The following is a 71,386-nucleotide window of genomic DNA, read 5'->3' on the forward strand; positions in this document are numbered from 1 at the left end:
CACCCCGACACCCCCAGAGCCCCCCTCCTTCCCTGGCACATTCACCTGCTGGCTAGTCACTCACGCCCACCCCCCCACCCTTCACCCTCGGAGACACAGCAAGACAGGCAAGGGTGGCCGCGGACCCTGCCTCTGTCACCCTCGTTAGCGCGCAGCCCAGCCACCTTGCCTCCGCCGACCCTCTGCCCCACACCCCACTGGCAAATCCAGAGCTCCCCTCGCCCAACACACACACACTCCCCCTCCCCTGCGTGCCCCCTACCCACCGCCCATCCTCCCTGGCAGCAAACTCACCGCTCAGCTCGCCGCCTGCCTCCTCTCGGAGCCGAATGAGGGTGGGCGGAATTCAAACCTGGACCAAAGTGTGCCAAGCACCGCCCACCGAACTACCACTCCCAGAAGGCACCGCGCCTCGCCGTGCCGGCCTCTCGGTGTCTGCTAAGGAGCCGGAGCCCGGGTGGAGCGCGAGGACCGCTGGGAAATGTAGTCTCGAGACCGAAGGGGGCGGTTCCAGGGACCCTAGAGCGGTGGAGGTGGGTGGACCAGGTGGCATGCCCCACTCCTTTCACCCCAGCATTGGGTTCCTGCAGACTGGCAAGGGGCAGACTTCACGCTCCGCACCTCAGCCCCTTACAAGGGAGCAAAGCAGCATAGGTCCCCAGGGACCCCGCCCCCCAAATTCCAGCACCCCTCGGCAGGTTTTGCAGCCAACAGAAAGGTACCACAAATGAGAAGCATTCGACATGATCGCAAATTCATGCTGCTTATAGATGAGAGTAATTTTCAAATACATTTAAAACAGTACTTTTAAAAAATCATCATTTCTGAACGTTGGCTATTTGGTGATATTAAGAAATTATTTTAAGCATAATACTGGCATTAGGAAGAGTTTATTTTTAAGAGTCGTTATCTTTGGCAGATATATACTGGGATTCAAGGATGGTTTAACATATGCAAATCAATAAATGTGATACACCACATTAACAAACTGAAAGATAAAAATCACACTTTCCTCTCAAAAGATGCATAAAAAACATTGGACAAATTTCAACATCCTTTCATTGATTAAAAAACTCTCAATGAATTGGCTATAAGAGAAATGTACCTCAACTTAATAAAGACCATACATGACAAGCCCACAGCTAATACTATATCAATGTTGAAAGTTTGAAAGCTTTTCTTCTAAGATCAGGAACAAGATGTGGACGCTCACTCTCGCCAGTTCTATCCTACATAGTACTAAAAGCACTAGCAAGAGCAATTAGGCAAGAAAAAGAAATAAAAGGCATTCAAATCAGAAAGGAAGAAGTAAAATTGTCTCTGATGATATTCAAACAAAAATCCTAAAGACTACACACACACACACAAAAAAAACCTTGTTGAAACTAATACACAAGTTCAATAAAGTTTCAGGATGCAAAGTCAACACTCAAAAAGCATAGCATTTCCATACACTGAAAACAAACTATCTGGAAAAGAAACTAAAAAAAAAAATCTTTGTATAATACCATCAAAAATAATAAAATTCTTAGGAGTAAATTTAACCAAAGGGGTGAAAGAACTGTATACTGAAAAATATAAAACATCGATGAAAGGAATCAAAGGCACAAATAAATGAGAAGATATACCATGTTCATGGATTGGAAAAATTAATATTGTTTAAATGTCTGTTCTACACAAAGCGATCTTCAGATTCAATGCAATACCTATGAAAATTCTATGACATTTTAACAGAAACAGAAAAACAATCCTAAAATTCAGCTGGAACTGCAAAAGATTTTACTAGCACATACAATCTTGAGCAAGAGAAGCAATGCTGAAAGCATCACATTTCCTGATTTAAAAAATACATTACAAATCTACAGCAATAAAACCAGTACAGTGCAGGCATAAAAACAGACATAGAGCAACAGAACAGGATAGAGAGCCAGAAATAAACGCATACATCCTTGGTCAAGTGATCTTCAACTAAGGTGCCAAGGACACACAATGGGGCATAGATATACTCTTCAATAAATGGAGCTGGAATATACAGTTTTGGATATAACTGAATATCCAAATACAAAAGACTGAAATTGGATCTTTATCTCATACCATATTAAAAAAAATAAAAATGGATTAAACACTTAGTGGTAAGACCTGAAACCATAAAATTATTTGAATAAAACACATCAAGAAAGCTGCTTGACATTAGTTTTGTCAGTGGTTTTATTGGATATGACACCAAAAGCATAGGCAACAGAAACAAAAGTAGACAAGTGGGACTGTATCCAACTAAAACAAAACAGCAAAGGAAACAATGAGGAAACGTAAAAGAACCTGTGAAATGGGAGAAAATATTTGCATATTTGCATTATCACCTAATAAGGGGTTAATAGCCAAAATATATAAGGAACTCATACAACTTCGTAGTCAAAAAAAAAAAAAATCCAGTTCTAAAATGAGCAGAGGATCTGAATGCACATTCCCCAAAGAAGACATACAAAGAGCCAATAGGTATATAAAATGATGCTCAACTCATTAAACATCAGGGAAAGGCAAATCAAAACAATGAGATAGCACTTCATGCCTGTTAGGATGGTTGCTATTTAAAAAGACAAAAGAGGAGTTCCCATCGTGGCTCAGTGGTTAACGAATCCGACTAGGAACCATGAGGTTGCGGGTTTGATCCCTGGCCTTGCTCAGTGGGTTATAGATCTGGCGTTGCTGTGAGCTGTGGTGTAGGTCGCAGATTCGGCTTGGATCTGTTGCTGTGGCTCTGGCGTAGGCCGTTGGCTACAGCTCTGATTCGATCCCTAGCCTGGGAACCTCCATATGCTGCGGGAGCAGCCCAAGAAATGGCAAAAAGACAAATAAATAAATAATTAAATAAATAATAAATAAAAAGACAAAAGCTAACTAGTGTCGGTGAGGATGTGGAGAAAAGGGAACTCATACTCTTGGTGGGAATGTAACCTGATACAGCTACTAAAGAAAGCAATATAAGGATAAATACTGCATGATCTCAATTATATGCAGAATCCAAGAATGTCAAACTCTTAGAAACAGAGTGTAGAATGGTGGTGGCCAGTGTCTGTGAGGTGTGGAAAATGAAGGGATGGTATCCAAAGGATACAAAGTTTAAGTTATGCAGGATGAATAAGTTCTAGTGTACAGCTTGGTAACTTTAAGTTAATAATACTGTATTATAGACTTTAAATGTGCTAAGAGAGTAGATGTCTTACAGAAAAGAATGTAACCATGTGAGGTGATGAATATGAAATTTATCTTGATTGTGATAATCAATTTCGAAATGTTTATGGATGTAAAAATATCACGTTACACCTTAAACATACACAACTTTTATTTGTCAATTATTTATTAAGGTGGAAAGATGACAAACAAAAAGAAACTAACACATTAGGTGCTTGGGAGGGTAGCTGTGGTAATAATAGCAAAAACAACTGCTGTTTATGGAAGAGTAGCCGGGGCAATGAATTTTTTTTTTTTTTTTTTTTTTTTTTTTTGCCTTTTAGAGCCACACCTGTGGCAGATGGAGGTTCCCAGGCTAGGGGGTCTAAGCAGAGCTATAGCTGCTGGCCTACACCACAGCCACAGCCACACCAGATCTGAGCCTTGTCTGAGACCTACACCACAGCTCACAGCAACGCTGCATCCTTAACCCACTGAGCGAGGCCAGGGATCAAACCTGCAACCTCATGGTTCTTAGTCAGATTTGTTTCCCCTGCACAAGGATGGGAACTCCAATTCTTAATAACTTCTGAACACAGGATTCCATGTTTTAATTTTGTAGTGAACTCCCCCAAATTAGGCAGTTAGTCCTGAATAGGTAGGATTTTCTCCCTGTTTGGAAGGAAATGAAAGCACAGAGCTGGAAAGGAGAAGCTAGAAAACAGGAAGCTGAGATATGAACCCAGATTGGCTCAAGGGTGGGCGCTCTCAACCACTGTGATGTGTTTGAAGAATAGCAAGGACGGTGGCTGGAACCCAGGGCAGAAAACAAATGACCTGAGAAAACCTTTGGAGTTTCAGTCTGGGAGGGCTTCTCCACCCCTCCCCCAGATCTAGGGGGGCTTGATGGAAGGGGGCATCCCTTCCGAGTCCAGGACTGCATCACTGCTTGGAGAGGCCCATGCCTCTCACCCAAGAGGACTCTGCCCACCATGTATTTGGATCATGTTTTGTTTTGCTGTTTCTACCATTCAGCCACTCCATGGCTTTTGAGTGAGGAATTTAAGCCATTTACATTTAAAGTAATTATTGATATATTAAGACATAGCATTGCCATTCTATTATGTTTTTTGAACATGAAGTAATTACTGTTGTATTAAGACACAGTGTTGCCATTCTACTAAATTTTTTGACTTTTTCAGTAGTCCTTTTGTTCCTTTCCTGGCCTCTTGCTGTCTTCTTTTGTGATCTAATGATATTATGGAGTGATCAACTTTGATTTCTGTTTTCTTTATATCTTCTTATCTGCTACAAGTTTTTAAATTTGTGTTCACTAGAAGGCTTACCTAAAACATCTTACAGCTTTTAAACTAATGTCAATGGCATTTGTACTTCCTCTACTACCCCACACACTTTGTTGTTGATATCACAATTCACGTATTTTTATATTGTGCATACACTCTTAGGTACTTACAGTTATTTTTAGTGCTTTTGTCTTTAAACTTTTATATAAGAATTGAAAGTGATTTGCACGCCCTGAGAGCATTCGAGTATTCTGTGTTTAACTATGCACATACCTTTACCAGTGAGTTTTAAATTCATATGCTTTCATGCTGCCAACTTTCGGAATTGTGACACGACAAGAAGCGACGACAAACTAAGCAGGGGCCAACCTCAGTTATCATCATAATCTTCTTTTTGCCTCTTTATCTAGTGGTGGGAAGAGCCCCAGAAGGCTGCAGCACAGTCTCAGCCTCTAGTTGTATGGAACTAGTCTATCTCCTGCTGCAAATTTTCCCTTGGGTGGTAAAACTCCTAAATTAATAGACTCCCTGGTGGCAGGAACAGAAAAGAAGAATTTCCAGAATGGGTTACTTAGATTTAATGGCAAGAAGTACAGCTGTTTCAAGTCTTTGTTCCTGGACTTCAGTGTTCCAGCTAGGCAGGTTTGGGGCATGAGTCACATTTGACAAACAGCTTAGTGTCAGATGGTGGTATTTCTCATTGGAGATCATGACTTAGTTTTCCTTAGGATATGCCACTGTTTTTTAGGAATCATACAGGTACGTGGGGGTATACATCAGTGAGAAGAGAAGTCCTTGGTTACCAGCAACGTATTGCGGTGCAGTCCAGTGATTCAGGAACACCCCCAATCTTCACTGCTCCCTGCATCTACACCTTCCGTCCTGTGGCTTTAGAATTCCTCTCCTAAAGACGGAGAGCATTCCCCACCCAACACGCCTTGCGTTGGCAGCACTGACTGTGTATACAAGCTCTGAGTCTAGGCTCCTATATGCCTTGGTGTTTTCACTTGTTCTCTTGCACTCTGCCACCACCAGAAGGAGGTGGTCCACTGGTCTCAGAAGGATGGGAGATGCGAAGATAGGACCTCCCCTGCCCCCCCCCCCCACTATAACTAGCTGATAGTCACCCCCACCCCACCCCACCCCAGCCCCGCCGCCCAGGCATAGGAACAAGCCCAGCCAAAGCAAGCAGAGCCACCTTGACAGTCCTGAGCGGATCCCAGACGTGTGAGAAGCAAACACATACGGTGTGTCATCAAGGTTTTGTGGTTGCTGGTGCCATAGCATCATTGTGTTGCATGGCTGCTACGTGTGGTCCCCAAGTCATGTGTGAAGCCCACAGTCAGCCCACAGATGTTGAGAAGAGGCCTGTGGGGAGGGAAATCCAGAGCACATCACTGTTCCATAAAATACTGCCCCCTTTAGGATGAGAGGGGCTTGGCGTGATCAACTGCGGCCCCACATGTCTGGCTGTGGGAGGGTGGATAGAGCACAAGTCCTGGCTTCATTGTCACACATGCCTCCCCAGGGGAGGCGTGGCTTAAGCCAAGTGAAGAATTTGGAAGGTGTAACTAGGCGATGTGGAGCCCAGTTCTCAGGAGCTGGCTTGCCTGCAGACAGCATGTTCCTAGTGCTTCAACTTGCAAGGTTCCCATCCCCAAGAATTAGTGATTGTTTAGCTGCACCATCCACAGGTCCTTGGAAGGTTTCTTTATCAGCAATGGTTTATCAGTGTAAGGTGGAAGCGTCATGTCTAACAGAGCCCTTCCTCAAGGGCCCCTGGACTCCAGTGACATTCTCTGTCTGTAACCGGGACTCAAGCAGGTTGTAACTTCGGCATTGTGCCCTAGACTCTGTCTCTCAGACCTAGACTTTGGCTTGTTATACAAATCATGGGGTGGGGGGAGCATCACACCCATGAATCTGTCAGACCCCCCTTTTCCTGCAACCCCAGGATCTGATTACACCAGCCAGGCTTCCTATGAGAGGGGGCCCCCATTTCAACAATGGGGTTCTGCCCATCACCATGGACACCAGAGAGCATTTCCATGGCTGCCCCTTCCACAGGCAGCCCCCTCAACTGCCTCTTGTGCTGGAGCGGGGTGGCCAAGTGAGGGTTTTAAAGGGTTCAGAGCTCGAGAGTGGTCTCAGTGTGCCCAAGCCTCCCGGCTCCCACCATTCCGAGGCCCAAGATCCTGCTCATTAGGGCCGCCCAAGCTTTTCCTCTTGGGACTAAGGCAAGGCTATGGAGTCAGCTGACCAAAGCTGGGGATCTGCAGGTGTTTGTGGAAGCCCTCTGCACCTCGAATCTTGGCATTCTTCATAGTCTTTGGATTTTTCTGTGATGGCCGCTCAAGCCCTCTATCCCAGGAAGTAGTTGACCCCGGATGCTGGACCATGGGCAAGTTGGGGGGTGGGGGTATTTCCTCCCCCAAGGCCCAATACAGGATTCCAAACATCTCAATTCCCCTGGGGGTCTGTGGTCTCCAACCCATTCTCTGACTCCGTTTCTGCATCAGTTAGGGTTCTCCCGGGTTATAACTACGTCTTGGCCAAGGAGAGCGAGTAAGGAATAGCCTGGAGAGGTACTGAGCATGCAGAGATCCCAGGCAAGGACTAAACACTCAGGCCTCAGGAAGGACGGTTATGACCGCGGCTCGGGCTGTCTCCGGAGCAGGAACTGACACAGCCGTCAGGTGCTGCCCCTGCAATGCCGTGTCCGTGCCCTCCTGCTCAGCAGCCTGCCCGGCACCAGGCCCAGCCTTTGGACAGGTTGCCTTCTCACGACTCAGGGGTTCTCAGGAAGCGGAAAGGGTTCTGGGCTGGCGGAAAAAGCAAAAGCTGTACCAGCAGCAAAGGCAGAAGGGAGGGTTTCGTTAAGGATGTGGGAGTTCTTAGGGAACCAACGGGAGGCAGTTTGGCCAGAATCCACAAGGCGCTGGGGTGGAAGCATCTGGAACCAAGCCCTCCCTCTGGCACCTCAACTGGTTCATGAGCTCCAACCTATGCGACCACCAGGTAGGCCTCAGTCTGAATCTGACTGGTCACTGGGGACTGCTGAGCACCAATCAGCTGAGTCCAGGGAGGCACCAGACCTCAGAATAAACGTGCCAGCAGACTATGGCTATAGCAGAAGCATGGCTATCCCCGCAAGTGCGGTGGGTGCGCGGGCGGGCGAACTCCCGCAGCGTGGAGGGGCTGGTCAGTGACCCCCAGGGACCTGCAGTGGGTTCCCTTCCACGCCTCCCTTTGATAAGACTCTGCAGGAAGTCCGTCTTAAAAGAGAGCTGTCCCTCTCAGCCTCAACTTCCAAACCGTAACGCTAACATTCTTTATGTTAAGGGACCATTCTTGTCTGCTTGAGAACCTCATTTTAAGTGCAGACTCAAGGAACGGAAACATACCTGGGGTTACTACTCGAGTTTAAAAACACTGTTGGAATATACGTTTTAATTTTAAGAGCGCAGTTAAAAATGTGGAACCGTGTCATACCAAAAGCTCCCTTCAGGGTTAATTATTGAAATAGGCGATAACTGCAGTTCCCACTGTGGCTCAGCAGGTCAGGAACCTGACTGGTATCCATGCCGATGCAGGCTCGATCCCTGACCTTGCGCGGTGGCTCAATGATCCAGTGTTGGCGTGAGCTGCAGGTGTAGGTCACAGATGTAGCTCGAATCCAGTGTTGCTGTGGCTGCGGCTGTGGTGTAGGCCGGCAGCTGCAGCTCTGATTCATCCCCTGGGCTGGGAACTTCCATATGCCGACAGGAGGGCTCTGAAAAGGTTTTTTTTAAAAAAATGTGATAATTAAAAATGGAGTAAGATCTGTAAGCCAAACCCAAAGTTTTTGAACTAAACAGACACTAAGTTTTTGAAATTTTTTAACAACCCCAAACACTAAATGGACAAAAGAGGCAGAGAAATATCTTATTTTTAACTTTATTTTTATTGGTGACACTATTACAGATAGATAGAACGACCACAACCATATTAACAAACCAAAAGCCTGTGCACAGAAACAAGATGAAAAAATTGTATCGGCATGTTAACCACAGCCTTTGGATGACAATATGGGTGAGTCTCTCTTCTACGTTTCTGTAACTTCCAAGTTTCTATGATGAACACATACTGGGGTTATAATGGAAATACATGGAATAAAGGTAGGTCACCAAAACACTCAGATGAAGACCGTTCCAGAAAGCCGGGACAAAATACTTGACCATAAACCCACAACAACCACACAACCATTTCTCAGCTGTTTTCCATGTTTCTTCCCGTCTTTGACACACCACGTACTCGTCCTAAACAGCCCAACAGCCAGACCGTGCACAGGTTCGAGGTGTGAACAGGAATGGCGACAGGTGCCAGGAGCCTGGGTGCATTTCTTTTCTTCCACTTTCCTGAAATCTCCCCAAAGTTTGCCATGAGTATGTATTGTACTTGGAATGGAAAAATACATATGTTAAGATTGAATACCAAACACCTAGGATCATTCAAGGAATTTGAGACAAAATAGTTAACCATACTCCCACAATGACAACACTTTTAATTATTTTCTGCATGTTTTTAATTTGAGGCTGTATGCACACATACTTTACACTGTCATAATCACAAGCTTGTGCACTGAAACGAGATGGAGGAAACACAGCAAGATGTTTGTGGCAGTTGTTAGGTGCTGGGAATATGGGTGACCTTTTTTTCCTTCTCTCATTTATTTTGAATTTTCCAATTTTTCCTCTGGGTGTGTGTTATGTTTGTAATGGAAACACACATAATCAACCTTGTCATCAGGACACCGTTATAAGGAACATCTGAAACGGTGAGGATGAGCGTGTTTAATTGTAATTCCACGAAAGTAACAGCTATTTGAATACACAGCTGACACAGTTAGGATCATAAACCTGTGCACAGAAACGAGAATAAACCATATGCTGAGGAGTATACCTGTCTTTGGATGGTGAGTAGATGGATTTTTTTTTTCCTCCACTGTTCTGTATTTTCCAAATTATGTTCACAATGGAAAAGTGATGACAGACTTTTTAGTAACGCTACCATATGGAACGTTCAAGGAATTTAAGAAAATAATGCTCAGCTATAAGCAACTACAACAACACCACCACAACGGCTTTTGACTATAAGCATACATTTTTAAACAGGTATAGCTGTAGTATAAATATAATTCTGCGTCCTGTTTCTTCCACTCAGTATTCCGTAAATATATTTCCACATTGCTACATAACTCTTCATGATTATCATTTTTAAGCAGCTGCGTACGATTCCACAGACATGTTCTCTTAACTGTTTTCCTATTTTTGGCATTTAGACGTTGTTCCTAATTTTCACTAACCTAAGGTTGGAACAGACACCCTGATGTTTGGCAAGCTGCTTTCTGAAAAGGGTCTGCTACCACGTGCTTCCAAGGGCGATGCACCCGGGCTCATCCGGCCGACGCCAGCGCGGGCTCCGTTTCCCGGTCCCTGCGTCCCCTGGGTGTGGGTTCCAACCGCAGGTCTTTTTATGCCGCTGGCCCTCACTCACGCTGTGCCACCAACAAGGCCCCTTCTTCCAACCTGCCCGAGCTCTTGCCCGGTCGTTCCCACCCCCTGGCCTTCTGGTCCCTGCTTCTGCTGTCTCTCCTGTCTGCTTCCTCACCCTCCTGGGTCTGGCGGCCTAGCAGGACGGCCAGCTTCGGCTTCCTCCCTCCTGCTTCCCGATCTCGGCCCACAGCCTCCGTGACTCTGGCACCCCCTCCAGCTCCCACACGCCCTCCCGAGCCCTTGCTGGGAGGGTCCAGGAGAGTGAGATTCAGACACATTTCCCCAGCAGGGGTTTTAATTTTGCTTGCCCAAATTACCTGCTCTTACCTTTCGCTCTCTTAATCTCCAAGATCCTCTTTTTTGTTGCTTTAAGTTTTTTTTTTAATTTTTTTTAGTTTTTAAATTTTTTTTCCAGCCAACTCAAAGCCAAAAAACTTCTTAAATAGTCATTATGTGAGGGACGGGGAAGCAAAAGGAGCAGGGGAGGCCCACAGAGCACGACCCAGGAAACCGCGAGCCACGAGGTCAGCTTGTGATCACAGGGGAAACTGAGGCCACCAGACAGACAAGAGGACAGCTGGGAGGAAGGGCCCGGCGGCAACAGAACAAATTAAGGCTGCTGGGGAACCTGAGTCCATGTGAAGCTCGAGTTGGCTGTCAAGAACATCTTCTTCTTTTTTTTTTTTTTTAAATGTAAGTTAGACACAGGGTCGAGGTGAAGACGAGAATGGAGTTTCACGGTACAAAGCTTTAAGGATACTAGCTCCTGGGCGCCCAGGGTGCAAACGGACTTGTGGCAACACAGACGGATGGACGGAGCCACGTTGCTACTTGTCACTTAAGGCAGGAAGCACACAAAGGAAGTGACGGAGTCGGCGCCTGCGTCCTTATTTACAAGGTGGGAGCCTCCCCTGTGGTTCTCAACCTTCATCAGGCACACTTGTGATCTAGTGATGGTTGCAACCCACTCTTTAAAGGCAAAGACGTAAGATTTACAGGGAAAAGCTTCGGCTTTTGTGAATTCACTCTCAAACACACACCAAGCTGGTTTCAAAAAAAAAAAGAAAAAACTTGTAATATTTTTGCACGAGAACCACTGCAGGCGACAAGGTGGGTGGCAACCACTGAATCTGGGGTCACAAAAGGCCAATCCACACACTGCAAAGGCGTATACACAGGGTTAGGTTCCAAGGCGTCGGTGTAGACGGAACGGCTGGAAAGGAAGCTTCAAGCACTTCCTTTTCAGACAGCAAAGCACGAAAGATGGCTTATCTTTCATGGCTACACCTTCAGAGGAATAGTTAGTGAGGCACAACACAATCACTCAAAACGATACTGACGGGGGCGGTGGGGGGGTCATAAATGCACGATAAATCTTTCTAAGGATCTAAGATGCGTACAAATATATTCTAATTTGTTGCTCTCTTCCTCCTCCAGAAAAAAAAAAAAAAAATTCCAAGAGTACCGGGCAAGGTACCTCTGCACGTGAGCCGTTACCGGTACCACAGTGAATCCAAATACATGCGATCCTGTCGGCTATGATGTGCTATTTTACATACACCTCAGGAATTACGACCTCTAGGTGACGAGAGGGTCATTTACAGCTGATGGGGCAGTTCCTGTAGCCTCGGAACCCCCTGGCGCTTTCCATCGTGGGAGGACTGGGGAAGGGAGGTGTGTGCTGGGCTCCCCCGCGCGCAGGCGCCATCGGACGGGGAAGTGCTGGGACCGAAGGGGCCTGTACCTCCCGCTCCCGGCCAGGCCGAGCCGTCGGATTCACAAAGTCAGATGTGTACAGGCCTAGGGGTTTCCTTCTGCCATCACGGGGGGTGGGTTCCAGTTCTCTGCGGTCTAGGAAGGGTCCGGTCCTGAATGAAGGGCCTCCAACCTCGACCCCTGCGCCCTCAACCCGTGTGGGTATTCTGGTGCCTGGCCAGGGACAGGCGGTCGCTGAAGACCTGGCCGCAGACGTCGCACTTGAAGTACTTGTCGTCGGCCCTTCCGCTGCCGCTGGTGCTGGCTTGCTCGGTGGGATGGGAGTTCTCCCCGCAGACGCTGCCGGGCTCGAAGGTCATCACCCTGGCGTGGCTCTTCAGGTGCTCGCCGTAGGCCGAGCTGGAGGTGAAGGTCTCCGCACACTCCCCGCAGCCGTAGTAGGGCGCCTCCACCTGGATCTCCTGGTCCTCGCCCTCCTCCTCCGGGTCCTCCACCCCGAGGCCGTCTGGCTCGTCCGCGTCTGCCTCAGGCTCTTCCGCCCTCTCCTCCGGGTCTTCGATGCCTGCACCATCCGGCTCGTCGGCGTCGCCGTTGGGTTGCTCGGCCTCCGCGTTGGGCTGCTCGGCCTCGCCGTTGGGCTCCGCGGCCTCGCCCTCGGGCCCCTCGGCCTCCCCATTGGGCTCGGCGGCCTCCACGTTCGGCTCGGCGGCCTCCACCTCCGGCTCGGCGGCCTCCACCTCGGGCTCCGCGGCCTCCACGTTGGAGCCCTGGATGCGCAGAACCTCCCGCGGGACCAGGACGTTGGCTTCCATTTCCTGGGCCGCGGCGGCGGCCGCCTCCTCCTCCTCGAGGTGGAGCTTCTGGTGCTTGGTGAGGACCGTGTTGTGGATGAACGACTTGCCGCAGTCCTTGCACTCGTAGAAGGGCGAGTCCCTCTTGGGGGGCTCGGTGAGGAAGGACGTGTGCACGAAGGTGGCCCCGTAGTCGTAGGGCTCCTCCTTCTCGTGGGTGCGCATGTGCTCGCGGAGGTCGGCCTGGCTGCGGAAGGACTCGCCGCACGTCTCGCACGCGTAGCGCTTCTCCTCGGCCTCATCCCTGGGCGGCGCCGCAGGGGCCGCGCTGGGGCCGCCCGCGGCCTCGGCCCTCTGGCCGTGCTCCAGCAGGTTCTCGCCGGCGTGGACGCGCATGTGCTCGCTGAGCACGGAGCCGTGGATGAAGTCCCGCCCGCACACCTGGCACAGCAGGGACGTGCCCGCAGGGCTCTTCTGCGGGGCCCGCGGCCCCCGTGGGCTGATGACCAGGGGCTGCAGGAAGGGCTCCTCGTACCTCCGCTGGCCGTAAAACTGGTCTTGCTCGTGGACTTTCTGATGCTCGAAGAGGAAGGAGCTGTGCACGAACGACTCGCCGCAGGCGGGGCACTCGTAGAGCTGCTCGCCCGTGTAGTCCTTCTGGTACTCGCTCACTGAGTGCGTATGCACCACCGAGTGCGTGTACTCGCGGCTGTCGATGAGGTACTCGCGGCCGTGCACCTTCTGGTGGTCCCTCAGGTCTGCGCGGTCCGCGAAGCCCAGCCCGCAGTCCTTGCAGCCGTAGATGGAGTCTTCGGCCTCGTCCAGCTCGTCCAGCTCGTCCTGCTGCGGCCCCGCGCCGCCTGCGCTCTGCACAACGGAGCCGCCGAACAGCTTCCCCACGTGGAGCTTCTCTCGGGCATAGATTTTCTGATGGGCACCCAGGTCCTCAAGGGTGGCGAAGTACTCCCCACACTCCTTACACTCGCTACGCACGGGCGGCTCAGCGAACCTGGCCTGAGCTGGGGCTTCAGCGTAACTGGTCTGAGGCTGCGGCTCGGCGTAACTGGTCTGAGGCTGCGGCTCAGCGTAACTGGTCTGAGGCTGCGGCTCAGAGTAACTGGTCTGAGGCTGCGGCTCAGCGAAACTGGCCTGAGCTGCCCAGCCTGCATAACTGGTCTGAGGGTCAGCAGAAGCTAAGCTGCGGATGACAGACCGAATGTAGTTTTTCCCTCCAGAGGGCTTCTTTCTGTCGTGAATCTTCTGATGCTCCGTGAGATCGGAGCTACGCGCAAAGGACTCGCCACACTCTGGACATTCATAAAATTTCTCTCTAGGGCGAAACGTGAGAGGCTGACCAAAGCGCAGGGAGTGGGTCACGGAGGCGTCGTAGTTCCTGTGCTCAATGTTCTTCTTCTTGGCGCGAGCCTTCTGGTGCTCGCGCACGCCGGAGCCGGGAATAGAGGCCTCACCGGCCGTCTTGACACCGCTGGGACCCTCTCCGGAAGGGCCCTTCTGCGCTTCGGCCTGGGACGCGCTGCGGGCGCCGGAGCCCTGGGAGATGTCCTCCGCGCCGCCCTCGTGAGGGCCCTCCCTGGCGGGAGCTCTCTGCTGCTCACGCAGGCCCACGAGGTAGGTGGAGGGCGCCCCCTTCTCGCCGCTTCCAAGCAGCTCCCTGCCCCCGCGACCTCTGGGAGGCTTGAGCGCAGCCAGGCTGTGGATGACGGAGCTCTCGAGCCTCCTCCTCTCCAAGCTGCTCTCTCCAGACGGCACTTGCCGCCGCGCGATGACACCTGAGCTGTGGACAGTCGACTCCGCGGAGCCCCGCGGCCTGCTGGGCCCCGCGGCACTGTGGCTTCTCTGAGCCGCGGCAAAGGCCGAGCTGCGAAGAACAGACCTCTCGCTGGCCGCGGCCTCCCGGCTGCTGGCGGGGCTGCAGCTGACGGTGAAGGCCCTCTCGTCCTCCTCGTTCTCGGGGGGTCTGGCTATGGTGTGACTCTTCTGCGACTCGGGGAAGGGCACGCCGTGCACGGCAGACTTGTCGTACCCCCGGCCTTCGAAGAGCTCCCTCCGAGAGCGGATCTTCTGCGGCTCGAGGAGGTGGGAGCCCTGCCTGAAGGCCTCCCCGGCGGCTGCAAAGTCGTAGAGCTTCTCTTTCGGGTACGTCTTCTGGCGTCTCCTCAGGGACTGGCCGGGCACGAAGGTCTCCTCGCAGGCTCTGCCCCGGCTTTCCGGCGGGTGGCCCCGGGCGTGGACCTGCTGGTGCTCCCTCAGGGCGGCGCTGTGGTGGAAGGTCTCGCCACACACCCTGCACTCGTACAGCTTCTCTCGGCCGTACAGCCGGGGCAGCTCGCTGGGCGCCGGGCTGGGCTGAAAGGCGTCCGCCCGCTCGCCGGCTCGGGCCTCCCGGCCGTGGGTCTTCTGGTGGTCCACCAGCGCCGAGCTGTGGAGGAAGGTTTCCTTGCACACCTTGCACTCGTAGAACTTCTCCTTCCCGTAGATCTTCTGGAGCTCGCTGAAGGTCGGGCTGGGCAGGAAGGGCTCCTCGCACGCCTCGGCCTGACCCTCGGCCAGATTCTCCCGAGCGTGGGTCTTGCGGTGCTCAGCCAGAGCGGCGCTCCGGTTGAAGGTTTCGCCGCACTCCTTGCACTCGAAGCGCTTCCCACCCGCCTGGCTTCTCTGCACCTCGCTGATGGCCACGCTGTGGATGAAGGACTCGCCGTACTCGTACAGGCTCTCCCTGGTGTGCATGATCTGATGCTCGACAAACTCGGAAATCACGCCGAAGGACCGCCCGCACTCGTCACACACGTAGGGCATCGCCCCGAGGACCAGCGGCGGCGAGCCCGGCAGGGGCGGCGCGCTGAGGCTGCTCACGCTCGCGGCCTTTCTCACCTCGCCGCACTCGAAGGGCCGCTTCCTCGCACAGCCCCTCTGATCGTGCACGGAGCCCTTCCCGTCCGCATCAAAGGGATAGCGCCGCTTTCTTTCGAGAACTCTCTTCTTGGACACCAGGCTTGCGTTACAGGGAAAGCCCCCTCCCCCCAGGGCCCCACCCTCGCAAGCCCGCTCCTGGATCACCGCCTCCCTCTTGCTGACCGACACCTCCTTCCAGCCACCATCCGGCCTGCGGGGGAGCCTCTGCGGCCGATCGCTGGGCTCCCTGGCCCTTCCCGACCTGGAGCTGCGCGCCACGTCCTTGATGAACTTCTCCATGATCACCCCATGCGAGGACTCGTCCTCACAGATCCCGCGCCGATGCGCCGGCTTTTTGGTTTCAGGCAGCGTCTTCAGACCTGAGAGGAGAGCCCGGGTGTCAGGGCCCCCGCGTCCTGCCCTGGGCAAGGCGACCCAGGCCTTCCGCGCCGGCGTGGGAGTGCGCAGTGCCCTGGGCGCCCCTCTGCGTTTGGGCGCGTGCCCCCGGCGCCCCGGGGAAGGCTGCCACTCCTTGCGGCCTCGCACTTACCTCGGCTGGTGCTCGGGTAGGCGCTTCTCCTTGACCTCGACGAGTGGCCCTGGGTCATGTGCGAGTGGCCATCGTCTTCGGCAAGCTGAACCCCTGTGCCAGAAAGAATGCAACACCTCACCCTCGAGTTTAGGACCGAGACGCATGGCCGTAAAAGTCTGCTCTCAGCCACTAGACGCGCCGCGGATGCCTTAACCTCTTCCAACCGGAACTTCAGTTAATCCTCCCGACTCCACCTGGAAGTCCCTGAACGCGGCCCGCCCCTGCCCGTGGCCCCTCTGAACCCAGGACACCCCTCGCACTGGCCCTCACGGGCCTCCTCCGACGGTTTCCACACCCGCTCGCCACACTCGGCCCTCAGGGCCCGGCTGCCTCCCAGGGCACTCTGTGCAGGCCCCACGCGAGGTGTCCCCCAGGGCCTCGGGGCCAGAACCCAGGGTCCCTCCTACACGTGCGCTTGGAGTCTGCAGGGCCACCACTCTGGAAAAAGGGTCAACGGCAAGAGCCGCCCCTGCGCTCCCCGACCCCACACAGCACACTCTTCACCCAAAGCCAGCGTCGTGGCTTCATGGAAGCACGGTCTCGCCACACCTGCCTCTGCTGGGCCTCCATGCTCACCCAGCGAGAGCAGCTTCCGGTAGTTCTCCATGTTGTCCTGAATCGGGTTCTGCAGCTTCCGGTCCTCGGCGAGGTCCCCCACGTCCTGGTACGACACCGTGTCCTGCAACGGCAGAGGCCGACCTCTCAATGCGATCTGCGGCCTGGCGGCCTGGCAGCCACAACCACAGGCGCAGAAGTGCCCACGACGTTTGGGGACCGAGTGATGCCAGGCAGGTCTTCCTCTCAACCTACTTCATGGCAACCGGGGCGCCGCACCCCAAGGAAGTCACACACACCTACCCTGCCCTCGGGGAGAAGCAAGGAGGGTGGGGTGGGGTGGGGCGACGGGAGGCCTGGGCTGGGGCGATGCCGACCCCGGGGCCTGCCGCCTCCCCGTCCCCACGGTAAGGACTGTACCGTGAGGCCACACGCTGTGTGTGCAGCCCGGAGCAGCCATGTTTACACAGCGGCCAACGTCCAGGATTAAACAGCAACCACCACCACCAAACTAAGCAAAGCTTCAAAACTGCCAACTGTGAGGAGGTAGGACAAGGGTCTACCCTGGACACAAGCAGCCGTCGCCAGGCACCACTACCACCCTCGACGCCTAAAACTGTGTCGAGTTGCTTTCTCCAAAGAAGGAGCCAGAGTTAGTGACAGACTGAGTGTGTCTCGCACAGAGGGGCTCTGCCTCCTGGAGCACAGGGGTCCCCTCTGACCCTGCGCCCCGCCCCTTCCCCTCCCCCGTTGGTTACCGCTGCCGCCCAAGCTCTGTGTCCGAAACCCAGGCACCACCCGCCCCTCCCTCTCACGCACCCCCGTGGTCCTTGCTGCCTCCAGGCCGCAGCCCCAATGACCGAGGCCTCCATTGCCTGACCGCAGCCGCCAAAGCCACCACGGGAGCCACCACGGTACTCCAGCCTCTGGCTTTTGCCCCCCAGGCCTCACCTGGCCACAGGCCCCTCTAGCCAGCTGCTCCACAGCTCCTCAAGAGCATGTGCTCAGCCCCCAGCACCACCCAGGGCACCTCCCCGGGGATAACCTGTGCTGCTGAGCACCTTCTCTGCTACAAGACCTGGAGCTCCCAGGGCGGGCCCCATCCTGGTCACCGCTGGTCCGTGCCGCCACCCTTCACCCTGCCACGCCCCAGGGACCCTTTCTGGAGGTCCTTCTCCCCTGGCCCACTGCCTTTGAAGACAACAGCCAGAGCTGCCGGCCCTGACACGCACCTGCCGTGGCCCAGGCCTCTTACAAGGAACTGCCACCCACCTGTGACCTGCAGCCAGGCCTCGCGGCAGGCCTGGCAACACGGCCAGCACGCCTGTCTCACACATGAGGAGACTACGATTCCACCTAGTTAACCGTCCAAGGCCACACAGCTAGTAGTGGGCAGGGCCCGCTCTTCTGGGCCCCAGAGCCTTTGCTCTGTCTCACTGGTCTGCTCTGTGGACGCACAACTCCCCTGGCTTGTGCTGAGGGCATAAGCCGCTACAGGACCCCTGTGCCTCCCTGGCTCAGCAGAGCACAGCGGGCGCGGTCGGCCGGGGCCCCTCCCCAGCTCCGGTGGGACTCCAGGGCCTTCCCTGCACAGGAGGAACCCAGGCCTACCTGGGACCTCGGCTCGTAGCCCACCGCGGAGTCTCTGTGTTTGTGCTCCCTTCCCTTCGCAGACGCCTTTCTCTCCATCAGGGGAAGGGAAAGGTCCTGTTGAGGAAATCCTGGAGAGAGAAAGGGCGTCAGGAAGGAGCAAGGCTGGGGGACCTGGCAGGGTCGGGGGGGGGGTACGTACTGCTTCTGGGGGTCCTGGCATACGGCCAGCGGTCACGGGCCTCCAGGTCCCGGCTCCTGCCCCTCCGGTGGTCCTGGTTCCACTCTCCGTCTCGCTCCCAGTCTCGGTCCCAGTCCCGGTCTCGGTCCCGGTCCCAGTCCTGGTCCCAGTCCCGGTCCCGGTCCCCTGAGAAAGCAGAGTTGGAGGAGCCAGGCGCGGGCTGGCACACAGCCCCCTCCCGTGCACACGCCCTTGAGGGGACCATCCTGCTTTTCCCTGGAGGACGTGCCAGCCAACAGCCAGCCCCTGCAACGGTTCCGGGGCCTGGCCTCGTGGGCCTCGCCTCGTGGGCCTCGCCCAGAGGGCGCTCCCAAGCTGGGCTGAGGCATGGGCTCGTGGCCCAGACACACCCGGCTTCCCAGCCCCTACGTGGTCAAGTCCACGTCCACAGGACTTCCGACCCTCCACCGCCTGGCCCACCCGGCCGACCTGGACACGCACGTCGCTTGAGTCCAGAGAAAGGAAACATATCCCGGCCCAAAGCAGTGCCCCTTTAAAGAGCTCACTGGAAGACCTTTCACAAACAAAACAGCTTTAGAAGCAAAGGGGTGAGGAACGTGGGCCTCCTGGGAGGCTTGTGGGCACAGCCTGAATTTCAAATAACTTGACGTATTTTTTCGCATCATTAAAAAAAAAAAGCTGTACCTCACTCCGCTTGCCTCTCCCACACCCTCGCCTAATGTACCCCTGGGGAGGCGGAGCTGTTTTCGAGGGCTTGGCGCCATCGTGGCTTCTACACAGGGCCACTCGGCAGACTTTCAGGGCCAGCGGGCACCGCTGGGATGGCACTGCGGGTCGCACGACCTGACACTGCTACTCACTGGAGAAGGAGTGGGCGGAGCGCGGCGGCGACTCTGCGGCCCTGCGGCTCATGCTGCTCTCACTGTGGCTGTCACTGCTGTTATCGTCTAGGGGACGCAGACGTGGCCGTGAGGTCCTGGGAGCTCTCGCCTGGGCTCTCTCAGCAGCCCACTGCCCCGCACCCCATCCCGCCACCTCCACTCCCCGTGCCACAGGAGGACCCTCGGGTGCCCCCCTCCCCACTGCCGGGCAGGAAGGCGGCTGCGCCCACCCCAGCCCCTCTTCCTGAGGCTCTTCCACCAAGGGTCTCCCTTCCCTCTCGCACCCCTAACCAGGGCAGGGGATTCGGCGGCGGGGACGCTGTCCCTGCTGAGGAGGGGCATGCACCTGGCATCTTGCGGGCAGAGCCCAGGGCACCACTTACCTCTCATGACAGGACGGCCCCACCCCCCGGGGAGGGATGGGCAAGAGGGCCAGCCTCTCGGCGGGGCTCACCTTCAGGCTCGTACATCTCTGCGTGCCGCTCCCACAGGCTGACGAGCGCCTCGCAGAACCCCGGCCTCCTCGCCGGCGCCCGGGGCTCGACCGGCTCTGGGAGGACAGTCAGTTCTGCTCGAGGACCGAGAGCGCAATGATCTCCTCCTCGGCGCGCGGCCCGGGCTGCAACCAATAGAGGCAGAGGTTTCGGGGTGTGAGCGGGGTCTTCCGAGGCCCCACAAATTCCACGTAGAGGAAGTTCCGAAACCGCTGATGAAAGAATTCAAAGTCAGTGGCACTGTCTCCTACGACGGCATCTGGCTCCCGAGACACGTCCCCGTCTAGCTCATACAGATCCGGGGCGAGGCGAACGCTCCAGCCCCCAGATGACCACAGCCACCCCCTCCCCTCAGAGCCCCGGGGAGTGCAAATCACCTGTTTCAGGAACAGGAGCCTCTCTGGAACGTCAGGACAAGCAGCAATCCACAGGAACAAAGTCAAAACGCCAGGCGCCTGCAGACATTTTAAAGAGAGAAATACACGGACAGATAAACATGGAAGAAATGTAAAGAGTGTCAGGGAAGTCATTCTCCAAATCGCTGTGGACTCAGAGAGCATTGGCGGTGAGGCCTGACAAAGAATCGTCAAGAAAAATCCCATCCCCATGGCGTACAAACCTACCAGAGATAAACAGAAAGCTTTCAAATTTTCATTTATGAGACCAGAATAATTTAAAAAACCCAAGACAAAGACAGCATGAACAAACTGTGGACCAAACTCACTTATAAAAGCAGATACAAGTCTTAACACCATTACTAGTGAACGTTATTCTATGGCGTTCCAGCCAATTACAGCAAGAGAAGAAAAACAAATCTGAGGTATGAAGAAAGAGAGAGAGAAACTATCACTGCCTTGGAGTGTTCCAGTGGCCTAGCGGGTTAAGTATCTGGCACTGTCACTGCTGGGGTGCAGCTTCAATCCCTGGGCTGGGAACTTCTGCATGTTGCAGGTGCGGCCAAAAAAACAACAACAAAAAAAGCCACCTATCACTCTCTTATGTAAGACTGTCCACTCACACATTGCAAATCAATGTAAACAGCTTATCGTGATAATTTAGTAAGAAACCCACTTATAATACACTCCCTAAACATGTACTGACAATAACAAATTTGGGGGGAAAAAAAAGTCCATTATAAAAATAGAAAAGATTTAATGAAAGAAAATCAAATCCACAGGCGTAAAAGGATCCATCACGTTGCTGTTGCTGTAGCGTAAAAAGGCAGTGACGGGAGAGCGAGTGTCACTGTGAAGAACCTTGGACTTGGCATTGTTAGCCCCCACACGGTCGGGGGGTCAAGTCCACCCATCCTGCGCAGTCGGGGGGTCAAGGACACTGACGCTGGGGAACTTGACAACGCATCTCAAGGGGACCTGGATCAACATTTTCAAAGTGCACACATCCAAAGGCCAACAAACCAGGAGTTCCCGGGGTGGCTCAGAGGAAATGAACCGGATGAGGATCCATGAGGACGCGGGTTCAAGCCCTGGCCTCGCTCAGTGGGCTAAGGAGCCCATGCTGCCATGCACGAGCTGTGAGGTAGGTTGGCAGCTGTAGCTCTAATTCGACCCCTAGCCCGGGAACTTCCACATCATGTAAGTGCAGCTCTAAAAAGCAAAAAAAAAAAAAAAAAAAAGAACCATCTTAATATAATCTCAGGGTTAAGAATTCCTAGTATGAGGCCTGAGGGCAGGAAAACAACATAAAGATAACAGATGAGCTTCTTACCTAAACCATCAAAGCCAAAGTAATAAAACCACCAAAACACACTTGCACCCTTTGACAAAAAGACTGATTTGTTCCAAAATTGTAATGTGACCTCACCATATGCACCTAATTGAGCACTGAGTACTCTCTGAAAGTGGATTTAAAAACAGCAGGGAGTTGCCACCGTGGCACAGTGGGGTTAAGGATCCAGCATCATCGCAGCTGTGGCGTAGATTCAATTCCCGGCCCAGGGACTTCCACATGCAGCGGGTGTGGCCAAAAAAAAAGTATGATGGAGAAGCAACAATTTTTCAAAGAAAATATAAGTACTTGGCGTATTTGACTCGGGAAACACAGGAAAATCTAGGGAGGAAATGTAAAAAGACAAAACGAACAAGAGAGTAACTTCTCCGTGAAATTCCCAGGAGCCAAGTATTTACCATGGTACAAAAGCTTTCGAGAGCAGAGAGGATGGAGGACTTCCTGCTCACGGAGCACCCAGAGGATCCTGTCATGAGACAGATGCCGACTCCTCTGCTGAAAATTCACTAATTCCTTCTCCCAAGAAATTCAGGACCAGAGTCAACAAATATGATCTTCATTAAATGTGCTCAAGATTTTCCGACCAGGCCAAGAAACGGCCCTCGGGCAGCAAGCGTGTTGAAAAAGGAGAGATTTTTAACAGAAAAACTTTTAAAAAAGAAGTCGGGACTTAATCTGCTCCTTCTCACGATGGCAGCACAGCGTCTGAGAGTCAGAGCGGGCCTTGGGAACCGGGTAATCACGGTAACGCGTGGGTCTGTGCAGAGAGAAAACCAGCAGGCTCAATACTGCTTGCGGCAAGGAAAATTTTATAAAGGCAACTGGGCCTCTTACCAAATAAAAATGTCCATGCCCAGTCCTACTAATTCTAATGCTATGGATCGACCCCAGAGGTACAGAACAACACACAGGCCAGGGTGTACTCGCCCAAGTGCGGCTCTGAGCACGGACAAAACACGGTTCCGTTCCCAGGATGACCGTGAGTCTTTTTACAATAACAAGGCAACTGTAAATAAACGGACATGAGACACCCTCTGAGACAGTGAAGAGCCAAACGGGACCCGATGGTGTGTAGCGCACGCTGAGAAACCACACACAGAGAGGCGTTTGCGCAGACGACAGACAGGCCTGATGGTGACTGCCTCTGCCGAAGGGAGCCAGGAGCCAGGGCAAGAAGGGCAACTCACTTTTTCACTGTACTTTCTCCTTTTGGGTTTCGGTTTTATTTTTATTTTTATTTTTTTACCATGAGGGTGAATGACCTAGTCAAAAAAATACCTTCGAAGTTAAAAATAAAACAATAAACAAAAGCACCAGTAGGGGCGGCGTTTGGAGACTGCTGCCCAGCATGGGTGCAGAAGCACTAACCCCTGAACACTCAGGGGGTCTCCTCTCCTCCCCTGGCCAGCCCGTCCTCCCATTTGACTCCCAGGTCACACCCTCAACTGGCCATTTGCACATTGATATGACAGGCAATTTAGAAAACCCCAAACAATCAACTTTGAAATGTCTCAGACCCAAGAAAATTGCAGCTGCAGGGTGGGATACCCATCAGACCTCTAGCCACTCTCAGTACATAAATACAGTGCCATTCCCCACCCAAGAGATTCGACTTCTGAACTCCAAGAGGCTGCTCCACCGGTGAGCACAAAGACACGGTTCCCCACAGCTCACGGAAGCACCGCTTACAACCACACAGAGCAGAGGCAGGTAGGAGAATGCTCGAGCAGAGTCCAGTGGCAGAGACCTACTGACCACCATGTGGCACACGTGAAAATCAAAATAGGTACGAATTTTCTGCCCTACGCAAACCAACCGAAATAAAAGCAAGCCAGAAAAAAGGAGGGGGGAAATATTTTGCAACACAGATGACAGTTAATATTTGAAACGTATAAAGCTTATAGAAAGCAGTAAGGAAAAAGTAAGTGGCTCAATATGGAAATAAAGAGCATTAATAAAGAGTTCATAAAATTAGTATTAAGCTAGTACGTACATCGGAAATCAAGAACATGTAAAATACTACAGTGAAGACTCTCTGGGCCACCAAATGGGCAACTATTCCAAAAATAAAAATCCAGCTGGCGAGAGGCTGCTGGTACAAATGGGAATCCTGTCTCTGGATGTCACTTCAGCATATATTTTAAAAAGTTAAAAACGCCCATTCCTTTTGAACTGGTGAGTCTCCATTTAAGGACAAAGATAGTCAGGTAGATAAAGTATAAGGAACAAGGAGCTAAAAAAGGCAGCTGCCCATTGCAATCAAGTCCTGTGGGTACATCTGATCCCAAAGCTGCCGCAGTAAATGCCCACATGGGAGATCACTTCACCCGAGGAGCACATGGCCCATGAACGTGCTGCCGTGCAAGGGCGGTGCCAACACAGGGCGCAGATGCCGTCGCAACCACCAGGCAAACTCAGGGAAGGGAAACTCTGGCAGCCTTCTCTGCCAGGGTCACCTGACACCAGGTGGACCCATGAGGGAGTCAAGTGACCCCAGCCCTCACCTCCGACTCACCTGGCCCCCGGGAAGCCCCAGCTCCCAAGGGAACACCTCTTGTGACAGCACCAATGGCCAATCAAAAGCACAGCTGCTTTACCCACACGGCCCCCCCTGCCCCAGTCCAGCTTCTGCCTCCGTGGCAACAGCCCGGCCCACCAGGGAAGAAAAGAGAAGCCAGGCGTTTGGAGGTGGCAGCGAGGAGCAGAGCAGCAGAAAGGAGTCGTTGATGGGCCTGCCCAAGGCCACCACAGGAAGCCTGTCCAGAGAGTCCCTCCAAGCCCGAGGCGAGCCAGAGAATGAGGAGCCCAGCAGAGAGTGAGGGCACCTGCGCCCACGCTGACCTCCAAGGGCTGCCCTCTTAGCGCTGTAGTCCCATCCTCGCAGCCCTGGCACACAGCAGGTGTTCCATAACCTCCTTTCTCTCTCTCTCTTTTTTTTAAACAAAAACTTCTACGTCCAATCTAGGAGCGTCAAACTCGTAGCCCCTGACCGTGAAGCGCCATTGCAGGAACACGGGGAGATGGTGGTACAGGACGGAGCAGAGCGGAAGGGACTCCGGGAGCACTGACTGGTGTTAAGAGGCCTCTGCGAGCCTTGACCTTTCCGGATTCATGCCCAGCACGAAGTGAGACTCGAAGGCCATCCGGACACCACGAAGACGCCGCTCAGGAGTGAGCCAGGCCCTCCACAGCACGCTCCAACACGACCTTGGAAGCCCTCGCTGCTACCACCGAGGAAAGCGAAGTGCAAGACACAGACATGGAGCAAGCATTCTTTTGAACTGAAAAAGCTCTTCAGTTAATATGGCAAGAACAAAAATTCCAGGAATAGCAAAATAAACAAATTCCTGTTAATAAATTCAACAAAGTATTTGTAACTCCAAACAAAAATTTTTAAATGTACAGAAGGACAGAGAGCAAGTCCTCAATGAAGGAGGCCTCCGTCTTCGCACAGGAATACAAAACCTGTTGGCGGTCCTCCCTTGAACACAAACAAAAAGGCAGGAACTTTGACAAACCAGGAATCCAGTTCCTCCCGAAAAATAAAAGTGCAGAAACATCAAGGCAATTCCGAACAAGAAAGTCTGTGTGTGGCATGGGTGAGGGGCTGTCTGTAAAGGGACCCAAACATGTGGAAACATACTTCTAACACAACAGCAGGGAGCAGGGGCTGGGCCAACACCCTGAAGGAACACAACACGGTCCAAAAGCGGGCCTGGGTAAATGTACATCACACATGGGGACTTCGTTTACAGTAAAGGGAGATTTTTAAGTCAAGAAAAGCAGTAACTGTTTAAATACAAACTGGCACATTTCTGAGGACTAAAGAATGAAAGATCACCTCACTGAAGACGACAAGAGGGGACAGCCAACACCTCCATTTCTGACGAGCTGTTCAGGGATGGATTTCTGAGAAGGCTGAAACAGGCCTCTGACATCAGGAAAGATCAATAAAGCCAGTGCTGGCATCTGGCCTCTCTCCCCAAAATTCTGAATTTCATCCCTAGAAGGCCAAGGCCAAACATACTTCATTCTGAGGAAAATGAATCACTACACTCAAAAACCAGCATTCCTCCAAAAATTTCACTCCATAAGGAGGGAAAACAGATAAAATCTCTAGCAGAGTGTTATATAACGTTATGTTTCTAAGAAATGTTGTAGCTTTATTTTCTGGTTACAAACATAAAAAACAGTACAGCATTCAAATGTTATGGAGGAGTTCCCGTTGTGGCGCAGCAGAAACGAATCCAACCAGTAACCATGAAGACGCAGGTTCGATCCCTGGCCTCGCTCAGTGAGTCTGGGATCTAGCGTTGCTGTGAGCTGTGGTGTAGGTCTCAGACGTGCCTAGGATCTGGTGTTGCTGTGGTTCTGGCACAGGCTGGCGGCAACAGCTCCAATGAGACCCCTAGTGTGGGAACCTCTATATGCTGTGAGTGTAGCCCTAAAAAGACAAAGACAGAAAAAAAAAAATCAAGTATCATGGAACCTCTAACATAGAAACTGCAAGCCACACCCACTGATCAAATGCGTTCCTATATTAAACGTTCTAAAATCTACGTATACAGTGACATCTAGTTTTTACCAAAATGAGATTACACTCCACAGGAGTCCACTGTACAGATACATCGGCTCACTTGAACCTGATGGCAATGACCAATGTAAAAAATGTTTAAAGTCGTCAGTGAAAATACCAAGGGGTAATATTGTGCAACGTACGTGGCACCCTGACTGCAAACGTGCTCATTTTTTATGTGCAGAGAAAACAAAGAGGATGTGCACACAATGGAATAAAAGGCAGTTTTCAGAAAGCAAAGCTACAGACGGAGATGTACTCATACGGCAGTTCTTGCAGATGTCGTTAAGTAGCTGCACCATGTTAGGTACACGTGCGTGCACGCGCACACACGCGCACACACAGACGACAAGAGATGGCCAGTGCGATGCACCCGGGCTACAGGCTCCACCGATGGCATGTCACACCCCCTCACAACCAAGTACTGCCTGACTCCCGACACACTTCGCTCTTGGCTAAAGCGCCCATGAGGTGGGCGTGACTTGATTTATTTTTTAAAAAATGCTACGTAGGTCCTTAAACATATGGACGTGCATACAAACCAAATCAGAAGAAAACTGCCACACACGCTTGCGTTAAGACTACTCAGAGTGAAGGATGTCAGAAAAAAATTACTAATAAAGGCTAACTCTCTTTCGCACGTCAACTTAGAATGTTCCTTTACGTTCAGGACACTTGGTTTGGAAGCAAGCCCCCCCACCCCGCCCCCCGTCTGTGCCTCCTCTCCCTTCTGCTGTGACGGCTTGTCAGCACCCCTCCCCTCCGCAGGCCCCCCTCGCTCTCCGGCCACCGGCAGTGCCCATGGAGGCCTGCGCTCTCCGCACGCCCTCGGGCCAGGGCGGCCCTGCGGGGGCTCCGCACCCAGAGCCTGACCTCACTGCCAGCCGGGCTGTCTCGGGTTCACACCCATCAGCTCCATCTCCTGGCTTGGAGAGGAGCCTCCACGCCTCCCTCTGGAGCGGGGGTCCCAGCGAGAGTCATGGAGCAGCCAGGGGCGGGACCTGAGAAGGTCTGACCCCACTCGGAGGACACCCAGGGACCCAGCCCGACTCCGGGAGGGCGGGAGGGGAGGAGAGGTGACAAGCCGTGGGCACCAGTGGTACAAAGTCCCTCTCCACGTGGGCAGAGGGGACCCCAGGGCTCCTGCTCTTCTTCTACCTCCGCGACCTGTCCTTAACCCACCGCCCATCATGCCTAGGCAGGAAGCCAGCGTACTGTAAGCACAGCCCGCAGAGCGAGTTCCATGTGTGAGCAGGACCGTCTGCGACCACAGTGGTGCTGCCTGCCCCTGTGGTCTGTGTGGAGACCCTGAAGCCACCCCCTGAATAGGTCACAGCATTTTACTTCTGCTTCATAAAAAGGCACAGAAAACAAGAGCACGGTCTCACAACGAATTTATTTGAAACAGATGGAATTCTTGCCACAAGCAGGGGGTCTCTGGCCTCCATTGGGATCAGCGGGCCAAGGGTCCAAGTGACCTGGGAGGAGCTCGGCTAAAGCAGCATCTCAATGCACACGCGGCAGGACGTGGGAGGAGAGGTAAGGAAATGCCGTGGCCCCCGCGACCTCGGGCTCCCATGTCCCCCCAAGAGTGCGAGGAGCTCCGTGGTATCTTCTCCAAGCCCCGTTCTACTTACGTCCTAGGGTCCCTCATCATGGTGCACCTCGCTTCAGGCCCTTGCTCGTGCTACCTACCTCATGAAAGGGGCTGGAATTGAGAACTTTAGGTCAGGAACCGAGGAGGTTACTCTCTCCATTTCTCAGGGACCGCGGGGCGTCCGGTCTCTTCTCTCCTCTCGTTGGCTCCATCCTCCTGCCTCTTTCTGCAGGCCGACATCTATGCTTCAGCAGGCCCACAGAGCACAGTGCTGCCCCAGGCCAGGCCTCACCTCCCGGGCTGGGCCCCTCTGCTCGCCCAGGCTCTCCGAGACACGTGCACACCAGGCTCGAGGGCATCCAGGGTGTGGTGCTCACACCTGGGATGCCTGTGAGACACACGCCTGTCTCTCCAGGGCGATGGTTTAGAAGGTCTGTGATTCCCCAGCAAGCACTCCAGGAGCCAGGCTTGGTGAACCAGTGCTCTAGGCTCAAGGGTCCAGTCTGGTCCAATCAACTGTGACCGCGTGCATGTGGACAAGAGGGGCTGTTCGGGTAACAATTTTACAGAGGCGTGTGGGCGTGGAGTAAATGACCACTACCCCAACCACGCCAGCCACAACTCCCCCTCTGTTCTGCTGGATGGCCCCTCTCAGAGCATCACCACACGGCCCTGGGCCTGCCTTCACCACGGAAGCTTGGCACTTACCACTCTGCAGCAACATCTCCTGGCCGTTGTCCGCTCTCGAGGAACTGCCCCCAACCCCAATTTCAAAAGGCAAGAAATAGCATCTAAGAGTTTTCGGGTCAGCCCCCAAACAATTCAAGACAAAGAGCTGCTTTAAAGGGACAAAAACGTCTTCTGTGCCAATATGACACATTGGACCATATTTTTATACCAATAATTGACTGATAGGATTTTTATGGGGAGAGGGCATGAAAAGGCAGGCTGCAAAGCATGGCTCATCCACCATCTACAGGGGAGCCCACCCTGCGCCCTTGGGTCAGATCTGATTTGGTTGGCGACGGGGGAGGGCAGGGGCTGCAGACGGGGGCTCCTGGTATCCTGGTGATGCTCTAGCAAGAATGTCGCTGCAGCCAGCTGGTTATCATCAGGCCACCTTACAGGCCAGGACTATCAAAGTGGGGCCACAAGCTCTCGTTCTGATTCCATACTCACCACACAACCTTCTCATTATGGTTTCGCCTCCCATGTAGGTCTGCCTACAGGGAGAAAATGCGCTCATCACACGCTCTTCTGAGGAGCCGGGCCCCTGTGGTGTGAGCCCCCCGGGAATGAATACACCCGGACGGACACAGTGGGCACATCGAGTTTGTCACACCGTCTTCTGACGCAAACCAGTAAGTCATTACGGCTTAACGTCATTAAGTGGATCTACCAACATGCGTCCTTAGGCGAAGAAGGGTTTCTGGGTCTCCACAGGCCTGGGCGCCAGATGCTGGGTACCTGGAGCATTCGCTGAGGCCAGAAACAAGCCAATCCACCCCCAAAGGCCCACTTTCCCTGGGTGGTAATACACCATCAGCATGGCCACTCTCCTGGTAAGCATGTCCTCTTGTTCCCCGTTTAACTGGAGTGCTCATTCAATAGCCACTGAGGCCAAGGACTATGTCGCTCCCTTCTGGAGACCAAAGTCTAGCATGACCCTATCCTGGATCAGGCGTGCTATCAGCGGCTGCTATTCTGCTCACCTGCCCACATAAGATGACTCATTCAGACTGGTCTGAATGAGTCAAAACCACGAACAAGGCGTACAAGCCCTACTGAGTCCCTCTCTTCAGTCATCTGTTCAAACCCATCCAATTTCACTTATCCCCCCTTCTGTGACCTTCATCCAAGCCATCATCTCTCGCCCAGACCCGAGGTGGTCCTGTACCCACTGTTTCTACCCTCCCCTTCTGAACCCTGCAACCACACGATACTTTTAAATCACAGATCTGATTATCACATGGGTTCCATGGTTAAGTACCTCGATGGCTTCCCGTGGTGCTTCAGATTAAGCCCAAGTACTTACCAGTGATTGCAAAGCCTTTCACAAGGCAGCCCCACTTCTCTTTTTCCCACGTCAAACACCATGCATTTCTTCCCTTTATTCTAGGCTTCCAGCCTAAGCTAGATCCTGGACTTTCAGACTTAAGAATACTGTTCTCATGACACACTACCGTCCACCGTGTCGGGGCTCAGCCTAATGTCCCTCCCTTTCCCAGGGAGACCCTAATGTGGCCTCTCCCAGATGAAGGTGAGTGTCTGTAGTGAACGTTCTTTCAAAGGCGTGAATCACACAATTATTTTTTTCGACGTGTCTCACTATCCAATAAGCTATAAGCTCCAGGAAAAATTTCCTTTCCCACGGGGCCATGTTGGATAGATGAATTGATGACTCGTACCCACTAAGAGAGAAGGAGCAGGTCTGAAGGAGAAGCTGAGGGTTGAGAAGAGGACGGCATGAGGCCAAGGAAAATTGCTGGTGAGTACACAGTCCACTGGAAGAGCACGAACAGAACACGTGTGCAGTAGGACAGCGTCGGGGAGGAAGGACGTGCTCACTCCATGGATGGGTGGCACTGTGAGAAGGGGAGTCAGCTCACCTGGACAGCAGCCACCTAGCGTGTGGACCTAGGCCCTCCTCCTCTTGCCAGTCGGGTAGAGCTGGGGAAAGAAAAGGAAACGTGAGACACCAAATTTACTTTTCAATTACTGGATTTCTGACCCCACAGTAGCTGCAACTTTACCTCCTACAGTGACAGAAATGTAGTCAGACCAGGAAGAACAGCTTTCCCTCGCAGAATGGAAGAGCCACCAATACTGCTCCCTGAGGTATATGTTGTACCCTGGGCTGTAATCTCAGCCTTTTCCCAATGAGGCTATGCCAATGGGTGTGCAAATCAATCTCTCAGTGTCGCAGAGCCTTGTCTAAGAAGCAGAGCAAAACAACAAAGGAGCTTGGGATTAAGACACCAATTCAAGAACCCAGTGTTCCACTTACTACCTATATTGCACTGGCCATCTCTCTACAGGCAAGGGACATATATTGCAGGTAAAAATTAGAGTAAAAAGTGGCTAAAAGAGGCAGTATTATTTACTGTTAATTACGTGCCTCACACAGCACTTAGCATCTTATTTTATCGTCTCTGGTAATTTTCACCATAACACTATTAATTTTCTAGTTTTCATTTCACAGAAAATAAGCAGAGGCTCAGAGAACTCAACCTCAGAGCCCATGGCAAACTATTATAGACAAACTATTGTCATTTTAGAAAAAAGTACATCTAAGACATTTTTCAAGGAAACTACGTGGAGTAATGACTTCTTAGAAAGGTGAGTTGAAACTCAAATTCTATCATTTGATAGCCAGTGATGCAGGGCCAAAAACTTAATTGTGCTGTAAACCTAAGTAACATGTGGGACGGCTTATTTTAGGACCTGAATGCTATTATCCTGATTACCGTTAGGAAATGACATCATTACCTGAACATTACATTAACCCCACATTTGGGGTCATCGATTTGCTCCCTGTGGGTTACACAACATGTTTCAAGTTCCGCTGTGCCTCAGAGCATGCGTTCAAGCGGAGGCTCCTAGGGGAAGTACCTTCATGACTACGGCTCTGGTGTATGTTATTAACACCACTCTCTGCGGGATGTAAGAGCAGTTTCTCCCGCCACAAACTGGAAAAGTAGGAACCCACAGCGTCCCGCCGCGCCCCACCCCACCCCCTTTCCGCTGCCACGTCCCCCTCAGGACCTTCCGCGGCTCGGCACTCTCCGGGCCATCTACAGGCTGGAGGCCTTTTCCTCCTACCTCGCTCAGAACCGCCCACCCTCGCAGCTCTTAGGCACAGTCTCCTCCGTTCTCTCACTAAGGATCCCGCCCATCTCCAAATGCATTAAAATTCCCAGTTTCCGCCTCTGTGACCCACCCCACAGGCCACTGCACAGAACCACTGCGCCGACGTGCGGCCGCAGGAGCGTGCCGCGGCGGCAAGCAGCGGTTCACCTGGACGGCGCAAGGGCACAGTCCAGCGGGGACCGCACCACCTCTCCGAACGTCTCAGGCTCTCGGCCAGACCCCCACCAGCGCTCTAAGTGGCGCATGCGCAATAAGGGTGGCGAGGCTCTGCAGCCACACCTCCAACCTGCCCCTTGCGGCTCCCATTGACGATGGCACCTGAGCAGTACACCTCGGCTGCCATCTATCGGCCAACCAACGTAATGCTAGAGTGGGCAGGCCTCTGCGCTGCGATCAGTCACTCAGGACACGAAAGTCCCACCCTGGAGCCCGCCCCCTGCAGCCAGCCCTGCTGTCATTCAAGATGGCGCCTGCGCAGTAAGCCTCGGCCGCTAGCCCGCCCACCAACTTCGCGCTGGAGTGGGCAGGGCCCTGCAACCCCTCCCTCGGGCCCGCCCCGGCAGCCGGCACCAGACTTTCAAGATGGCACCTGCGCAGCTAGCCTCGGCCGCCACCTGTCGGCCCCCAGAGCACTAGGTGGGCATGGCTCTGCAGTCCCCCCCTTGAACTGCCCAAGCAGTACCACTGCCACTCCAGATGGGCCTTCGCAGTAAGCCTCGGCTGTCACGCCTAGGCCAAAGTATACAGCGCTGGAGGGGAAATGGTCTGCAGTCCGGTGTAAGGTCATTTAAAGCACAAAGCCCCACCCTCAGACCCGCCGCCTGCAGCCAACCCACTGTCATTCAAAGTGGTGTCTGCGTGGTAAGGCTCCATCTCCACCTGTCAGTCAGCAGAGCACCAGAGTGGGCAAAGCTCTGCAGCCCCTCCCTCAGCCCATCCCCTGCATCCAACCCACTATCATTCAAGGTGGTGCCAGCACAGTAAGCCTCAGCCGCCACATGTCAATCAACAGGGCCCTAGGGCGGGCCAAGCTCCACAGCCCCTCCCTCGGCCCGCCCCCTGCATCCAACCCACTAGCATTCAAGATGGCGCCTGCACAGTAAGCCTCAGCCGCCGCCTGTCAATCAACATCAGGCCGGAGAGGACAACGTTCCGCAGCCCCTCCCTCGGCCCACCCCCTGCAGCTCCGCCGCGATTCGTGTCAGTCAACACACGCTGTGCAGAGTGGGCAGGGCTCTGGAGCGCTGTCCGTCCCCAAGACCGCCCACGGCCCCACCCCGCAGCCCCACAGACAGGGTACCTGCGCAGCAGTTTGGGGGCACCCCCCAGCACCAGCAGCCCCGCAACCCAAAGATGAAGGCAGACACATCGCAGGATGAAAGCAGTCCAGGAAGACAACTATAGGGGAAGGGGTGAACCTCTGTGGCTCCCCAAACCTAACCAAGGAGAAACAGTGGGCCCAAGACTGCCCGTAGCCTTCAGGACGAACAGCCCCAGAGCAACAAGAGGGTCAGCAAACTCTAGGCCACGTGGACCCAGACAATAAAACAGCCCCCCAGTCACCCGCCGTTACCCAGTCTCACACGTCAGAGTTCAGACCCCACGCCAGTCAGGGTGACACGCTGCGGCAAGCGTCTGCGGCAAGCATCTGCGGCCAGACCCGTGACCAGCAAAGAAAGTGCGAGGAAGCAGGACCTCGCAGCCTTCAATCGCCACCAAGAACACGCGCACCACTGCCCTAAGACCCACCCTTTTGGCTAGCCAGCCAAGACCACGCCTGCGCACAAGCCCCAGCTGCCCTTATCAAGGATGGCGCCAAGGTGGGGGGGGGGGCACCTCCTCCAAATGGTCACAGCCCAGAGACTGCACCAACCAATCTGCACCAACCAATCAGGATAACGTCTGCACAGCCAATCTTGGCCGCCCACATCAAAGATGGCGCCAGGATGGGTGGGGCCCTAAGCCTGTCACCGCCCACAGAAAATAGCCCTTGGCCCTGCCCCTCAAGGCCCTTGGCCCCTCCCACCACCACTGCGGCAAAACAAACCCCGCCCCTAAAGACCAGCATGGATGTCCAGGCAGCCAGAGGAGACCTGGCCAGTTTGGGACCCTGTGGCATAGGAGTCCTCTGCAGCCCTCGGACCAAGCCAAGGAAAGCCGGGGCGCCCCGAGACCGCCCACGGTTCTTAGGGACGGTCCACCGCTTCTCCAGCAGCCACCCACCCCAGCAGACTGAGGTGACAGGAGCCCGCGGCCGCAGCCAGCCGTCCCTGTTCCCCGCTACGCTCAGGAAAAGTGGCATAGGAGACCCCACCCCAGACCCCGGACGGTTGCGCAAGATGGCGCCGCCGCGGCAAGCGCAGCAGCCCCAGCCCACTGACCGGGGTCCCAGACCTGCAGCGTCCCGTCCGGCACACCGTCCAGAGGCGGAGGTGCGGGTCAGGCAGCCGGACTCACCTCACCGCACCTCACTGCACCGCGCCCAGCAGACGGCTCAGCCACGGCGCAGCCCGCACACTGTCTAGTGCACCCACACGGCCCCGGGGGCCCGGCGGCGCCGCCAGCCCACAGTGCACATGTCCACTTCTCTGCTCCGACCTCGTCCTCCCGCGGTTCCCAGCGTCTGCACCGAGCCAGGGCCCGCGACTCCTTGTCAGCCTCTCTGCAGAGGCGGGGCCACGGCGCGGGCCAATCAGTAGCCGTGCTGTGAGCCCGGGGCCTCCCTCGCCACACCCCCAAGCCCTGCCAATCACGATGTGGTTGCCGTGGCGACAGCTTGGCGCGACGGCAGGAGGTTGACGTCAACTGAGCCAACGCAAGGGGCCCTGAGGAAGGGTCTGGAAAAGGGGGGGGGCGGTGTGCGACCCCCAAACAAAGAAGGGGGTGATGTGGAGAAAGGCCCTGTAACGACTCCCAAGTGCAAAATCTCTGAAGAAAAAGAAAAAGACACCCATACAATTTGTGTAAAAAAGCGAAAATCAGCGGGCACAAACATGTATGTTGAAGTCTGTAGACAAACGAGAAAGTGGGATACCAGACTTTCCTGAGACACACGAAAGACCCGAGACTAGCCTCCTAGTAAACGGAGAGCCCTCGAAAAGCGACGAGATAAAGACCAAACCAAGCCCCCAAACGGGCAATTCACGGGAAATACAAATGGCTGACAGACCTACGGGGCAAAAATCGCGACCCGACTCGCAAAGAAATCCACGGAAAACCGAGAGTCCGGACGCGCGCGATTCAGGGGCTCTCTGCTCAGGCAGGGCCGCGCCGGCTCCCACCGCGGTCCGCACGGACCTCGGCCGCGCTGCGGAGAGCGGGGCTGCGGCGCGGGAGGAGACCCGGGAGCCGCGGGAACGACGGACCAAAGGCGCGACAGAGTAGGCGAAGTTGTGGAGATGACTCGGTAAGTGTCTTCGTTTGTTTGTTTAAGATGAACACGTATGCAGGTAAAACCTCTGGGAAGGCACACATGAAATTGTGAAGCGGTCACCTTTAGGGAAAAGGGATGCAGGAAGGAAGAGGTTTTCCCTTCTCCAGTCCATACTGTCTGACTCTCCTTGCTAGAAATATGTATTTCTTTCCCAGTAGAAAAATCAATAAATTACAGAAATCTCACTGAGGAGTGCTTTGATCCAACCATTCCGCTCTCAAGGAACTAAAGCAAAGGAAATAAGCAGAGATGTACAAAAGATTATATGCGGGCATCATCATGGAGCATCCTTTTTTACTAGAAAAATGTACTCAGCTGAAGAATTAAATTGTATTCTGGTAAAGCCATACACTGCAATTTTATGTGGCCAATAAAAATGTAAGATCTTAATTTTAAAGGAAAAGATGCATAAGATAGAGTGAATTACAGAAAGCAGCTTACCTAGGAGCACAAAGAATATGATACCCCAAATTAAGTTCTTTATTTATACTTAGCAAGTATAAATATTTATAAATCAGTGGTTGCTTACTACATTTATAAGCTACCGGCTTGGGGTGGGGGATGTTTTAAACTCCCCAAGTCTACAGCAGTCTCTTCTCACCCAACAGTGCAACGTAAACATAAAATCTGAAATAAAACATTGTTTGCTGTGCATCTTTGAAACACATTCCCCAGCAGCGTCTAGAGGAATTCTAGAGACCCCACTGAAAGCGAATGTGGTCCTACCCTTAGGTGGCAAGTTTTCAAATCTGGCCACACAATCAACTGGATCACCTGGGGAGCTGTTAAACAATGTAGGTGCCCAGCGTCCCACAGATGTGTTGGTTTTGGAGCTCCCCAGGTGATCCTAAAGTCCAGTTACGGTTTAGGAGGTGATTTTAACACATTCTATGGACCTCATCCTCCCTCTCCTTTTCAAAAGCCTCTACCTGCCATACGAATTTTTCCCTGGATCCCAGGGTCATTCATTCCCATCAGACAGCACATGCTCTTCGAGCTCCTCCAGCTGCTACCCCTTTGCTCTGCACTTCCTGCACCCAGGAAACCCTTCTTGATTGAATGGTCTCTGTCACTGACTCAGACTTGCTGCACACTCTTTCCTGCTGCCATGCCACATGGCTTCTGTCTTTTCCGCAGCCCTGAAATTGGCAGTGCCCTATGTGGCTAGAAAACTCGCTCTTGGTCTCACTTGATCTTTCTGTAATATTCAACATCCTCATTAAAACAATGATAACAAAAGCCCATGCTGTCTAATTTTCAGTGACACTACACTGCCCTGGTTTTCTCCTCATGTCAGTGGTATCTTCTCGGTCCCCTTAGCTGGTTTCTGCTCTGCTTAACTTCTCAATGCTCAGACCCCCGTCACTAGACGCCATCAACATTCACTCTCTTAGGTAGCATTCTCACCTAATCGCATGGTTTAAATACCACCTGCATGCCCAAATTTAAATCCTCTGCCACAGAGCTCTCCACAGAAGCCCAATCTCCTATATCCAACTGTCTGCTTAACAGCCGACTGCTCTACCAGGATGTCTAATAGGCAACTCAAAACACTGAAGGCAAATAGTAATTTCCCTTTCACCCATTTTTATAAATGGCACTAGTTGTGGTGGCCAGAAATCTCACAACTGTTCTTAATTCCCTTTTCCCTTACCAGCAACATCCAATTTGTCAGCAAGACCTGCTGATTCTACATCAAAGACACATCCCAAATCTGTCCCAATATTTTTCCTCTGCATTATAATCCAAATTACCGTCATTTCCCCTAGATATTAGCCTATTCACTACTACCTGCTTTTACTCCAAACCCTTCCTTCAAAATATTCTCTAGACAGCATCCAGGGTGATCCTCTTTAACTGCAAATAAGACATCATGTTTCGGCTTGAATTACCTCCTATTCCTTGTCCCAGTTACGCTTTAATATAAGTCTAAAATCCCTATCCTGAACAAGGTTAAAAGAAAAGGCATCAATATCTTTTGTCATGGAAGAATATTAAATATTTGTGTTGTAAAATTTAATAACCTTTTCCTTCAGATTTCTGCATTTTTATCTTAAGAAATCCCTCCCCACGCTAAAGTCATAAAGATATTATAATAGCCTCAAGTTTTAGTGTCTTTGTTTACTTTTATATATGTTCTGTGGTAGGGATCTAACTTTTCTCCTGATATATATCATGTTTCCGAATAGAAGTGGACCTGTTCCTAAACTCTCTAGTCAGTCCTACTGGCCCATTTGTTTTAGCTGTATGCATTAACACATCATATTAATTACTACGGCTTTACAATCTTGATATTTGAAGGACAATTGCCCTACCTTGTTTTCCAAAGGTGTTTTTGGCTATTCTTGGCCCTCGACTGGCATTTTACTAAATCCATAGAGAAATTTAAAGAAAACTGAAAACACCTCCTATCTCTGCCTACGGTCGGTGCTACCCATGTATTCATGTCTTCCTTGGCCATCAATAGTAATACCGTAATTTTTCTCCCATAAAGGTCCTATTTGACTTTAGGGAGTCTTTTTTCCTATAACTTATCTAATTAGTTATTTGGGGGGTTATAAGAGTGGCAGAGCTTTTAAAAAAAACCTTCATATTTATAGAAAAGTTACACATTTAGTGTAAACATTCCTTACCCAGTTTCCCCGGGTATTAACATCTTAAACATCTTACCTAAATTTGGTACGCTGTCAAAACAAAAAAATTACATTAGTACAAAATTACTAATTAATCTGCACACTTTCCATAAACGTCTTCCATCTGTCCCAGGATCCCATCCAGAACATCACATTACATTTAGATGTTATATCTCCTTAAACAGTTCCAGGCTGTGACTAATTCTCAGTATTTTCTTGCTTTTTATGACTTTAGAAGTTTTGAAGAGTACTAGTTATTTTGTTGAAGGTCTCTCAATTTGATTTTCTAATATTTGATCGAGATTTGTCTTGAGCTATGAGTTTTTGAGAATAATGGGCTATTGCTTTTTATATGTTTATCCGGTGAAATCTGCTGACCTCTCCTTGTTAGTTCTAATAGTTTCCCTATAGATTTTCCTGCATATTTTTTAATGTTAACATCTTTATTAATGACAGTTCTTTTTTAATAATTATTTTGATTAACAATTACATCTCATTTCATTATCATAATGCATTCTCTGGGACCTCTGGGATGATATGAAATAAGTCTTGTTCTAGACTTGAAAGGCGATACTGATCTTTCACCATCAACTAAAAATGTTCACAACAAGCTTTTTTGTAGCGCCCCTTTATTGTGGTTAAGGAAATTCTCTCAGGTTCTAGTTTTCTAAAAATTTTATCATGAAAAAGTTCTTTATATAATGACTTTTCTGTATCTATTAGATAGATTATACTTTATCTAAGCTGTTAATGTGGAGAACTAAAGCAAATTTTCTGATGTTGAAACATGCTGCATTCCTAATCCCTGGTTGGTCATGATTATGAGGGTTTAATTTACACGTGTGGCAGGATACCTACTGGGCTATGTTTCATTTTTTGCTTCTGAGTTCTTGCCTTATTATACGTTTCATTTCAGTATCAAGGTTATACTAGCCTTATAAAATGATTTGGATTGTTATCTTGCTGCTCATTTTCTCTACAATGGTTCATAAAAAACAAGAGATTCTCTGATTTTTGAAAGTTTAATATAACTCACTATGAAATTTTTTAAATCTGAAGTCTTTTTGCATGGAGTATTTTGGACTTAGTTTCCTTAGTTTTGTACTTACTTCTGCTTTGTCTTGAGTCAATTTTGGTCCTTTCTATTTTCCAAGAAAACTGTCCTCTTCACTTAAATTTATTAGCATATAATTAATTATTCACAGTATTCTTTTGATTTTTAATCTTGTCTTCATTGGTAATTACATCCTCTTTTCTATTACTAATATCATTTAATCAATTGTTTTCATCATCAGTTTACTACTAAAGATTTGACAATTTTGTCTTTTTAAAGTGCTTTTTGTCTTTTGTCCATATTCCTTCTTTTCTATTTAATTTCTGTTCTTTATTTAATATTTCCTTCCTTGCGTTTATTTGGATTTCTTTCCCCAGCATCTTGAGTTGCGTATATAACTCATTTGCTTTTAATCTTTCTTAATTTTTAACAGGTGCATTTAAGCTATAACATTCCCTTCAAGTACCTCTTGAACTACATTACATATATTTATTTCATTGCTGCTCAGTACTATAGTCCATTGTTTCAATTAGATTTCCTCTTAGTTGCATTAAGGAATGTGTGTAGGTTTCTAAGTTCTTTAAAAACCTTTTGATTACAGATTTCTAATTTAACTGCATTACAGCCAAATGATATGGCCTATATGTTAATATTTAATATTCAACTTCCTTTGTGATCTTGGGATGCAATCAATGTTTAATTGTTCAACGTTGGGAAAAGAATGAGCATTCTCTATCAGGTACGAATTTCTGTTTATGTTCATAGGATCAAATGTATTTTGTGTTTACATTTTCAATATTCTTACTAATTTGGTCTGCTTGATATATCAGTTCCAAATGATTATAATAAAATCTCCCATTATGCCTATGGTTTTACCCATTGCTCCTAGTAATTCTTTTAGCTTTTGGTTTATGTATTTCAAGGCCATGTTTTTGGGTACCGAGTTCATGATTTCCTCATCAGATATTAAAGAAATTAATCTAGTAGTCTGTTTGAATAGGGGAGTTAATCTGTTCACATTTTAAAGTTCTGATATATTTGCTTGTTAAAGGTAACTTTTCCTTTGCTTATTTTTTCGTTGCTTGCCTTCTGAACTGATTGAGTTTTCTTTACTTCTCTTTTTTTTCTCCCTTTGCTGATTTGAGAGCTTTCAGTTATATTTGTTACTTTATTGTCTATCTTTAAATTCCTAATTTATATACAAATACATACTTTTTTTAACAGAGTATAAAATAATAAAATCCTGGCACACCTTAGCAATTCACTGAATTTCCTATTCCCACTTTCCTGGTTATTGTCTAGAATTTTAGCTATACCTTTTTTAAACAAACCAAAAACTATTTTTTACAGTGAGTGATTAATTATATTTACTGATATTTTGAGAATTTATTCACTCATTCTCATTTCTTGAATTTTACTCCTTTCCTCTAGGTTCCTTTTTTCCCCCTCTCATTGTAATAAATACTTAAATAAGCCTTGTAGTGCATACGGTAGTCTATCTATGTGTTTTTCTAAAAATGGCTTTAGAGGATATTTTTGAATGACAGCTTACCTAGGTATGGAATTCTAAGGTGACACTTCTCTCCTTATTTTGGAGATATTATTCCATTGTCTTCAATATCTAACATTGCTAATGAGAAAGTCATATATCATCTAAGTGTTCCTAATAACTTTGGTTTTTTTCCCCTTCTATCTTTTCAGTAGGTGTTATGAATGGATCTATTTTTTGTTTATTCTGCTCAGGACTGTGTGACTGATGAAGGGCTTTCTTCTATTCTGGAGAATGTCTGGCCAGTGCATCTTGGCCAATATAGCTTTTTTATCATTCCAACTCTGCTCTCCTCTTCTCAACCTGTTACAGTATGTTGACCCTTCTAAATCTATCCTCCATTTTTCAGATCCTTCTTTGGGTTGCTTTCTGAGTAATTCATCTTTTTAACTGCATCCAATAGTGTTTCCCTTGATGTGTTTTACAATGGCTAATTTTTTGTTCATGTCTAAGATTTTTAATTGGTACTTTTTAATATCCACCTTTCTCAAATGGAGAGCATCTTCTGAATACTAGCCTTGATCTCTCAAGAATCTTAAAATCACGCTAAAACTGAAAGAGTTGCATTTTGTCAGGAATGAATGTATATCCTGATTGTTGATTTTGTTGTCTTGCTTATTGTAAGTTTTCCTATGTTTAACTCAGTGCTTTGCAATTGTAGTTTCTAAGCATTTCTCCTGCGGGATACCTCTTCCGCTCTGCCCCAACTGTTTCTTCCCTTGATATCTAGCTTTTTTTTTATTCATTTATTTTTGGTTGTCTCTACCTTGCTCCTAAGAAACTCAGTCCAAGACCAGTCTTATATCATTAACTGGGGGTCTGTGCCTAGTGATAAAGGGGTACATTAGTCGCTGAGCAAAATTTAAGCTTAGGGTGGGTTCACTCTCCATGGTCATGATTTTACCGCATGCCATTGCTCACAATATAAGCTGGAGCCCTGAGTAAGCATTACTGGTTTTTTTAGTCTTGTCTCATGTCAGGAGGCTCCCACCTTGGCCCCTGTTTGACATCATGAGCCTGGGACCACAATACACGTGGGCTGCTTCTGGACCTCTTTACTCCACAGCAGTCAAACTGTTAACTACCTCTGCATATTTAATGATCACAAATCCAGCAAGTTTATGTCTTCGACCTCACAAATCCTTGTTTTTCTGCTCAGTTTATGATCCATACAGATGTCATATAGATCTAGAGCATTGCGAGTTTATACTAAAAAGAAGTTTGTTTGAAGTGTAAATGCAAAAACGCACAGCCTCATCTCAATACAAAATATTATCTTCTAAATTATCTATAGCAGTGGTTCTCACTTCTTTCCTTGTGTACAGTGGAGTTTTCCTGAGGCTCTGTGACATGTGGTGTCACAACAGGTTGAATGCTGAAGCAGTTGAGAATCTAGCTATTTTCATTTAAGCCAGATGTTAGAGAGATTTGCAAAGATGTAAAACAATGCCATTCTTCTCAGTATTCTTTTGTTTTGGAGAATTAAGTTATTCTTTAATTAAAACATTGCTTATATTAACAATGTAATTGACTTATAACCTATTTTTAAATTAATTACTATACATTTAGTTTTTTTTCCATAATTTCTAAAACTATATATATTGATAGGTATAATCCCCATAAACAAAAGTTCTTTGGCATCCTCAGTCATTTTCAAGAGGGTAAGTGAGGGTCAAGACCAAAAAGTTTAAAAAGCTCTGGGCTACAATAAGCCTGTAATAGACTGGTCTAGCTGAGTGTTACGATCCCATGCAGTAGCACAGAGAATAATACATTTAAGTCCCTCAATAAATGTTTATTCATCCATTCTTTCAACAAATATTTGAAAATATATAAGGCCCACTGCTAGGCCAGGTTCATGATTCATTACAAATAAAACTGAAATGGCCCCTGGCCTAATTAACTTATTTGATAAATACATCTTTGAGAGCTTCAGTCTAGCTGAGAAAGTACATATATTAAGTAGACAAAGTAAACCATTAAAAGCTGCCGTGAGGGCTTTGAAGGAAAAACCAGGATGCTGAAATGGAGGGGCTGGGGGGAGGATGCTGGTGTTTTTTTGTGTGTGGTTAAAGAGAGCAGTCAAGAAAGGCTTCTCTGAGGAAGACAAGCTAAAACTAAATTGTGAGAAAAGGCCAGCCCTGGGCAAAGGGGAAGAACATTCTAGACAGACCAAATAGCAAGATACAAAGACAATAAAGGAAAAAAATACAAGAGACGCCAGAAGTGCTGGAGGATGGCAAGAACTGGGGTAGAGGGGCATAAAATGAGGTTTTATAGGTATGCAGACCCAGTTCTCTAGGCCCGCTGTAGGCCAGTATAAAGATCTTGAATTTGCTCCTAAATGTGATAAAGATCCATTAAAGACTTTTAAATAAGGTCTGACATAATCCACTGACAGGTGGCTCATTGCTTCTGTGTCCAGAACTGGGGGACTAGAGAAAGCTAAGAGAGGAAGAAGGAAGACCAGCTAGGAGGCAGCCATCTAAGACAGGATGACAGTGCTCTGAACTAGCATGGTGGCAGTGGGGAGGGGGAAATGAACAAATACAAGAGGTATTTTGGACACAAAACAGCAAAACCTGGCTGATAACTTGTCTGTGTATGGCAAAGGAAGAAAGCATCACAAACGATTCCTACATTTCTGGTTTGAGCAGTAGATGGAAGTGTTATTTAGTGAGTCTTTGAGTCACTGGTTTGGGCAGGAGAAAAGCAGAACATCAAGAGCTCTCTTTTGGATGTGTTACATTTGAAATGCTCCTTATATTCAAGCAAGGAGAGCTGTTGAGTAGGTATTCTGGAGAGTTCTGCTAGTCTGATGCTGGAAGTTTTCCACGCAGAGCTCATTTGTTGCATGAATAGTCAGGTTAAATATTACTTTACAAAATAAATAAATAAGTCAGTTACTCAGTATTTAGCACTCTTGCATATATATCCATTGCTGGATAGGTAATTATTTTAGTATGCACATTTGTATACAGTTGCTCAGTAATGCAAATCTAGGTAATTTTCTTTAAGGGTAAACTTAAAGAAAATTACTTTTTAACTTTCTCAAAGAATTTCACAACAGAAAACCAAACCTTCATATTAAAGGCAACTAGATCTTTCACAAAAAATGCTTCTAAATTCAAAAATTTAAAAAACAGCTAATTATACATAAGATTAAAAATATATATATACTATGTCAAGTCTGATAGATGGTGTTAACGTTCGGAACCACCAGGTTCCCATATACCACCTACCCAATGTTCTGCCCAGAAACCCCTGTCCAAGAGGGCACCAGGCACCTTCTCTCATAGGAAGCAAAAGCACTCAGAAGCCAAATTATCATGTGCTAATCAAAATACGTATTTTAAAAACACGGGGTTATTCACATACTTTTTTATCAAATTGGTTTACCAGTCAGAAAGCTCTAATCCTGGAGTTCCCGTCGTGGCGCAGTGGTTAACGAATCCGACTAGGAACCATGAGGTTGCGGGTTCGGTCCCTGCCCTTGCTGAGTGGGTTAACGATCCGGTGTTGCTGTGAGCTGTGGTGTAGGTTGCAGACGCAGCTCGGATCCCGAGTTGCTGTGGCTCTGGCGTAGGCCGGTGGCTTCAGCTCCGATTCGACCCCTAGCCTGGGAACCTCCATATGCTGCGGGTGCGGCCCAAAAAATAGCAAAAAGACAAAAAAAAAAAAGAAAGCTCTAATCCTGAACTGGCAACCTGGTAGACACTCGTTTATTCAACCATCCAATAAACAGGCATTTTCAGATACATCCAGACACTAGGGATCCAGTGATAAAGGAGGGGCAGTCTCTGCCTTCATGGAGTATATGGTCCATGGGTGACACCAAACAATTCCCAGGAGCCACACAAATAGTATGAGTGAGAGCCAAGCACTCACGTGATGAAGATACACTGTGTGTAAACACACATAATGAGAGTCTTAGACCAGGTGCCAAGGAAGGAAGGACACTCCGTGCCTAATTAACAGTACACACCAAAGGGGGCAGAGAGGAGTACGGAGAACATGCAGCTAGAATACAGACTGGCATTAAGACAAAGGAGAGGGAGAGCAATCAGACCTTCCAAGGCCCTGTAGGCCGTGTAAGGACTGACGATCCCTGACGGCACAACCTCTAGCTTGCAACAGGAAACCCACCAGGAGTGATGAGCCAGCATCCACATCTCACTCAAGTCTCCCGAACAATGGCGTGATTTCCACACATACTCACGTGTCAACACCTCAGCACGTGACGAGAATGCTATGGAGAGGTGATCTGGCTTCCACGATGCAGACCATCAGGCCAGGAGAGAGCATGCATTCTTATCAAGGTGGTTTTGCCAGAGGCCCACCAAAGATAAATCTAAAGAGAAGGGGAAAAAGACAATCTTTGAGATAAAAGTAAAACATGAATCAGGAGGCAGAAAAACAGCTAAAGAGATACAGATTTTACAAATTCTACATATTATATATAATAAAAAATTCCATAGCCATAAAAAAGAATGAGAAATATCTTATGGAATGATCTCAAGACACATTGTTAAATGAAAGCCAGGGTTTAACCCTGAACACGGCAGGCTTCATTTGTTAAAGAAAAAGGCAGACATACACATAGATACATATTTGCTTCAATTTGCATGAAATACCTTTGGGAAGATTATTCACAAAACTAGTGACATTGGTTATCTATAGGGAGGGAAAGTGGTGGCTGGGAGAAGCAATGTGGGAAAAAAAAGTTCACTATCTTTTTTTTTTTTTAATTTTGAGTCACATAAATTACCTATTAAAAGTTAAAGCAAACATGCTAATAGTAACTAAGGTTTTAGACTAGTGCATATGAAGATTTTAATGAAAAGGAACACTGTCAGGGAAAATAAAAATTACCAAAACTGACTACCAAAGGAATAGGGGGAAAAATTTAAGAAAAATCTTCTTACAAAGAATTCCTATGAGTTAAGACTCTCCAGTACATTTTAATTGCCTAGCACAGGGATTCTTGACCCCACAAGCTCCATGAGATTAAAAACTAATATTTATTGAGCACTTCCTGTGTGTGTGAGACACAGCATCAATCATTCTATGCATTCATAGCTCCTCCTTAGAAAATACTTCTGAGATAGGTGACCTCTAACTGAAGGTCATGGAATCTCACTCAAACTTGCATACCTAGCAAAAAACTCCAGAGTCACACTCTTTAGCCACTATGCTATAAAATTTTATGCTAACAAATGAGCAAACCTTAAAGAAATGCATCACTTTCTAGGGAAACAAAAATTACTTGAAATCTCAGTGTGACTGGAAGTGTCCTTCACATGCCCAAGGAACAAATTATTCTTAGTCTGCACAGATTGTTCAGAGCATTAAAAAAGACAGAAGCCTTGCCAGTACATTCAACTAAATTAGAAGAGTGGCCTTCAAGAACATATTTCTTAGAATGATATAGCTATCTTGTATGAGGTGTTTCTCTATGTCAGGCATTGGGTTAAGTCCTTTAAAAAATGATCTGAGTGCTGTTTAGAAAATAGCCTAGCAGTTCCTTAAAAGGTTAAACAGCTAACACAGGAGTTCCCGTCGTGGCGCAATGGTTAATGAAACCGACGAGGAACCATGAGGTTGCAGGTTCAATCCCTGGCCTTGCTCAGTGGGTTGGGGATCCGGCGTTGCCGTGAGCTGTGGTGCAGGTTGCAGACGTGGCTCGGATCCCGAGTTGCTGTGGCTTTGGCATAGGCTGGTGGCTACAGCTCCAATTAGACCCCTAGCCTGGGAACCTCCATATGCCGTGAGAGCGGCCCAAGAAATGCCAAAAAGACAAAAATAAATAAATAAATAAATAAATAAACAAATAATCAGCTAACACAAGACCCAGAAATTCCATAGCTGGGTGAAATGAAAACATATGTCCACATAAAAACTTGTTCATGAATGTTCACAGCAGCATTACATAATAGCCAAAAAGTGGAAACCCAAATGCCCATCATCTGATGGACCCATTGTTTGATGAATGGGTGAATAAAATGTGGTATATCTGTACAACAGAATATTTGGCAATAAAAAAGAATGAAGTAATGATACAGGCTACAGCATGGATGAACCTTGAAAACGTTAGGCTAAGTGAAAGGAGCCAATCATTAAAACCCACATACTGTATGATTTCATTTATACAAAATGTCCAGACTAGGCAAAGAGACAGAAAGCAGATTAACAGCTGCTTAGGGCTGGGAGAGAGGAGAACGGAGAGTGAGGATTTCTTCTTAGGGTAATGAAAAGTTCTAAAGTTGATTGTGTTGATGACTGCACAAATCTGTGAATATATTATACACCACTGAACTGTACACTTCAAGCGGTGGACTGTATGGGATGTGAATTACATCTAGATAAAGCTGTTATTAAAAAATATGTATCTAGGTGAATTCTCCCAATAATCTTATTGAAACTGGAACTAATATACTTGTTAGATAAATGAAAAATCAGAAAAGCTTAAAAAAGATGTCATTTATTCAAGGTCATGATCTAATTGGTTGAGAAAACCAAGATTCAAACCTAGGTCTTTCTGTCTACAATGCTTCCTACTTCCCAATAAATTCATATGCAAATACAGTGAAAATCTTTGAGAAATACCCCCCCTTTTTTTGAGAAAACATAAACTGATGGGTAATAAGTTCACAAGAGCAGTATCCTAAGAACAACAACAAAAAAATCCTATAATATTATTAAGCATTACAAACCTAGAGTAAGTAAGAGAGAAGGCTGCCCACTTAAAAATCTAGCACATGGTTTTCCATTTCAAATGGGTGTTTAAGAGTGCCGTGGAGGACAATAGAAGTCAGAGCTGTCACTTTTCCAACTTTTATAATGGGCAAGGCCTGGCACCAAGCGCTTTACGTGCATTAGTGTGTTTAACCTTTGTAACAACTCTTATGAGGTAGATACTATTATTATCCGAGTTTCACAGATCAGAAGCAAGCTGTAGGAGGTTACTGTCTTGTTCCAGGTTACATGCTAGTAGATAGTAGAATCCAGAATCAAACCCAAGTCTGCCAGACACCTGAGCTCTCAAGCACCACTGGGTACATTTCTAGGCTATTAAATTTGACAGCCATAATGAAATGGATCATTCTTGAAAGGAAGGCAGATAGTAAAAACTTGGCAAATGTCAAAGGAGTGCTTCCTTCCAAAAGTGCTCTAAGCCCTTGCCATTTACTAGCAACTTTCTTCTTACTTCCAAGGAACAAATCCTATGCTTTATAAATTGTACCACTTCAGGGAAAAGAGATATGTCTTTCATTTTAACAGCAGTACAGGAGTTTTTAACCCCAAATATACGTTTTGTGAAATAACAGCTATTATTGAGAATGTATATGTGCCAGAAGTTTTTCTAAGCACTTTATAAAGTGTTACTTTACTTAATCTTCAAGACAACTGTTTGAAGTCTATTATAATCCCTATTTTAGGGATGAGGAAAGGGAAGCATAGAGAGGCTGGGAGACCAGCCCAAAGTCACATGGCTAATAAGCAGCCAGGATTCAAACCCAGGTTATCTAGCTCCAACCTCTAGCATTTATTCTATTAGACTGATTGTCAGAAAAGAATGTGAGATACCTGATATGTGATTCTCTAGACTCTCAACATTGCACAAGACCTTTCACTTTCATATGCGGGTGTGTGTGTGTGTGTGTGTGTGTGTGTGGGTATGTTAGTAGAATACCCATGTGCAAAATGAAGAACACGAGGCTCAGAGTGCTGGGTAACTTGCCCAAATACATCCAATTAAGGTATATCAGGACCAAGTCTTTCTGACTCCATATCACACCACTAGTCATTATGTCATGATATTCTGTCATGGGAGTCAGCAGACCACAACCTTCAGGCCCGCTCTGGCCTCCTATTTCTGCACAGTCCACATACAAAATAGTTGACTTAAAAGTAGTTAAGTGGTGAGCTCCCACTGTGGTACAGTGGGTTAAGGACCTGGAGTTGCCACAGCTGTGTTGTAAGTCGAATGCAGATCAGATGTGGTTAGGATTCAGTCCCTCCCAGGAACTTCCATATGCCATAGGTGGAGCCGGAAAAAGGGAGGAAAAAAAAACCTAAAAAAGTAGTTAAGTGGTTGAAGAAAGTCAAAATAATATTTTGTGACATGTGAAAATTATACAAAATCCAATTTCAACATCCATATTTTATCAAACACAACCACATCCATGTTTACACACTACCTATGGCTGCCTTCACACAATGGCTCAGCTGAGTAATTTTTAAACACACCACATATCCCACAAAGCCTGAAATATTTACTATTTGGCCCTTTCCACAAAAGGTTTATGGATCACCATTCTTCTTTTTTCTTTTTATGGCCACACCTGCAGCATATGGAACTTCCTGGGCTGAGGGTCGGATTGGAGCTGCAGCTGCTGGCATACGCCACAGCAACGCCAGATCTGAGCCACATCTGCAACCTAAGCCTCAGCTTGTGGCAATGCCAGATTCTTACTTAACTCACTGAGGGAGGCCAGAGATAAATTTGCATCCTCATGGACACTATGCTGGGTTCTTAACCCACTGAGCCACAACAGGAAATCCTGCCCCCCCCCATTCTTTAGTATTAAATTTAAAGCTCTTAGTGAAATGGGGGTTTATAAAAAGCACTCCCCAAGAAAGAAGAAAAAAGCATGGCTTTAACTGATGACTCAAATAGGAATGGAAACTTCCAACTTTCAAGGAACAAATTTCTCTGTTCCATAATGTGTTCCAAGGCCTAGAAAACAGTGGAGGGCTTCCCAGTTCCTTTTAATTAACTGGTTCAGAGGTTTACAATCCTTATGCTCTTTTAATTTGGAAAGAACACTGCACAATGAAAATAACAACAGCTGACGGTTACAGAACTTTCTCTTTCCAGGTGCTGTGCTAAATAAAAGATTTCCTTTAATCCTCCCAGCAACCAGGGAAGGTTGGCAACCAGGTAGGATGCCACTCTTATCCAATTCTGGGGATAAAATCGAGGCCTCAGGAGATTAAGCACATTGCCCAAGGCGCCAAAATCAGTAAGAACTCAGGCCCCTAACCCTTGCTTCTCCCATCCCAGACTATACTCTTAACACACACCATTTAATTTTAACGCATTAAATCTGCAAAAACTGAAGAAGTGCACAATTTTCTGAAAAAAAAAAAAATTAAGTACCAAAACAATTAAAACAATCTTGGTGGGAGGGTATAAACTTCCTGTCAACTCCCAGGGAGCAAATTATGTGCCACAAATTGATCTGAGTCAAAAAACAGGCTTCTGAACAGATTTTATACTCTAGCCCACTAGCTTGCAATAACATCCATATCTTGGTGCACCATCCTCTCTCACCAAAAAGAATCCCTGCAAGATAAGGATAGCAAACATTTTCAGCTGGACTGTGTACCAGAGCACTATTCTAAGACCTGGTGCAGTAATTCCGCTAACATAGGAACGACTATTCCCTGCACTGGGACATAGAGAGGTTAAACAATTGTTCGAAGATTCACAACTAACAAGTTAAAAGACCTAGTTCCAAAGCCAAGCCAGGAAGTAAAGGCAACATCTTTAACAGACTCCTTGCAATTCTATGGTAGTAAGTCTGAAAACACTAATTAAACATGCTTGACCAGGGAAAACAGAAATTGGCAAAAATAAGCCAAACTTATCATGGGGGTTATGGGAGCAGCGACATTCCTACAGTGACCAGGTCACTGTCAGCAGTCTTCACAATTAATCTCAACTCCCAGCAGAGCAGTTCTGAACCAAAACTCTTTTTCCTCAAAAGAGGCAATGTGGAAGAAAAAAAAAAAAAAAAGACATGTAACTCCTGATAAATGCTACAACATGGATGAACCTCAAAAGCATTATGCTAAATATATGCAGCCAGCTGCAAGATATCAACATATTCTACAATTCCGTTTTCATGAAACACCCAAAAAAGGAAATCCTAAGAGACAAAGTAGGAGTTCCCAGGTGCCCTAGCAGTTAAGGATCCAGCGTTGTCACTGTTTTGTCACTGTTGGCACAGGTTTGATCCCTGGCCTAGGAACTTCCACATGCCATGGGGCACAACCCCCCCCCCCCCAAAAAAAAGAATAGCTTTGTATTTGCTTGGTGCAGGTAGCCACCACCAACTACAAATGGGCTTGAGGGCATTAAGGAAGGGTGACGGAAACGTTCTAAAAAAGGCACTGTGGTGAGGGCTGCCCAACCCCATAGCTGTGCTTAAAAAAATGAGTTGTACACTTACAACGGGTAAGCGTTAGTGTACGTAATTTACATTTCAAGAAAGCTCTTTAAAAGACAAGAGGCTGGATATTCCGGCAACCGGTTCCTAGACTTGGTGCAAGGAACTGTCTCCCGGGCTTTTCTTACTCAAGTCAACTGGAATCACTGGAAATGCCGAAGTGAGAGGAAATCCTGGAGTGGAGCAGGCGCAGGGAGGCCTCCGGGACTTCGGCGGCTGTTCCTGGACGGTGTCTCGCTTTTTAAGAGACCGGCGGCGAGGCTGGAGAGCTTTGCTGGGCCAGCCGAGCGGCAGCCCCGCAGCGCAGAGGGGCAGAGAGCCGACGCTGTGCGGTCACCGGGGCACGCCGGAGTCCCGACGGTGGGAGTCTAGCGCGAGGCCTGAGCGGAACGCGGCAAAGTCGCCGCAAGGGAAGGGAAGTCCACGTCCCAAGAGACCCCAGGCCCCGAGCCCGCAGACCTCGCAGGCCCGAACGCCAGGGCCCACCTTCCGCCATGGCCCACCTTCCGCCATGGCCCACGACGGCGCCGGGCCTCGAGGCCGTCTGCGCAGGCGCCTGCCCGGCTGTGCCCAGGCCGGAGCATCGGCGCGGCCGCTATTCTCCCACAGCTGTGGACTGGTCCCCTGGCCCCGCGATAGAGAGTAGTTAGTAGCACCATGACCTTACTTTACTAGAGTTTTAGGGTCGAGCTCTGCTCCCACAGGACAACAGGGGTGGGGTCCTGGGACAGGCACTTTTGAGCAATGAGGACGTACTTAGTGCGCAGGCGCGCGTGCGGGCCCCTGCTCAAGGGCTCCTGGGAAACCGTCGGGGAGAGGAGCCGAGCCTGCCCTCAGGGAGCTCACCCAGCAACCGGAAGCCGGAACCGGCCGCGGCGCGGGCCGCGCGTTTGCGGGTCTCGCTCCGCCGTCTGTTACCGAGCGGTGAGAGGTGTTTCCAGACCCAGAACTTTCGTACCAAGATCTAGGCAAGGAGTTAATCGTTTCAAAATAAATGTCAGAGTTGGAATTCTGTTAGGCCGTCGTGTGGATGAATTCCATTGCGTATGAGGAAAAGATAAAAGATTCCCTGACTAGAAGGAAACCCCTGGGAGGGCGGGCCCTTGCCAGTCCAAGTGCGCCCGGAGCCCGGACGGCCCCGAAGGCCCAGGGTGGGTGCCCAGGGACGAGCTCGCAAGTGACCGACCGAAGTCTTGCGAAGGGCCCGCTGTGCCGCGAGCAAAGAGCTCCTGGTAAGTGAACCAACCGCTGACCAAAAGTGGGCTGACACAACCACCTTTTCATTTGTCGCGAAATAGCCTAGTGTGAGAAGTGGGGTTGCCTGATTTGGCAAATAAAGGTACAGGGTGGTCCATTTAAATTTGAATTTCAGATAAACAACAAATAATTTTTTAGTGTGTCCGGTACTGTTTCCTGTGACAGTACTGACACCCCAGTGAGAAGGCAACGAGTTAAGGCGGGGAAGGAAGATGACTTCATTCCTCTTGGTGAACTGCAGAAGGAGGGGGACAAAGGTAGCTAGGATTTATAAATAAGTGCCTCCAAACAATTCAAAAGCAGGACTGAAGACCTTGCTTGAGAAAATTTGATGTGTAAAGTGCCTAGCCCTGTGTTAAGAATTATGTTTACACTCTCTTAATTGAAACGTCCTATGCAGTAGGGTGATTATTCTTTTTACTTTGCAATGAAGAAAGGCTCAGAGATCGGAGGTTGCCTGTCCGAGTTGCCACATTTTCATTCAATCACCCCCAAAATGGTTATTGAGAATATTTTTTGTGTGCTGGTCTTGTATTTTGATTCCACATATGGTCTGCTTTCTGAGCGTGAAAATTTCAGTCTCTGCTCATTCTTTATGCTCCCTCCCCTTCCCCACTCCAGCTGCAGTTTCCATAGTAACAGACTGAATCTGCCTCTATAGCGAACTAGAGCTAAGAGCTCTTGAAGGGGAACAAGCCAGAACCATTGACGTCAGCCTAACCTGGCTGGGGGATGGGGGAGGACTTCCTGAAACCCTAAAGCCACCTCTTTCAGTGGTTTGTGCAAGATGTTTGTATGTGTTAAAATCTGCCCTTGGATAGGGTCTCTGCAGAAGAACAAAAAGTTGGCTACGTGAGCCTTTGCAGACTCCAGGGAGTCATAGGTTGTCAGAACAGAAGCTGCCGCAAGCACCAGTGACATCAACATTTTGCGTGCTTAACAGTTATTTAATTCATTTAGTCTGTCATTCAGCCAGTAATGACCAGAGGGGAGCTGGCTTTCTATCTGTCAGACAGAGCTAGGTCCTGAAGATACAGTTGCTCTCAAAACACTTGTGGTCTCTTCCTTCCTATTCCTTAGAGTTCAGCAGGAGAGACTTTTATTTATGCATTTGTTTTTTATGGTTTTTTTAAAAATCAAAGTACAGTTGATGTACAGTATTATATGTTACAAGTGTACCCTGTAATTATTCATAATGTTAAAGATTATATTCCATTTATAGTTATTACAAAATATTGGTTATATTCTCTGTGTTGTACAATATATCCTTGTAGCTTGTTTTACACGTAATAGTTTATACCTCTTAATCCCCTACCCTACATTGCCCCTCCCCTCTTCCCTCTCCACTCTGGTAACCACTAGCTTGTTCTCTGTATCTATGAGTTGGCTTCTTATCTGTTATATTCACTAGTTTTGTTTTGTTTTGTTTTGGATTCCACATATAAGTGATTTCATACAGTATTTGTCTCTGTCTGATTTATTTCACTTAGCGTTAGACTCTCCAGGTCCATCCATGTTGTTGCAAATGGCATAATTTCTCTCTTTTATGGCTGCATAGCGTTCCATTGTGTGTATATATATACATACACATAGAGATAGATATATACACCATATCCTCTTTATCCATTCATCTGTTGATGGACACTTAGGCTGTTTCCATATCTTGGCCACTGTAAATAGTGCTGCCATAAATATTGAGGTACATGTATCTTTTTGAATGAGTGTTTTCATTTTTTTCAGATATATATCCTTGAGTGGAATTGCTGGGTCAAATGGTAGTTCTATTTTTAGTTTTTTGAGAAACCTCTGTACTGTTTTCCGCAGTAGCAGTACCAATTTACATTCCCACCAGTATTGTACCAGGGTTTCCTTTCCTCCACGTCCTCACCAGCATGTGTTATTTGTACTCTTTTGTTATTATTTATTTATTTTGTTATTTGTTCATTCATCACTATATTGAGAGTTTATTATTTGTGAGACATAAAATGGAGTCTGGAGGATACAGGATAAGTTTGAAGAGCAAAACGAAATAACTGTGCTACATGGAAATGACCCCAGTAGGACTGAGGTCAGGTATTAAACAGATAATCACCAGCACAGCAAATATTAACTGAGTACCTACTATGGCGCCAGGCACTGTTTTAGGCAAAGGGACTATAGACTATAGGAAGGAACAAAATCGACTTAGTGTCTGTTTTCACGGAGTTTACATTGTGGTGGAAAAAGGGGAAATATATGTAAACAAACCAGTTAGTGTTCTTTCATTTACAACAAACAGGATATTCAATTCAAATTGGCTTAAGTAAAAAGGAGAATTTATTGGCTTAAGTAATTGAAAATGTCAGTTGGTCTCATCAATTAATACATAATTTATGTTATTGCAGACTTCTGTGGTTTTTCTGCCCAATACTCCTTTTCCCTGCTTCTGGCCATGGAAGCACTCTTTCTCAGTGGAGAACTGGTTAGTGTTTGAGCCAGGCCTGGTTAGTCTCTGTTCTCCTGCCGTGCTCGCAGTGATGAGCTCAGGAATGAGCACATGACTCCAGGTGGACGCTCCTCCAGGGTGACTCATCTTCACTGGTTACATCTGCACATCAAGTCTCATTCTGAGGTGCTGGGGGTTAGGGCTTCAACCTAGGAATTGGCAGTGGGGCTGGGGGTGGGGAGCGCTGGTCTTCCTGTACGTACTTTCCCTTCCTTACATTTATTCTGCAACACAGACAAGGATGGACTTTCTAAAATGCAGGCACGACCAGGAGCCTGCTGGAGTCTGGGGGCTCATGTGGGCTTCTTGTATTCTGCATTCCAGGAAAAGGGCAGAGCTCTGCCTTCCTTGTGGGCGGTGAAGACTGAAGGCGGAGGCCTTGAGAAGGATGGAGCTGGGTGGGTGAGCCAGGGTGCTGCAGCCAGTGCTTATTCTTGTGTGTCTCCTCCCCTCACGCTTCCTTCTCAAGGCCCCAATTCTTCTTTAAAAGAGGGACATGAGGAGAGGGAGGATGTGGCCCCCGCAGTCTGACTGGGTTGGCCTTTTCCTCCCCCAGGCAGGGCCAGGGTAGAGGGTTCAGTGGTTGTCCCCAAAAGACACATCCTTGTCCAAATCTCTGGAACTTGTGAATATTAACCTTATTTGGAAAAAGGGTCATTGCTGATGTTGACCTGAGGGCATTCTGGATTACCTGAGTGGACCCTGAACGCCATGGTAGGTGTCCTTCTAGGAGTGAGGCAGAGCCAGATTAGGTAGAAGAAGAGGTGGAGGCGGAGGTGGAGTGCATTCAGTGGGCAGTTGGACGGAGGCAGGACTCTGACCTCCCCTGCCTGAGCCCTTTGGGAAAGGCTCACCAACCAGTGTGGTGGAATGGGAGGGTGACTGCCTGGTTGGCCTCCGAGCCCTGACCAGGGTGTGAGACTTCACACTGGCTCAGGTGGGACGGGGGACCTGCAGCTGGTGGGAGCTGCACACATATCTGAATCATGGAGAGGGCTCCCGACTGCCTCACATACACCCTGAAACTGTCCCAGTCCCCAAGGGGGCGTGGCACCAGTTACCAAAGGGACAAAGGCCAGTTATCCAGGACAGGTCATGAGCAAGCCCATGAAAGGAGGGAAAGAAAAAGCATTCTGTTTTAATGCCCTCGGTGCAGATTTTTCCATGCTTTTGGATCCTTTTCCTTTTTGCACTGGATCCCACAGTCTGTGTGGCCAGCCCTGCTTTTAAGGAGTTAGCCTCTTTCCTCCCAGAGGGTGGGCACGATGGGCTCTACCTCCTTCTACAACACCTTTGCCCAGAAGTGCACACGTAAACTAAACGTGGTCTTGGTCTTACAGGGGACTCGTCATCCGCATACACTGACCTGCAGGGGCCAAGGCAGGAACCTGGGTGTTGTCCTTGCCATTCTCCTCTCCACACCTGGCACATCCTGTCATCCGCCAGCCCCGCCGGTTCTGCCTCCTGAAATAGCTCTTTCCTCAGACCTGATCTCATTGTTTCCAATACAGTGAAGGCCACCGCTGCCTCAGTGTGGGTCCCTGTGGTCACGTCCTGTCTCCCTGGCATTTTACTCCCTTGAATCCATTCTCCATGCTTTTTTTTTTTTTTCTTTCCCCAATTGAAGTATAGCTGGTTTACAATATTGTGCTGGTTTCATGTGTACAGCAAAATGATTCAGGTATGTATATGGATAGAGATATGTATTCTTTTCAGATTATTTTCCATTATAGGTTATTACAAAATATTGAATATAGTTCCTTATGCTATAGAGCAGGTCCTTATCGTTTATCTATTTTATGTGAAGAAGTGTATATATCTGTTAATCTCAAGCTCCTAATTTATCTGTCACCCCTCTTTCCCCTTTGGAAACTGTAAGTTTGTTTTCTGTGTCTGTGACACTATTTCTGTTTTGTAAATAAATTCATTTATATTATTTTTTAGATTTGACATGAGGTATCACATGATACTTTTCTTTCTTTGTCTGACTTCCTTCACTTAGTGTGATAATCTCTAGGTCTGTGCATGTTGCTGCAAATGGCATTATTTTATTCTTTTTTATGGCCGAGTAGTATTCCATTGTATATATGTACCACATCTTCTTTATCCATTACTCTGTTGATGGACATTCAGGTTGTTTCCGGGTCTTGGCTATTGTGAATAGTGCTGCTGTGAACATTGAGGTGCATGCATCCTTTTGGATTATGGTTCCCTCCAGCTATATGCCCAGGAGTGGGGTTACTAGATCATATTGTAACACTATCTTTACTTTTTTGAGCATCCTCCATACTGTTTTGCACAGTGGCTGTGCAAGTTTAGATTCCCAGCAGTGTAGGAGGGTTCCCTTTTCTCCACACCCTCTCCAACATTGATTTGTAGACTTTTTGAAGATGGCCATTCTGACCAGAGTGAGGTGTTCCCTCACTGTGGTTTTGATTTGCACTCCTCTAATAATTAGTAATATTGGGAATCTTTTTGTCTGACTGTTGGCTGTCTTGTCATGTTGTAGAAATGTCTATTTAGGTCTTTTGTCCGTTTTTTAATTAGGGTGTTTGTTTTTCTGATATTGAGCTTCATGAATTGTTTGTGTATTTTGGAGATTAATCTCTTATCAGTCACTTTGTTTGCAAATACTTTCTCTCATTATGTGGGTTGTCTTTTCATTTTGTTTATGGGTTTCCTTTGTTGTGCAAAAGCTTTTAAGTTGGATTAGGACCCATTTGTTTATTTTTGCTTTTATTTCTTTTGCCCTGAGAGACTAATCTGAGGAAATATTGGTCTGATTTATGTCAGAGAATGTTTTGCCTATGTTCTCCATAACCTTTAAAATGAAAATCTGTGTTCTCCTGTACCTAAAATCCTCCAGAGAATCCCTACAGTTCTGTAGCTGGAGACCCAGCTCCTCACCAAAGCTGTCACGGAGCAGAGACTCCAAATTCTTTTGGGAAGGTCCATGGAGTGGCAGTTGGCTTAAAAAACGGGTGACACGGGGCGTGCCCGAATGTGTCTGGGAGCTACGTTTATATCACCTTACAAAAGACTACATCGTATTACTATTCCAAAAAACAGACGGTGTGTATCAGCATGTACTTATGTTTTGGGGGGGTCTGTGTGTGCAGCTGTGTAAGTATAGATACAGGTGATAAATAATAACAGTGAAAAGATGCCCATTTTCTTATGGTTACATTCAGGATACATTTTGGAATTGCGTTCCCACAGGCGATAAGTGGACCCTTGCTCTGTGCTGATCACTGTGCAAGGGCGCCAGGACACTGAACTGGCTTATTTTGGGTGGGGGCAGGGAGTTGGCTGCACCCATGGCACATGGCAGTTCCTGGGCCAGAGAGTGAACCCTCACCACAACAGTGACAATGCTGGATCCTTAACCACTAGGCCACCAGGAAACTCCCTGAATTGTTTTATTGGAACATGAGGGGAGGAGTTCCTGTTGTGGCTCAGCAGGATAAGGATATGACATTGTGTCTGCGAGGTTGTAGGTTCAATCCCTGGCCTTGCTCAGTGTGTTAAGGATCTGGCATTGCCCTGAGTTGCAGTGTGGGTCACAGATGCCACTCAGATTTGACCCCCAGCCTGAGAACTCCCATATGCCACAGATGTGGCCATAAAAAGAAAAGAAAAGAGAAGGGGGAAAAAAAAAAAGAACATAAAGAGAACATTATCAGCCCCTGAAAATAGGAGTATAACCAGTGAAACCCAGGATCCAGGGATAACCAGCGTGGCACACCTGCTCTGGGTACGGGCCCAGTGACGTGCCTGCACCTCCTGGTCACCTTGCAGGCAGGCACCTGCCACCCTCGGCACACCCCTGCCCTCCTTAGAAGTAGTCCTCTCCCCCGGGGCATGTTTTTCAAGTACAAACCCATCAACCCAGGGCCCACCCACTCCTAACACTCCTTTTTCCTCCTCTTGCACCCTCTGCCCGAAGTCCTCTGCTCTCTTCACCCAGAGCCAGGTACCTGGGGACCAGGCATATCTCCTGGGCCTCAGAACCTGCTGAAATGACCCAGACTGGCCCGTCCGCAGTGGGCATCCTCTTGCCGTTTCCCCTTGCTCCCTGCTCCTCCCGGCCCACCCTGGGGCCTCCCTGTGTGGGCATCCCCCACCCCGGAGTCTGTGAGGCACAAACACCCTTTTTAAAACAGTCGACGTAGAGTTGGTGTACAGTGTTGTGTTAGTGTCTGGTGTACAGCAAAGTGATTCAGTGACACGTATCTCTATCCTTTTTCAGCTTCTTTTCCGCTATTAGTTTATTACAAAATATTGATTAAGGTTCCCTGTGCCATACAGTAGGTCCTTGTTGGTTATCTGTTTCAGAGTTGCTTGTGGGTCCTTGTTGGTTGTCTCTTTCGCAGCAGCACGTATCTGTTAATCCCACACTCCTAATCCGCCCCGCCGTCTGCTTCGGTGACCCTAGTCACTCTAGCTGGGAGTCAGCTTCTGACAAACTGTCTTTTTAATCGTGACAGTCATCTGATCCATCACCCTGGCCACACCTCACACTTGCTGTAATTACGCTGGATTTTAGGACACACTCTCTTGAAATAGGCTTCCATCCACATCCTGCTCCAGATCCACCATGTTGTCAGAGCCAGTGGTCCCCTCTCTGTCCTTGGTTATGTGGCTTCCCCATGGCCATCAGCTCCGTTGACCTCTTCCTCCTCCTTCAAAACACTTTTTTCTAGTGTCTTCTTTGACCCTCTGGTTTCCTGGCTCCACCTTCTCATCCAAGCTCCTGCCCTCCTCTGTTTGGATAGAGAAACGGGCCGTGCGCCCTCGCTCTGGGAGCCTGGGGCGCCCACAGGAGTGCCCGCGGAGCAGGAAAGAGGAGTTTCTGGTGTTTCCTCAGGCCTCCTCTTCGCCTGTGGTGTTCCAGGCACCGGGCTGTGCGTGGATGAGCCGCTCAGACCACACCCGTTTTCTCGCGCTGAAGGCCCTGAAAACGGCTGTACGGGAAGGTTGCCACGAGCCTAGGCGAAGACGTTGCCCCGCAGCCAGGCAGACCAGCCGGCGGGATCCAGGGCCGCTCGCCCCAGCGATCGCGCTTCTGCAAGCCAAGCAATCAGTGTCAGCACTTGGCTTTGGAAAGGCAGCCCGCCAAAGAGCCCATCAAGGATGGCCTCGCTCGGGTACACACGCCTCTGCGTGCCAGCCATTCGGCAAGGGTCTCCCTCGAGAGAGCCCAGCTTGGCAGACAAGGCCCACCAGCCTCCCGTCACCAAGGCCTGTGTAAAAGCAGGCCGTTCTGCACAGACAGGCGGCCCGTCTAGCAGAGCGCTCCCTTATCGTGGTAAAGACTAAATTCAGCAGGGCCCTCTCATCTCAGATACTAAGCCTTGTGTGTCCGCTGGGGCCGCTGTAATGAAACGCCACGGACTCCGGGGCTTCCGCGGCAGGACGGTGCAGCCTCACAGTTCTGGAACAAGTCAGAAATTAAGGCGTCAGCAGTGTTGGTTCCTCCTGAGGCCTCTCTCCTGGGCTTGCAGACGGCCACCTTCTCCCCGTGTCCTCACACCGCCTCCATGTGTGCCCAAACCCCCTTCTGCTAAGGACACCCATCACTGGCTCAGGGCCCACCCTGGCCACGGCATTTTACCTTAGCTGTCGCTTGAAAGGCCCCACATCCAAATGCAGTCACATTCTGGGGTGCTGGCGGTTAGGACTGTAGTGTGTGAGTTGGGGGACTAGAATGCAGCCCATAACAGAGCAGGAGGCGCCTTGGTTCCGACCCAGCAAATGCACAGCTGTGTCTGTGCCCCAGGCGCTCTCTCAGGGTTGTGGTCCTCTCCTCCAGTGGGAGACACGGGGCCTTATTATCCTTGGGTTTGGACACGTGCTGTGAATGCACCTTCGGAGCAGATGTATTTCCCATAAATTCCCTGTACATCTGAAACGAACACGTGATAAGTCAACTATACTCGAATAAAAATTTTATTAGAATCAAATGCCAGATAATTCAAGTCACTTATCCAGTGGGGATCTCCTGGTGCCCAAAAAAAGTCACGAATGCAAACCAGTCCGCACTGAAGCAGTCACGTGGAGTCCGGGTCTTTCCCTCCGTGACCCGGGGAAGGGCGAGGCGGCCCGGGCCCACGCTCAGAGGAGAGATTTGCTCTTGCCATTTCCATTATTCTGCCCACACCCACTTCCCCGGGGCCCCTGTCTCTTCTCAGGAGGGGAGCTTACGGCAGAAATGTCCGCGTCCTGCTCCCAGACTGGTTCCGGCTGAGCTGCCTCCATCCTGGGAGGAGTCTGTCTCCGGGAGCAGAGCCTGGCGGGTCACCGCATCCCCACCCGTAAGATGCTACTGCTCCCTTTCTTCAAGCCCACCTGTACCGCCCCGGGGCTGCGAGGAAGAGACCCAGGCTCCTTTATGAAATGCGCTTGAGCTGACAAGCCCTGGGAGCCCACGGTTGCCACGGAGGGCTGAGCGGGCAGATGAGTTACAGGGCGTGGGGTGAGAAGAGGCAACTCAATTGCCCATTTCCTCGAAGCTGCCTTTGTACGGGTGTTCTAACCACAAGACGATACAAGTCACTGCAGAACAGATTGGGGCCGTGATTATCACTGGGGTGTGTGTGTGTGTGTGTGTGTTTAGGTGTCCATGGAGCTGGGCTTCTCAACCTCAGCACTACTGACGTTGAGGCTAGATCATTCTTTGCCGTGGGGGGCTGTCCTATGGTTTTAGGATGTTGATGCCAGTGGCACTACCCACCCCACTGTGCCACTAAAATTGTCTCCAGACGTTGCCGAACGTTGCAGGGGTCCCATGTTGTACACACACACCCCTGTCGAGAGCCACTGCCATGGCGTGAGCTGTAAAGTAATGAAAGTAAAATTCTCGTTGCCTTGTCATTGAATTTGTTTTTGTGTTTGTTAATGGTCTGCTTTATGCAGCATTGTGTTTGTCGTCTTTTTTGTACAGTAACATATATATGTTAACAAGGACCTACTGTGCATCACAGGAAGATCTACTCAATGATTTATAAAAACCTATATGGGGAAAAAAGAATGGATGGGTTTGTATGTATAACTGGTCCACTTTGCTGAACACCTGAAACTAATACAACATTGTAAGTCAACTATACTCCAGTAAAGTTTTAAAAATTAAAATAACCTGCCTAAAAAATGTATGTCTTCTATATTTGGGTGGCAAAAAAAAATGGGTTTTTTAATGGATTGGTTGATTTATTATCCTGTAGTTTAAATATGATTTGTAACTGCATCATTTTCTTATAGAAAATGCTTATAAAGAATATTATAGGAGTTCCTGTCATGGCTCAGCAGTTAATGAACCCGACTAGTATCCATGAAGACTCGGGTTTGATCTCTGGCCTCACTCAGTGGGTTAAGGATCCAGCATTGCTGTGAGTTGTGGTATAGGTCACAGATATGGCTCAGATCTGGCATTGCTGTGACTGTGGTGTAGGCCGGCAGCTGTAGCTCCTATTCAGCCCCTAGCCTGGGAACCTCCATATGCCATGGGTGTGGCCCTAAAAAGACCAAAAAAAAAAAAGATACATATATTTTTTTGTTTGTTTATTTGTTTTGCCTTTTCTAGGGCCACTCCCACGGCATATGGAGGTTCCCAGGCTAGGGGTCGAATCGGAGCTGCAGCCACCAGCCTACGCCAGAGCCACAGCAACATGGGATCCGAGCCGCGTCTGCAACCTACACCACAGCTTCACGGCAACTCCGGATCCTTAACCCACTGAGCAAGGCCAGGGATTGAACCCGCAACCTCATGGTTCCCAGTTGGATTCGTTAACCATTGAGTCATGACAGGAACTCCAGAATATTTAAAAAATAAGTCTATTTTGGGAGCTCCCTTGTGATACATCGGGTTAAGGATCCAGCATCGTCTCTGCTGTGGCTCGAGTTGCTGCTGTAACTTGGGTTGGATCCCTGGCCCTGGAACTTCTGGATGCCATGGGCATAGTAAAAAATCTTTTTATTTATCTCACATCTTATTCTTAAACACTGAACTCACTTTACTGGAATATTACTGGAAGTGTATAATTCTGAGGTTTCACATTGCCAAGGGCGACTACTTACTAAAAAATATTTTCTGAAGTGAAGTGCGTCATAACCAAGTGTGGAAGAGGGGGCTAAAGGTGATCACTCTGTGCACCGGATCCTTTATTTATTTCCCAGTTCTGTGTGTGTGTGTGTGTGTGTGTCTTTTTGCCTTTTCTATGGCTGCACCCTCGGCAATGGAGGTTCCCAGGCTAGGGTCTAGCTAGAGCTGCCAGCCTACGCCAGAGCCACAGCAACGCTGGATCCGAGCTGCATCTGCGACCTACACTGCAGCCTCACGGCAACGCCGGATCCTTAACCCACTGAGCAAGCTCATGGTTCCTAGTCAGATTCATCAACCACTGAGCCACGACGGGAACTCCTTCCCAGTTCTATTTTGTGTATATTTTCACCTTCAAAGTTCTGTGCCATCAACTTTTGGCTTTCCCGTTACACCTTCACAATTTTTACCTGTAAATTTTGCTTTTTTTATTCAGCTTGAGAAGCATGCTTCATAGACCTACTCTGTGCTCAGTGGTAATGAAATACCTCTGGGCTCGTTGGAAAGTTCTGGTGTGGAATGAGCAGTACCCTGAGTGTTGGGGGATAGCTTATGAAGACTGGGAACCAGGGGTATATCTGCAGGGCTGGCCTTTACACCTCTTTACCCATTGGAGGTGGTGGGACTTCTCCAGAAAACTGAGCACACTGCGTCCTTCCGAGAGAACAGGTCCCTTCACGCATCGTGAGACGTTGATGTGTAGGTCCCCGGGACTCCAGCCAGGCTTTCCCATCACGATCTGGGCGAAATTCCACGAGAGCTGTAGGCCTGCAACCTTCCTCTGGGCGCTGGGCCTTGTGTTCACATTCCAGCGAGGTTTGCAGATGTGAATTTCCCTCCTAACTGCTGTCTTTTTTCAACCCTGCCATCCAAGACACCTTCAAATCTCCCTTCCTCTCTCCATCCCCGCATCCTCCTCGAGCGCAGTTGCGTCTCTCCATGGCGGCCACGGCACGGTCTGCCACAGCACCTGCTCTCACGCCTCACAACCATTCCCCAAATGTGAAAACAGAGCGCATCTCTCCCAGCCTAAAACCTTCCCAGGGCTACCTGCCGCCCCACGCACCTCACACCATCCTGTTTTTTAAAAGGCTCTAACAAGGGCGTGCCCATTGTGGTTCAGTGGGTTTCGAACCTGACTAGTACCCATGAGGATATGCGTTCCATCTCTGGCCTCAGTCAGCGGGTGACGGATCCGGCGTTGCTGTGAGCCATGGTGTAGGTTGCAGACACGGCTCCGATCCCGCTTGGCTGTGGCTGTGGTAGCTCTACTTCACCATCTAGCCCAGGCACTTCCAGAGGCCACAGATGTGTCCCTAAAAAGCGAAAAGCAGAAAAAGGCACTAACAAGCCTTGACAAAGACGTGGAAACTGGAACCCGTGTGCCATCAGCCTCAAGGCAAATACTGTGTGATCCCTCTTGATGAGGTGCCTCGAGTCGTCCATTTCTCGAGGACAAAAAGTAGAACAGGGGGGACCTGAGGAATTCGAGGCCGAGGGGGACAGAGTTTAGTTTCGCAAGACGAGAAGAGTTCTGGTGACTGGGCACCGTGTGAGCCCTAACACTCCTGAACTGCTCTCGTAAATATGGTTAAGACGGTTAATTTTATGTGTATTTTACCACTTTTTTTAAAAAAGGAAAAAGATGTCACACAAGGTTTTGATCATCCGAAGCCTTGATTCGTAGGATGGTCCGCTGGGAGGCTTGTGAAAGCGCCCGGCCAGCGGGTGTGGGCGTCTGTCCGTGGCACCAACGGAGGGAGGGTCCTTACAGCGTGGCAGCCGGCTTCCTCCGGGGTCTGATCCTCAGAACCAGGCAGAGCTGCAGTGTCCGCTTTTTTTTAATGGAAGTATGGTTGATTTACAGTGTTGGGATAACTTCTGCTGTACACAAGGCGACTCAGTGGGGCGTGTGTGTGTACACGCCCTCTTTCATGTTCTTTTCCAGGACGGTTCCTCACCGCTAACCCCCACTTCCCAGCGTGTCACCCCCCCTTCCTCTTTGGCAGCAAGTCTTTTCTCCATGTCTGTGTGTCTGTTCCTGTTTTTGTAGATAAGTTAATTTGTGTCATATTTGAGATTCCACAGATAAGTGATATCCTATGGTATTTGTTTTTCCCCAACTGACTTCACTTAGGATGAGAATCTCTCGTTGCCTCCATGTTTAGTTGGTGGGTACAATTTCAGCTTCGCAAGATGAAAAGTTTCTGGAGTTTTGTGTGAATATACTTAACAGTATTGAATTATACACTTAAAAATGGTTAAGATGGTAAATTTTATGTTATGTGTGTCTTTTTTTTTTTTTTTACCACAATAACACAAAATGAATGGAGATAACAGAACAGGGTAACTGGCTGATTCCTGGGGAATTTCTGCCCAGGAGAAGCTTCTGATGGGTGGGGAGGAGGGATCCTGAAGCTGGTTTATGTACCTTTTTTTTTTTTTTTTTTTGGCTGAGCCCACAGCATGCAGAAGTTCCCGGGGGCCAGGGAGCAAACCCATGCCCTAGCAGTGGCAACTCTAGATCCTTAACCCACTGAGCCACCAGGGAACTCCTTGTGTGTATTTTCATAAATAACCAGGGGAAGGTATCAGTTATCCCATCAAAGGGTGGTTGTTAATTATGGGAGCTCCTGCCAGGGTGCAACAGGATCAGCAGTGTCTCTGCAGCTCCAGGATGAAGGTTCTACTCCCAGCCTGGCACAGTGGGTTGAAGGATCCAGAGTTGCCACAGCTGTGGTGTAGGTTGAAACTGCAGCTCAGATCTGATCAGAACTTCCAAATGTCCCAGGGCGGTCAGGAAAAAGGAAGGAAGGAAGGAAGGAAAGGAGAAAGAAAGAGTAGGTGTTAATTCTGGGGGTGTAACAGACATTGTTGGAGGGTAGCCAGAATTCTCAGAAGAGGCCCCCCAACGAGGTGCTGTTTCAGCTACAGCCTAAATGAGAAATCGGATGAAAATCTGTTGGAAGCACCTAACAAGACAAGGAAGAGCACATATGCAGACCCCAGAGAGAACAGCATTGAAGGGCTGGAAAGGCGAGTATGTCCCATTGTATGGACAAGCCGCATCTCCTTCATCCTCTCAACACCGAGGACCCTGGGGTTGCTTCTCCCTCTCGGCCACTGTGAACAGCGCTGCTGTGGACATGAGTGTGCACATGTCTGTGCAACCCAGCTTTCAGTTCTTTTAGAGAAACCAGAGTGGGATTGCTGGGTCATAGGGTAGTTCTCTTTTTACTTTTGAGGAGTCTCTGTACTGTTTTCCACAGCAGTGGCCCCACTGTATGATCCCGCCGGTGGCATCTGAGGGCTGCGGTTTCTCACATCTTTAGCGACACTCATTTTCTTTCTCTTCCTTTCTTTTCTTCTTTCCTCCTCCTCCCTCCCTCCCTTCCTTCCTCCCCCACTTCTCTCTTTCCTTCTTTCTTTTTTGCCAGCAGCCACCCTAATGGGTGCGAGGTGGGATCTGTGTGTGAGGTGGTGTCTCGGGTTTGCTTGGCATCTGTCAGATGGTCAGTGAGGTTGAGCATCTTCTCATGTACCTGTTGGTCATTTGTTTATCATCCTTGGAGAAATGTCTGTTGAAGTCCTTTGCCCATGTTTTAGTTGGGCTTATGGGGTCTTTGTTGTTGAGTTTAGGAGTTTTTGATTCCTTCTGAATATTGGCCCTTCTCAGCTTATCCTCGTCTTTTGCAGCTGTTCTCTCCCATTCCACGCGTTCCCTTTCAGGTGGTGGATTGTGTCCTGTGACGCACACAGGTGTCTAAGTTAGCTTCAGCCCTGCGTGTCTGCTTTTGCCCTAGTTGCCTGTCGGGGGTCACGTCCAAGAAAGCACTGCCTGTCTCCATCGATGGATACAACGAACTTGGCTTTGTGTGGGGGAGCCCCCACACCTGCTCCTTCCGCTCTGGGAGCGAAGGAGCACCTCTTCCTGTGCTCCTGTGACTTAGCAGGATGGAGCGTGGGCGGGTGGGTGAGCACGGCGCCCGAGACGGCTGCTGGGTGGGTGGGTGGTGCTCCATCATTGGTGTCTGATGGAGCTTTGTTTAGGTTTACTCCTGACTGTTGCAGGCAGGGTCGCCAAACCCCTCTGCCTGGCATGGTACCACTGGGGGAGCATGGGGGCTCCCAGAGGGGACCTACCCATCACTGTCCTGTGATCTGGCATCTAAGAGACAGACAGACAGACAGACAGACTGCAGCTCCAGGGGCCCCAGGAGGCCCTGCACCGGGGCTGGAAGCTGGCGCCTTCCGGCTCTTGATTTGCAGGGTGAATGGGGCCAGCGCCTTCTGGCCCCCACCTCCCTCCTCTGCTCTGCAGGAACCTGAGGTCTCGCCTCGTGGGGGCAGGGAGGATGGCGGGAGTTCCGGCCTTGCCCCAGTCTTTCTACCTGCTTTGGCGGCAAGCTTTACTGGGTCACCTGCCCCAGGAGGGGGTGGAAGCAGAGGCAGGGGCTCTGTTTACCTTTCATGGAAGTGCAAACATTTTACAGGTCTGTGCTTACCCCCTTCCTGTGTTGAAATGAACAGGGTCAAGGCCTCCCCTGTTCCTGGCTGTGGAAAGAGTAACTCTGTTCCTGGGGTGGCCAGGGGTCTCTACAGGGTGGAAGACGGGACATGGAAGGGAACAAGCCTTCCTCCCACCCCAGAAGGGCCTCCAGCCCCAGCTGGAGGGATTAAAGAGAGGCCCCCCTGGCGTCCCTCAGTCTGGGCCGCTGCCTGGGAGTGTCCCGGGAGAGACGGGGGCGGGAGAGGAGAGCAGAGGGCTGGAGGCTCCCCAAGGGGTCGGGGACCTGAAGGTCACTGGAGCCGTGACCCTCAAACGAGGTTACCTCAGCCCAGGAGGGGAGGGCGCCCGGCCCAGGGGGAAGAAGCGCTGAGCGAAGCCCTTTGTTTCCCAGCGAGCCCCCCACCCCCCACGCCACCCCACGGCCCCTCCCCTCCCCACCCCAGCATCACCGGGCCTCTCGGGCCTCTCGTCCTGGGGCCTGGGAAGCCCTCGGGATCCCAGACCGAGAGATCATTGGAAATGCAGCTCAAGACAGGAGGGAGCGCACAAGCCAGAATCTGCTTCTGACAGGTTGACGTCGATGCATGAAGCGAGAGGGATGTGTTGGCAGTGGTGCGGCATCTTCCCTCTTCCTGGCCGTGGATCCGGATGTGTAGGAGCAGGGCCTTCAAGAGCTTCTGCTGGACGACGAGTGCGTGTCGTAGTTCTCTTTTCCAGCAAACCAGCTCTTCAGTTCACTGTTGGTCACTTCCCTGCTGGTTTCTTCCTGCCCCGGGTTATTCACAGGGTCAGCCCAAGTGGGCACGTGTTGTGGGTTCTGCAATAAGTGACGAGCATTCCACCATAAGATTATTTTATATATATATATATATATATATTTATTTTTTTTTGGCTTTTTTAGGGCCACACCAGTGGCATATGGAAGTTCCCAGGCTAGGGGTCTAATCAGAGCTACAGCTTCTGGCCTACACCACAGCCACAGCAACTGGGGATCCGAGCCACGTCTGTGACCTACACCACAGCTCTACAGCAACACTGCACCACTGCGGGAACTCCAGATTATTATATAGTGTGAGCATTCATTATCGTGCAGTTGCATGTTGAGAGTATTATGTTCATGTATAATTATGTCTGCGTTATTAAATATCACGCGGTATCACATGCCTTGTTATATGTTATATATACGATTGTTATAATCTAATAATAAAAATGTGTGGTAAGGAGGTCCCGTCGTGGCACAGAGGTTAACGAATCCGACTAGGAACCATGAGGTGGCAGGTTCAATCCCTGGGCTTGCTCAGTGGGTTAAAGATCTGGCGTTGCCATGAGCTGTGGTGTCGGTTGCAGACGCAGCTCAGACCTTGCGGGGGGTGTGGCTGTGGCGTAAGCTGGCAGCTGTAGCTCCAATTGGACCCCTCAACTGGAAAGTTCCATATGCCACGGGTGCAGCCCTAAAAAAGACAAAAGACCAAAAAAAAAGAAAAAGAAAAAAGTATGACAAGCGAGGGGCGTACATCTTTCATAAGTCCTGCCCTTTCCTGATACCTCTCCTCTTGAAGTTCATGGAATACTGTTCCATTCCAGCAGTAAGGAAGTTGACTACTGTTTCATTCCAGCAGTAATTAACATTCACCAAAGATCAGTCATGTATTGTCACAGCAGCCCTGGGGATGGATACCTTCAGTGATCCTTTTTTTAAAAAATTTTTGTAAGATTTTTATTTATTCTGTTATAGTTGATTTACAGTGTTCTGTCAATTTCTGCTGTACAGCAAAGTGACCCAGTAATATATATATATATACACACATATATATATATATTCTTTTTCTCACATTATCCTCTGCATGTTCCATTAAAGGTGACTAGATATAGTTCCCTGTGCTGTACAGCAGGGTCCCATTGCTTATCCACTCCAAATGCAGTAGTTTGTATCTACTAACCCCAAACTCCCAGTTCCTCCCACTCCCTCTCCCTCCCCCTTGGCAACCACAAGTCTGTTCTGCAAGTCCATGAATTTGTTTCTTTTCTGTGGAAAGGTTCATTTGTGCCATATATTAGATTCCAGATGTATGTGATATCCTATGGTACTGGTCTTTCTCTTTCTGACTTACTTCACTTAGTATGAGAGTCTCTAGTTCCACTCATGTTGCTGCAAATGGCATTATTTTGTTCTTTTTTATGGCTGAGTAGCACTCCATTGTGTATATATACCACATCTTCTTAATCTGTGAACAGTGTAATCTATCGTGAACAGTGCTGCAATGAACTTAGGGGTGCATGTGTCTTTTTCAAGGAAAGTTTTGTCTGGATATATGCCCAAGAGTGGGATTGCTGGATCATATGATAGTTCTATATTTAGTTTTCTGAGGTACTTCCATACTGTTCTCCACAGTGGTTGTACCAGTTTACATTCCCACCAGCAGTGCAGGAGGGGTCCCTTTTCTCCACACCCCCTCCAGCACTTGTTCTTTGTGGACTTGTTAATGAAGGCCATTCTGACAGGTGGGAGGTGGTATCTCATGGTAGTTTTGATTTGCATTTCTCTAATAATTAGTGATGTTGAGTGTTTTTTCATGTGCCTGTTGGCCATCTGTATGTCTTCTGAAATGTCTATTCAGGTCTTCTGTCCATTTTTCAATTGTATTGTTGGGGTTTTTTGCTGTTGATTTGTATAAGTGGTATGTTTTAGAGACTAAGCCCTTGTCATATGCATCCTTTGAAACTATTTTCTCCCATTCCTTAGGTTGTCTTTTTGGTTTTTTTATGGTTTCCTTAGGTGTGCAAAAGCTTATGAGTTTGATTAGGTCCCATTGGTTTACTTTTGTTTTTATTTCTATTGCTTTGGGAGACTGACCTAAGAAAACATTTGTACGGTTGAGGTCAGAGAATGTTTTGCCTGTGTTCTCTTCTGGGAGTTTGATGGTGTCTTATCTTCTGTTTAAGTCTGTGAGCCATTTTGAGTTTACTTTCATGCATGGTGTGAGGATTTGTTCCAGTTTCTTTGATTTGCATGCAGCTGTCCAGGTTTCCCAGCACCACTTGCTGAGGAGACTGTCTTTTTCCCATTTTACATTCTTTTCTCCTTTGTGGAAGATTAATTGACCGTAGGTATCAGCGTTTATTTCTGGGCTCTCTCTTCTGTTCCCTTGGTTGGTCTGTCTGTTTTGGTACCAGTACCACACTGTCTTGATGACTGTGGCTTTGCAATATTGCCTGAGGTCTGGGAGAGTTATGCCTCCCGCTTGGTTTTGTTCCTCAGCATTGCTTTGGCAATTTCAGGTCTTTTATGTCTCCATATAAATTTTTAGATTGTTCCAATTCTGTGAAAAATGTCATGGGTAATTTGATAGGGATTGCATTGAATGTGTAGATTGCTTTGGTAGTATGGCCATTTTTATGATACTAGTTCTTCCAGTCCAGGAGCATGGGATATCCTTCCATTTCTCTGAATCCTCTTTAATTTCCATGATTAATATTTTATAGTTCTTAGCATATACATCTTTCACCTCCTTGGTCAGGTTTATTCCTAGGTATTTAATTTTTGGGGGGGGTGTGATTTTAAAAGGCATTGTTTTATATATATATATATTTTTTTTTAAATCCATGTTTGGAAACTGGATTGTGACGGGGAGAGGTAGTTGGTCCAGAGCTGGAGCAGGGCCGAGCCAGGTGCCCCAGGCGGGAGAACCTGGGCTCCTGGCCACTACCCAGAGCTGCCCTGTTCCTGGAGAGGCGTAGCCTTGAAGCCAGGCATTCATGGTGCAGCAATTTGGGGCTCCACCTGGTGCCAGAATCTGCCACTCACAGTCTGCTGGAGACCACAGGGAGCTGCAGGCTGTCCTACCACGACCCTCACAGGTGCTGGGCCTGGAGATGTGTCCCGGCTGCCTGCCCGGCCGCGCTGCTGTGCTTCTCTCCCAGGCCCCCCCTCTGCTGGGACCCTTATCCTCCCAGCGTCCCCTCCTCTCCTGCACCAGCCGCACCCTCCTGTCCTGGGACCTTCCTGCCAGTCCGCGGATGTGCTGGGGTCGGCTGGTCCCACGGAGTCCTCCCCCATACCCATCACTGTGCCGCCCAGTCCCACAGAGTCACCCCCGCCCCCCAACACTGCGCTGCTCCATCCCCCGGGGTCTGCTCCCCCCCCTCCCCCGCCCCCGCCCCCCGCACCGTCCTGTCCCACAGAGTCGCCCCCGCGCCCCCCGTCACTGCGGCCGGCTCTTCCTGCCCTTAGCGCTGGCTCTGCGGCCCCTCCCTCCGCATCCACACCACCCTCTCCTACCCCCCAGCGAAGCCTTCATCTCCGCCATCCTCCCAAGGCCGCCTGTAACCCCACGGTCACAAACCCCATCGTCGCCGAGTCTCAGAAGCATGTGACAGTTATCAGCCCCAAGGGGCAGCGCTGGGTTGGCTTCATGAAGAAATTGAGGTATAGAGACGTTAAGTGACTTGTTGACGGGTGTATCGCGAGTAATTCATGGAACTGGAATTGGAGTCGAGGCGGTGACTTCAGACCCATTCTTTAACCCCGTGTGTTAGCTGTGTCTCTGGAATCCAGTTCATTTTGACCGGGATTCTCATCCCGCATGGTGTCACAAGGCAG

The 71,386-nt window shown here is 49.1% G+C and overlaps 1 protein-coding gene across 6 annotated transcripts; it reads right to left on the reverse strand.

Moving 5' to 3' along the window:
* Window positions 1-8,399: 8,399 nt before the first annotated feature.
* Window positions 8,400-34,149, reverse strand: PEG3 (paternally expressed 3). 6 transcript variants are annotated; one of them, XM_047790659.1, is made up of 11 exons: window positions 33,993-34,149; window positions 30,419-30,599; window positions 30,275-30,335; window positions 20,121-20,198; window positions 19,704-19,868; window positions 19,229-19,315; window positions 18,369-18,533; window positions 18,188-18,297; window positions 16,598-16,700; window positions 15,980-16,072; window positions 8,400-15,809 (listed from the first exon to the last, which is right to left on the reverse strand). In XM_047790659.1, exons 5-11 carry the CDS (start codon window positions 19,717-19,719, stop codon window positions 11,914-11,916), a joined length of 4,470 nt encoding a protein of 1,489 aa, XP_047646615.1. In that variant the 5' UTR covers window positions 19,720-19,868; window positions 20,121-20,198; window positions 30,275-30,335; window positions 30,419-30,599; window positions 33,993-34,149; the 3' UTR covers window positions 8,400-11,913. The 6 variants fall into 6 exon arrangements, with proteins under 6 accessions (XP_047646615.1, XP_047646616.1, XP_047646614.1 ...); XM_047790660.1 differs by lacking the exon at window positions 33,993-34,149 and adding an exon at window positions 33,119-33,972; XM_047790658.1 differs by lacking the exon at window positions 33,993-34,149 and adding an exon at window positions 33,109-33,972.
* Between the last annotated feature and the right edge of the window lie 37,237 nt (window positions 34,150-71,386).

The sequence above is a fragment of the Phacochoerus africanus genome, chromosome 8, assembly GCF_016906955.1.
Source record: "Phacochoerus africanus isolate WHEZ1 chromosome 8, ROS_Pafr_v1, whole genome shotgun sequence".
Lineage (NCBI taxonomy): Eukaryota > Metazoa > Chordata > Mammalia > Artiodactyla > Suidae > Phacochoerus > Phacochoerus africanus.

Bases quoted from the DNA above. Each gene is read 5' to 3' on its own strand.
- PEG3 (XM_047790657.1), bottom strand. The intron at 18,534-19,228 runs GTGAGTAGCAGT...CTGCTTTCTCAG, and splicing joins CTCCGCCCACTCCTTCTCCA to GGGACCGGGACCGGGACTGG. The intron at 18,298-18,368 runs GTACGTACCCCC...TTCTCTCTCCAG, and splicing joins TGCCAGGACCCCCAGAAGCA to GATTTCCTCAACAGGACCTT.